Source organism: Orcinus orca, chromosome 8 (genome assembly GCF_937001465.1).
Source record: "Orcinus orca chromosome 8, mOrcOrc1.1, whole genome shotgun sequence".
Taxonomy (NCBI): Eukaryota; Metazoa; Chordata; class Mammalia; order Artiodactyla; family Delphinidae; genus Orcinus; species Orcinus orca.
Genome location: NC_064566.1, coordinates 65984154 through 66056242, shown reverse-complemented (window position 1 = coordinate 66056242; position 72089 = coordinate 65984154). Strand labels below are relative to the sequence as shown.

Genomic DNA, 72089 nt, shown 5'->3' with positions numbered 1-72089 from the left:
CAAGTCCTTCAAAATGTGTTCTTCAAGATTAATTGGAATATTTTTTATAATTTTAATTTCACAGGAAAAAAAACCTGCTTGGTTTGTAGTTTTAATTTTAATCAGTATTATTATTATCTGACACGTTATTTAACAAATTAAATATCTATTAAAATATATTATCATAAATGAAATTTCTTGAGGCAAATATCTACAAGTGTTTTTAAGAAAGGGAAAAAGGCCAGAAGTTGCATCATATTTAAGAAATTGGGAAAGCGGAAAATGGCTCTTGCAAGGATCACACACCCTCATTGCTTTTTATGATAGACTGTAAAGGGAGAACACTTCCACAAGGTGGCAGTAATGCATCCATTTCAGCCTCTGAACTAAGGTTTTACTGATTCAAGGATATAATGGGCCTTTTAAAACTCATTCTAATGTATAGAAAAAAAGCAATTTCACGCAGTAAGTTTTTATTATAGTCTTGGCTGATCATTTTAATATTTTAAAGGAAGTAGTACTATGCACATTGACCCATTTGACCTGGGAAGGTGTTTTATTCTGCTTTCAGAAGTATGCCTTCTACAAAATATTAAACTTTGATAACTGATGAATATTAAGTTTTTATTTTATTAAAAGCAGTAGCCCCATGCAAACATACCCAGTTGATTTTTTAAAAGGGTGCATAAGCAATTCAAAGGGGGAATTGTTTTTTCAATAAATGGTGCAGGAGCTATTGGATATCCATAGGCACAAAAATGAACCTTGACTTAAATTCACAGCTTTTGCAAAAATTATCTCAAGTGGATCACAGACTTAAATGTAAAATGTAAAACTATAAAACTTTTAGAAAAAAGAAAAGGAAAAAAATATTCTTGGGGCCTGGTGCTAGGCAAAAATTTTTTGGCTTGACAACAAAATCACAATTCACAAAAAGAAAAACATTTATAAAATTGAACTTCATCAAAATTAAAAACTTTACCCTGGAAAAGAACCTGTAGAAAATGAAAAGACAAATTATAGACCAGGATAAATCATTTATATACCACATATTTGACAAAGGACTTGAGTCTGGAATATATAAAGAATTCTGAAAACTCAACAGTAAGAAAAACCAGCTATTCAATTAGAAAATAAGTGAAAGACATGAATGGACTTTTTACTGAAAATGATACAGATGGTAAATAGCACAGGGAAATATATTCAAAATCGTTAGCCATTACGGAAATGCATATTGAATCCACAATGCTATGTCACAGCACACCTTTCAGGATGGCTAAAATAAAAAATAGTGACAACATCAAATGCAGGCAAGGATGTGAAGGAAGTAGATCATTCACATTCTGTGGTGGGAATATAAAATGGTATAATATATCTAGAAAAGAATATGGCAGTTTCCCACAAAACTAAATATGTGCTAACCCTATGACCCATCTTTGGAACTCTTGGACATTTATCCTAGAGATATGAAATAGGTTTATGTTTGCACAAAAACATATATATATATATATCTGTTTATATCCCTGGCTTGCAGGGATCTTAGTTCCCTGACCAGGAATTGAACCTGGGCCACCATGGTAAAAGCGCTGAGTCCTAACTACTGACAGCCAGGGAATTCCCCAGTAATCAATTACTTTAAAAGAGCTTTATATCACAAGAAAAAGTCTTATATATTTACCCATGCAGTTATAATTTCTGGTATTCTTCATTTTTTTGTGTTTATATTCATTGTAATGTGGGTATACATCTACGAGACATGAATTATTTCGGTTTTTGTCTCATGCAGGAAGGTGAAGCCAGTGTCTATTACTCCATCTTAAGAAGTCTCCCTGTGTCTATCTTTTCTAAGTAGTATTGAAAGTTTTTTCTTTTTAATGAAAAGAAAACGGATTTTAAACTAATTTTATTATTTGTGCTTGTGTTTTGGCATTTAAAAAATTCCCTATTTGTTTCTGGATGGCTGGAGATTGCTTATTTGGAGTACACATTCTTAAGGAAATATTACATTAAAATGCACCTGTGGTGGACTGGAGAATATTATGGTTAACGATGACTTATATCTGGGTGATATTTTTTCAGACAAATGTACATATGTATTTTTCAAAACATGTGGAAAAACAAGTTGATTTTTTTTTTTTATTGACCGTACACTATCCCATTGTCTTTTTAAGGAAGTTATTGTCTTAAATGTGGCCAGAATTTTGAGGCCATTGATACACTTTATTTCTTAAGGCTGCTTTGTTTTTTATTTTTAAATAGATGTTATATTTTAGAGCAGTGTAAGTTCACCGCAAAATTGAGTGGAGCAAGGGGATCCCCATATACGCCCTGCGCTCCCACATATGCACAGCCTCCCTCACAAGCAATGTTTGTTACCGTCGATGAAACTACATTGCATGTCATCACCAAAGTCCATAGTGTAAAATTAGCGTTTACTGGTTGCTGTATATTCTATTTGAATAGAATAAATGTATACTGACTTATTCTGTAAGTTTGAATAAGTGTATACAGAATGTTTATCATAATGTTTTTTTTTTCCACTGCCCTAAAAATCCTTTGTGCTCCACCCTCCCTCCTCCCACCCCTTGGCAACCATTGATCTTTTTACTATCTCCATAGTTTTGCCATTTCCAGAATGTCATATAGTGGGAATGATATATAGTATACAGCCTTTTCAGATTGGCTTCTTTCACTTAGTAGTATACAATTAGGGTTGCTTCATGTCTTTTTGTGGTTGATAGCTCCTTTCTTTTTAGTACTGAATAATATTCCATTGTCTGGAAGTACCACAGTTTATTTATCCCTTCACCTAGTGAAGGAAGACTTGGTTGCTTCCGTGTTTTAACAATTATGAATAAAGCTGTTGCAAACATCCTTGAACAGGTGTTTGATACATGTTTTCTACTCCTTCGTGCAAATAACAGAGAGAGATTGCTGGACATAAGCATGTTTAGTTTTGTAAGAACTGCCAAAATTTCTTGCACAGTGGCTGTACCACTTAGCATTCCCACCAGCAATGAATGAGAGTTTCTGTCACTCCACATCCTTGCCAGCAATTTGGTGCTATCTCACTTCTTCATATTTTATATGGCAGTCAGAACTTAACACTTTTTTTTTTTTTTTTTTTAGATGTTGGGGGTAGGAGTTTACTAATTCATTTATTTATTTTTGCTGTGTTGGGTCTTCGTTTCTGTGCGAGGGCTTTCTCTAGTTGTGGCAAGCCGGGGCCACTCTTGATCGCGGTGCGCGGGTCTGTCACTATCGCGGCCTCTCGTTGCGGAGCACAGGCTCCAGACGCGCAGGCTCAGCAGTTGTGGCTCACGGGCATAGTTGCTCCGCGGCGTGTGGCATCTTCCCAGACCAGGGCTCGAACCCGTGTCCCCTGCATTAGCAGGCAGACTCTCAACCACTGCGCCACCAGGGAAGCCCCCTTAACACATTTTTATTAAGAGAAATGAATTAAGTTATTATAATATTGAGTTTAAAAAAAAAAATCAGGAAATCCCAGCTGTATTTACCCTAGAGGAACACCAGCGCTGGGAGCACCTTATTGCCTCTTGCCTGCCCCCTGTCGGCTGCACCTGGCCTGGGATGTCTGGGCAGCTCCCAGGCTTCCCTGAGCGGTCCCTGGTCCCTACAGGACCCTCTGAGTAAAGAAGCCCCCCTGGGGCCTCGCCCAGGAAGAAGGCTTAGGTCCGGCAGAGCTAGGTAAGAGAGCCCGAGATGAGATCGCAGCACAAAGGTACCGCGAATCCCCGCTGGCTTAACGGCCCGCGCCCTTGTTTTCAGCACTGAATCTCACCAAGACCCGCGCACAACGCCCGCAGATCAGACTTCTGTTCTAACACTCGAACCACCTCCATCACGCGACAGTATTCTAAGGGATAATCCAAATGGGGTTCATTTCCTCACTACCTGTCAATGTCATACAAGGGTTTGACAATCAACAGAGAGGAGTGACAAAGAAGTAGCTTCAGGGAGCTAGAAATTTAATCATTATTCTAGTTTACAAGCCACAGTTTCAACATATCTCATCGTTAAGTATGATTTTACACCATTGCTACTGCCTTTCCAGAGCTACTTCTCCCAAGATTAGCTTCAGCGACCCTTCTTTGCCCTCACAGCACATAGCTCTCTTAAAGAGCACTTCTCACACTGTATCGAAACTTCTTGTCTGTCTGTCTGTCTTCCCTACCTACTTCAAGTTCTGTGGTACAAAGTTCTGTATCTGTCTTGCCCTGGGCTAGAGGTGACACAGCATGAAGTCTATGTTACAGAACTCACTGGTGGCGTGAAAGTTCCCCAGCGTTGCCCTTCCCTGCCTAAGGCAGAGCATCAGTTAAATTCTGCTTTCTCTTCTGGTTACCCATGGAGCCCTGCGAGGTGCTGGCATGAGAGCAGGGACCAATTCTAACCTCGTTCCTCCCTGAATACTCGGCATCTAGCCAGTGCTCATGGTAGATGTTTTAAAAACATTCTGAAAATGGATGAATGAACTAGAGCCATGAGACTCCAAATGAAATTTCATGGAAGGGTTTTTCTCCCTTTCTTTTATTCATTTATTTACTCACTGTATTGAAGACTTACTGTATAACAGACACTATGTATATGTCTGAGGGGGAAGGCAGCAATTAGATACAGGGGAAATGCTGGGATTAACAGGCACAATCAGCGAATTCCCTGGTGGTCCACAGATTAGAACTCCGTGCTTCCACTGTAGGGGCCTGGGTTCGATCCCTGGTCAGGGAACTAAGGTCCCACAAGCTGCAAAAAAAAAAAAAAAAAGGCACAATCAGAAAGGGCCCTTAACATCATGTAGGGCAGGAGGAGGGCAAGGGGTGCCTGAGGACATGCTTGTTAGGAAGATGGATGGCTTGAGGACCTAATGTTTAGCTGGATTGTGTTTTTAAAAAAAGGTAAATGAAAGAGTTGAAGGGATGGGAACACAAGCTGAGAATTCCAGGCCAAGGGAAGTATTTTATGATGCAAAGTCTCAGCGACAAGAGAGAGCACTGTCTCTGGTAGAAACTGCAAGAAGTTGAATAGTACTGCTCAGAGCAAAGACGGCCAGGTGGCACAGGCCAGAGGTGAGGCCCAAGAGGAAAGGATCAGATCTCAGTGGTTTGGGGGTCAGGTAGGGAGCAGGGTTTCATCCTAAGGCAAATGGAGAGCGATTGATGGGCTGTAAGAGTAGAATGATGTCATCAGATTTATTTTAGGAAGTCACTCCAGCTGCAGAATGGATTGGCGGGGATGAAGGGATTCAAAACTGGGTATGAGAGATGAGGTGGTGAGGACTGAAGGGCTGCAGAAGGGTCTAGCTTGACTCATGTCTTCAAACAGCTTGGAAGAGAATCAACAAAACCACTGAAATCCAAGTAGAATGTCATTTTATTCCACATCAGCCATTATTCTTCCCCTTCAGGTCTTTGCTGACAGCTATTGACACATGTTGGATTGGCATGGGTGTGAGTGCAGAGGCCTAAGAGGATCTGGTTTGAAACCTCGTCCGCAGGAGAAGAGAGTCAGTGGCAAAGAAAAGGGACCAGAGGTGATCAAATGGAGACAGCCAATTATTGCTAAGAAAGATGCTGGGAAAGACAGGCTTCCCCTAGAATGAGCTGTCAGTAAAAACTTTAATTAGATCAAGGTACTCCCATGACGTACTGTGTTCTAGAATCTTGGGGTGAGGACATTTGTAATTTGCAATAGTAAACTCAATATCATCATATAACTTCTCTTTGGAAAGCAGGCAAACAAAAAGAAGCTATCTTGTTTGTACTATAAAGTAAAAGGAACTAAAGTAGACAAAATCAGCCTGGCTGTGGGATGTGCAAATGTTCTGTGTTGTGTGCGTGTTGGTCACTGACAGGGGTCTGGGGAAAAACTAGAATTTCCCGAAGTGGGTGGGGGAGTAGTGGCAGAGATAATTATGCTTATCAAAGAGGGGGGGCAGGGATCAAGAAAGTTTGAAAAACAGTGAATTAAAATCATATAAATGCTTTAGTCATAAAAACTGAGAACTTATTTATATATTCTGCATTTTTTCAAACACAATTATCAAATTTGACATCTATCACTCCAGACTCTGTGGTAGCCAATGGGACCCAGAGACTAAGAAGGGACCACCCTGTCCCCCAAAGTACATGATCTAGTAGAGAAGACAGAGGAACGATTAATACCCTTACATGACAAGTAGCATAATAGAGCATGTATAAAAAACATGAGAAAGAGAGGGATTGATTTCTAGTTGTTTGTCTTTAGAGTTGACAACATGAATCGACTTTGGGGAACATGTATAATCCTAGATAGTAATATAAATATTAAACAATCCCATGAAAACCCTAATCCTCACAGCCTCGCATGGAGGACATGGCAGAGGCGTACAAGGGTAAGGATGACCTGGCTGAGGGACAAGTACCACGTGACCAGGGTCATCAACTCCAGATCAAAGGGGACTCCAAGTCAGGTTGTTACTGTGACATCACACTGTATGTGCCTTTTTTTGTTTTTTTAATTAAGAAATAAATATAGGTTTCATTTCAGAGGCCAAACATAGGCAACCTTTTCAGGTATTGAAGCCTCCAAGGAATTGGTTCTGAAGCTCCAAAATGTGCTCTCCTGACAATTCCTCTCCTATTTTATAGGCTCACCTCATGGATTTGCTGTGACTTAGAGGAAAGGCCAGGCTTAGGAAGCAGACGGACCTGGCTCAAATCTGGCTCAGGACTCACTGATTATGCCATCTCGGACAAGCATCTGAACGCTCTGGTCCAGTTCCCCACGTGGCACACTGAGGAAATAAGATTAAATAATAAGATGTGAGTGAAGGCACCCTAGTAGGCACTCTGCTTGTGTCTCTACCACCACCGCAGTAAAGCTACCATCTCTCATCTGGATCTTTATCAATGTATGTCTTCATTTATTCTGGGCCACTCCAGTCTGTCCATTTCTGCACAGAAAACAAATGTGATTGTGTCTCCGACATTGAAAGATCAAAAGCCTCAACATGATTTATATAATATTTCTTTCCAAACTGCAGGACATGAGCCATTAGTGGGTCATAGAAACAACTTTGTGGGTTACCAGCAGCATACTTTTTAAAGGGGAACATACTTTTTAAAGGGGAACAAAATAGAATACAAAATAGAGCAGAAATACTAGATTGCAATGTCAATTTTAAGCATAAGGATTGTTACATGAAGCTTGTTTTCTCAATATGGGTCCGGGTTTTAGTATTTTCTGAGAGAAGAAATAAGTGCACCTGTGAAATAAAAATAGGACAATGGTGGGGAGCAGGTAAGGAAGCTATATACACTTGAAAAAGCTAAGGGGACAGAAATGAGCTGTTAAATTTTAAAGTTTGATAGGAGAAATGAAAAAGACAATAGAAGTAGGTTTACAAGATAAGGATGAGAGAAAATTTCAGAAGATAAAGCATAGTGATAAGGAGATAGAAGATTAGAAGAAGAAAAGACGCAAGAATTGGAGGTCCAGTCCATGAGGTCTGATATCCAAATACAGGAGAAAATGTACACAGAGAAAAACTAGAGGAAGTTGTCAAATAAGGAACTAAAAAGTTTTCATAAAACTAAAGAACAAGAATTTTGAGATGGAAGAAATTTAAGAGCACTGAGACAAAGAAAAGCTCCTATAAACTAATAGAGAGGAACACAACACACTAGGACTAGGAATCACACTTACATCTCCCTTATTCCTCATACTATACTCGCAAAACAATAAAAAAGTTAATAAAACCACCCAAAAACCCCAGTTAGAATTAAAGGTATAACTGAAGTCCAAATTAAAAGTACAATTAACATGGAAAGAGGAACAACCCCATAAGATAATATTTATCTGTCTCTGGATGGGCAAATAACTTTCTAACTATCTAAACATAAAGGCCATGAAAGGCATTGGCAAAGGAAAAGACCCACTCAACATTTTAATATACTAAACTGAAACATATGCCAAAACCATTTAAAATTAAAATTAAATATAAATTGAAGAAATGGCAAACTGGGAAAAAACTATGAACACATTAAACAAAGGGTTTAACATGTAAAGTATTCACATGAGCAATTTGTAAAATGTTCATATACTGTGTAAAAATTATGCGAAATAGTCACATAATATATAAAATGTTCATGTAAGTAGATGAGAAAAAACACTAGAACCATATTAGAGAAAAATGGGCAAAGGATATGAACCAATACAAATGGCTAGATTCACTGAAGACGAAAAAGTCAATCTTAGTTGTAATTTAAGAAGTATAAATTAACACTTGAGCTACAGTTTTTCACCAAAATTTTTCACAATAATTTTCTTAACAAATTATTAAAGATTGTTTTTCAGAGTAAAGTTAATGGTTGAGGATGTAAAGTGATATGTTTCCGGAAAGGTTTGGCGATACATTATAAGTATTTTTAATGTTTAAATCTTGCAATGCAGTAATTCCATTTCTAGATATCTAATCCAAGGCATTTCATTATTTAATGTACTGATCTAGGTACTGAAGTATAGGATATTTATAGGGGATTAGTAATACTTGTGGAAAAGTAAAAAACAAAATAACTGTCCAATAATAGGGGGAATGTTGAGTCACTTATCTCCATCAAATAGAATTTATTTAGCCATCAAATATTATGGTTATAATTATTTTCAATAAGTATTAAGTAGACTTTCTAACTTGAGAGGAAATTTATTAAACACAGCATTTAGATATTGGCTGTCAGCAGAAACAATGGCTAAGGTCTGAGGCATTCTGTCAACAATCCTCATTTGAAATAATAGCTTTGAAATATGCACGGAACATAAAAGACAAGAAGGCTTTCCTGCTGTCTTGAAATTGTTGAGCAATCTGTACAATAAGCAAACTGGACAGTGGCCACAGTGAGAGGATTTATTAAACTGACTTCACTTCTTACCTTCCCCAGTTTAACACACACACACACACACACACACACACACACACACCAGGAAAGCTTGGAGGAATTATTTTTGAAAGACTCCAAATTTCCAGAAGTCCATCAAGTCTAATCATTGTGCTAAAAATACTTTTCTTCAATTGTCAGAATTGTCAGGTTTCCTTAGATGAAGAATTTCTGTGTTACTGGGGTTACCATGAATAAGGGTAAAATGGAAGAGTAACTGAAACGAAAGGGTACTTATCCTCAACTAGTACCTGTGGCTCCAATTGAAAGAAGCATGGAGGCGGTTTCACAGTAAAAGCAACCATCTGAGACCCATAGAGAAGACATTTGTCTGGAGCACTGAAGGATCACCGGAATTGTAATCGGCAAATTCTGAGAAGTTTTGATTTGCACACAGAGTTACACTTAACAAAATCAGAGTGTTTCCTTTTGATGCTCAATATCTGAAGACTGATGTGTATCTAGATTATTTATTTTATATACATGGTAGCCCAGCATCATTCCTCCTAGGATCCTTAGAAATGTAAAAAGGAAATAATTTAATTTATAAAACAAATACAGGGAACTTCCCTGGCAGTCCAGTGGTTAGTACTCTGTGCTTCCACTGCAGTGGGACGAGTTTGATCCCTGGTCAGGGAAATAAGATCCAACATGTCACGTGCAAAGCCAAAAAGAAACAAAAACAAAAACTCAACTCAAGGCTTGTTTTCGTTGTCTATTAATAATTCAATAAGAAATGAGGACCTGTGTGATATTCATAATCAGCATTTTATTGTTTATTAGAGGAAAGACCCTTAGCATCGTATTTAAATTTTTGACATAACTTTCCTTCTGAATTGTTTCACTCTTCTCTTTTCACTTCTTTAGAGGAAGTTTTCATATAGAATGAAAAATTTGGTTACATTTTTATATAGTTTTAAATAAAACCATTGTAGAAGAATTGTTAAGATTATAAATTAGGGTGAGATGGGGAGATTATCACATGATACAAATGAGCAGTACTTGTAGATCCTCAGGGTCTAGCTTGAGTGGTGACAGCTATAAGTAGGAGAGGAAGGCAAGCCGGATCCTTGGCTCCTTATATAAGGAAGGAGAGCACAGGAAGCCTCCCTGGGGTATACAGATGTCCCTGGGGCCTCACAGTAGACTGTCATGGGATCTCCTGACATCAGCGGCTCTATGTCTATGGAGAGGGAGATGTAATAGCCAATGGACACTAGGATACTGTATTACCCTCCTTAGAAAAGAAGATTTCTAAAGGAAGAAGTTAATTTCAGGATAAAGATGATCATTTTGTACTAAACAAGTTGATTTTCAGGGACTCAGTGGCCAGTCAAGAAGGAAAAGCAAATCAGAAGCGCAGGAGAAAGTCAGTGCTATTCGAGAAAGCTATGGCACTAAATAATATCTTTAAAGAGAGAGAGAGTGTGATACTAAAGAAAGCCGTGAACATAAAATGGAAATTTAAAGGGAGAAATAAAAATAGTTAATAGAGATATGAGAATTCAGCTTTGAAATAAGACTGCATTTGTATAGTAGAAAAAGAAGTGGAACCAAGGAGAAAGAGAAGAACCAGAGAAGACTATCAGTGCCCTGGAGGTCAGAGACATTTTAGGAGGAAGGAGGTGTGCCATGAATCAGTGATGTAGAGAGAGAAAGTGTAACCCATGGAGCAGCACTTGGGAGTTGATGTGATGATTTACAGTGATGAATTTCAGTGGAGAAGTGGGGTCAGAATCAGAAGCCTAGAGAGATGAGAAAATGCTTTTGTAAACGTAGATTATTTTTGTTTATGTTTTGACATGTTGGGTATTGAAATGAAGGTAAGAGAATGGATGCAGCTTAAATCAGCAGACTGAGGACTGATGATTTAACTCTTTACAGAGGTGATAGTGATCATTTAATTGACCATAGTTTTGGAAAGCATGGGAGGTGTCAATTTAAGGAGTTTAAATGGCAAGATTAGCTCTGGAGAGGGGGAGTATCTTGTTTTACCCTGAGACTGGAGAGTAGGAAGAAAGATGGGGTGTAACCAAGAGGAGAGAGATTGCAGTGGGCACCAAATGATTTTAGTTACTTATTTTTTTAATAAACATTTTTGGAGTGTGCACTATATGAAGTACCAAGATCCCTTGGAAAATATGATGATGAAAAAGGCCTAGAAAATGCTGCAAAGTAGTTTTAAATGGAAGATAAGTCAAGTACAAAAATAACTCCAGGGATTGAGAACACAAGCTATTAGCTTAAATATAAATTTTTCTACACCTCAGTTTCTTCCTCCATAAATGGAAATAAAGATAGTACCACCTATGTTTCAAGCATCCCATTCTCTTTCTAGCTTACATTTCCTAGTGTTCTAATAGAAGTATCTGACCTAATGGAGACATTCAGCCCATGAATCAAACACTGTTTCATTCTCCATCATTGCCCTCATGTTCTCATTTCCTTTTTTACCCAGGATAAATTTACTGGCCCATCATTTTAATCACTCTCTTATCCCTCCATCCAATCCGTCAAGACACTTGTTCCTCTCTCCTTGAGATACACATGGCTGGAAAACCCTAACCCTGATGAAACCTTACTATTTGCTTTCTTCCCATCTTTTGAGTCCCCTTCTGCATGGAGGAAAATTCCACAAAGTCATACAATATGAGTTCAGGAAACACATCAAGACCAAGGCTCTCATAGGCTCTGCATTTCTTCAGCATCTACATGGAGGGGCATCCCATGTGGAGGAGGGTTTTGTTCTAGTGGAGGCCCCTTCCCCATTGCTCTTCCTTTATATAGGGCTTTGATGACAGCCACTTTATTAGGAAAGGGACCTTCAGACTGCTTGGGGAATTAAGCTGCCTAGATATTATGCCAGCCATTTACAGGAGCTGTCTGGGAAAGCCAGCAGCCCTGTACGTTAGGAGGCACCTGGGGACCTTGGGCCCTTTTGGATGCTATAGCCGTCCAGTCATGGAAGGAGTCTAGGCTAGCCTACTGTTCAGGCATCTTAGGATGAAAATATAGGGTCCTTTTTGAACAATGCTTCTCCTTCATAACAATCTATCCCCAAGACCCTTGAGTGCTCCTCAGGTGTTTCTGGAATAGGAAGAGAGATATTATTTGACTTCCACCCAATCTTTAGAGGCTAAGTTAACTGCATTGGTCACACTCCCTCAGGGATGTGCTAGATTGTCAACCACTTCCCCTCCCCACCATTTATTACCAATACATTCTGTAGAGACCTCGAGATTGTTTCTTCTATCGTTGACATTAAAGTTAGAAAAGGAGAAAAGCAAATTCTTTTGATCCTCCATTACCTACCTTCTGCATATTCCACGGTGCATGAGGCTCCAGGGCAGAGGTATAAAGAGCTACTACTGCTCACTCAAAGGGCCCCTGCCATCAGTATTCTGCTCTGCAGGAAACATTCGTTTTATGCACTCTTTTTTTTTTAACATCTTTATTGGAGTATAATTGCTTTACAATGGTGTGCTAGTTTCTGCTTTATAACAAAGTGAATCAGTTATACATATCCATATGTTCCCATATCTCTCTTCCATCTTGCATTTGATGCACTCTTACAAAAGCTACCAGCAGGGGTCACAGAGAGCAAGCCCTTCCTTGGCTATTATTTTGTCCCTGATCCCAGACCCAAAGGATAAAGGTGTTATGTTTAAGCCAAATAGTGGCTTTGGGGAGTCTCTTTGGGGAGAGAGGTGGTAGAGGATTGGGCCCCAGCCCCAGCTTCCTCTTGTCTTGAATGGACCCCAGATAACATATAGGGACCTCTGGCACCTCTTGCAGACCATAGGAGATGTAGGGAGTTTCTATTACTTGGAACAATGGCAGGCCAGCTGATCTTAGTCTTATTGGGGAGACTACAGGGTGAGGAAGGTTCAATGCCTCTGTTCTCTAAAGGCAGTTGAGCTCTTCCTCACCGATTTCTTTAACGTGGTTTTCTTCTCCTCTCCCTGGTTCTTGTGCTGACCAGATACTAGTGGTGTTTAATGCCCTGACCACTGTGCCAGCTCTGCCCATTCTGGCAGCTTTCCCAGGGAAATCCCTCTGTACCTAAAAGGACCCTGACATTTGTATAACCTTTAGATCCCATATATTTTCTTGTAAGAAATCTTAAAGGAAAAATTTCAGGCAAAATACCTGTGTTTTGTGGGCTGATAACTTTAAAAATGAAGCCTTTTAGTAGACAGTTGGAAGAGCTGATGCCATTCAATTGTGATGGCTTCAGGAATGATGCAGTTAGGGTGGGGCTGAGTTGAGTAGAATCTGGGAGAGATACATGGGTACTGACCATCAGTTCAAGTTTCACTTGAAACTGTTCTCTTGAGAGAGTACCTGTTTTTGTGGAAGGAAAATTGTCTCTACTTTTATCCAAAGCAAGAGGATCAGAGGAGACTTCACTGAAAAGGTGATGTTTGGGCTGAGGCTTGAGAGTTGCCATGGTGCTAAGACCATCAGACAAGAGTATACCGGCCTTTTTTGAGACACAGCCAGGAATGTGTTTGGAAGGAGAGAGCAAGGAGCAGGGTAGAAAGGGGTGAGGTCAAGAGGTGTTGGTGGGCCAGATCACTTAGGGACTTTTAGGACATTCGAAGGATTCTAAGTGGGGTGGAATAGGTGTGCCTGATGTTTGAGGACAGGGAAAAGTGAAGGACAATATTTGAATGGTGGAAATTAAGGGAGCTTAAAAGGATTAGGAAACAGTATTAAGGGAGCCCTTGAAATTGGGTTAATGAGATAGTTTGCTTTGTTTTTTTTTCTGTATTGGTGCACATGTATTTTCTGTCCTAAAATTATAACTATTACATATGCTCCATAGAGTTCAAGTTGAACATGGAGTATACATGGTGAAATTTATTTTTGACATTGTTTTCTATATGTTTTTTTCACACACACACACTGTATTTTAGTTTTACAAGAGAGAAATAAACTGACACAAAGCATTGTAAATGGATGACCACAAGAAAATCAACAATGATTGCAATTACCAAACACGAAACACACTCATACTATGTCATAATAGTGACATTCAGTCCAGTAATCTTCCACTGTAACAGCTCCTTTACTTTGCAGTGAAAATTGACTTGTATATTTTTTGCCTCTGAGTTCTTGTGGGATTTTTTTTTTTATTCAAACAGAAAGTCACAAAAATTATAATCATCCTCATCAGTTCACTCATTCCCAGGTAACTAATTTTTTATTCTTCTTGATGTTTTGTAAGGCACTTTTATGAATTCATCAGTTTGCCATTAGAGTTCTGAAAATGCTTCTTCGTTCAGTTACACAGTATAGTCAGTTACCAAAAACCTGTACTTGTCAGAGTGTTTTCCATGAATTCCTTGAAGATGAAACCCTTTCATAGGAATATTTTTGCAAAAGCATCAGAGTACCGCAGTACTCTCTGTATATGACAAAAGACAAAAATGACCACGGTTGAAGGTTTGTTGAAAGTTCATAATAATGCAATCAACAAGTAAATTTAGTTATTTCTGAGATATACATTTTAAAGTAACAACTAGTATTATGACTTATAATATTATACCAGAACATATAAGATATTTAGAAGTTTCGTGTAATGTCTGAAACATTTATTTTAACGTATTTCCATACAAATAACCTAAAGAAAGTTCAGTATTAGCTGTTTTTTTTTATATATACTGCAGGTTATTAGTCATCAATTTTATACACATCAGTGTATACATGGCAATCCCAATCGCCCAATTCAGCACACCACCATCCCCACCCCACCGCAGTTTTCCCCACTTGGTGTCCATACATTTGTTCTCTACATCTGTGTCTGAACTTCTGCCCTGCAAAGCGTTTCATCTGCACCATTTTTCTAGGTTCCTCATACATGTGTTAATATACGATATTTGTTTTTCTCTTTCAAATAACTTCACTCTGTATGACAGTCTCTAGATCCACCCACGTCTCAACAAATGATGCAATTTCATTCTTTTTTATGGCTTACTAATATTCCATTGTTTATATGTACCACGATTTCTTTATCCATTCATCTGTCAATGGCATGTAGGTTGCTTCCATGACCTGGCTATTGTAAATAGTGTTGCAATGAACATTGGGGTGCATGGGTCTTTTAGAATTATGGTTTTCTCTGGGTATATGCTCAGTCGTGGGATTGCTGGATCATATAGTAATTCTATTTTTAGTTTTTAAGGAACCTCCATACTGTACTCCATAGTGGCTCTATCAACTTACATTCCCACCAACAGCGCAAAAGGGTTCCATTTTTCTAATAATTAGTGGTGTTGAGAAGCTTTTCATGTTGATGCATCTCTTTTTCCTAACTTTAATGAGAATGTTACATTTGTTTCACTGTTAAGAATGATCCTTGCTATTTTTTACCTTGAAATTCTTTATCTTACAAAACAAGTTTCTCTTGATGCTTTGCAAGTAAGAATGTAAAATCGTGAATGGATTTGGCATTTCATCAAATGCTTTTTTGGTACCTAAAAGATGATGGTATTTTTCATTTACTTTGTTAATATTCTGAATTATATCATTAAATTTTCCAGTGTTGAATCATCCTTCCTTTCTATTTGGTCATGATGTATTATTCTTTTATTATATTGCTGTATTTCATTGGATGACATTCCAGTTTATGTTCTCATCTATGCTTATAAACAATGATGGCCTGTAGCTTTATTTTTTTATTGTCCTTTTTTCGTTTTGCTATCAGAGATAAGAATAGCCTCATCTGAGTAGCTTTCCAACTTTTTCTGTACTCTGAGACAATTTGCACAGTAAGAGTTAACTGTTTCTTGCAACTTTTCTAGATTCACATATAAAATGATGTGTCCCCTGGACTTTCAGGTGTTGTACTTTGAACCAGCTTCTTATACTGGGGTATTATTCAAGCTTTTTGGTGTTTCTTGGATCCATTTTGGATATGTTTCCTCTCCAGAAAATTATTCTGTTCTCTTATCTTTTGAAAATCTTGCTGTCACGTTTCTCCTAAGATTCTCTTTTGAGATTTTAAAAGTTCTTTTACACTATTTCATTCCTAGTGGTTTATTTTCCCCTTCTTTCTTAGGCGCAGTTATGCCCATGTTTTATTGCTATGCTTAATTTCTTCCAAGAATAACTTTGGTCATCAGTATTTGGTGTTGTATGTGTTTTCTTTCATTAACTTTTCTTTATTCTTTGTTATTTTTTACTCCTACCCCTTCTTTCTCTTCTTCTATTTTGTAGCTTCTTCAATTGAATGTTTAGTTCATATATTTTCAATCACCCTTCCTTTTCCTTTTGGTACAATGAAAGATATCTGTCTCCTTTAATGCTTTTCACCCTAAACTATATTTTAAAATTTATTTAAATAATTTAAATAAATTAAAAAAAATTATTTCACAGAAATTTGTAAAAATCATCATAACTTGATGATTTATGACAGTGAGCCATTCTGATGGCTATGTAACCAGCACCTGGCTTCAGGATAGAGACTTCCTCACACCCCCACTCACAACCTCTCTCCCTCACAAAGGTAACCACTACTCTGACTTCTAACATAGATTTCGTTGCCTCCTTTTTCTCTTTATATAAATGGAAGCAATGAATAGGTATTCTTTTGGGTCTGGATAATTTTGCTCAGTATTCTGTTTATAAAATTATTCTTATATTTTCATGTAGTTCTTGTTTATCTTCATTGCTGTATTGTATTCCATTGTATGAATACACTACAATGTACTTAACCATTCTAATGTTGACTGGCATTTGAGTTGTTTCCAGTGTTTGGCTACTGAAATAATGTTGTTCTGAACATTCTTGGACTTGACTTTCATTGCACAGATATACACATATCCTAGGCATGAATCATAGCACATGGGTAAGTTCAGTTTTAGTGGATACTGTCCAAATAGTTTTTCAAAGTGAATGTAATGATTTCCATTCTCCTTACTAGAGTACAGAATTTCCACTGTTCACAACACCATTTCTTGTACTGTCAATCTTATGAAATTTTAGCCTTTCTTTGAATATGCAATTATATTCCATGGTGGTGTGTTATTTGTAGTTCCCTAGTAACTATCTCCAAACATTTGTTTGCAACCTGTCTGTATTGTATTTTTTCTTAGGTTTTGTTTCCAATACTGCCCTGAAGACACGACATTTGGGATACCCACCCAGGGCTGGGTGGTGATTCACTAGAGCTCAAGAGATCAGAGCCAAGTGTCAACCAAGGACATCACAGACTTGCAGGCTCAGCCAGCATCAGTCCTGAGCAAGGTTTCTGCCCAGCGTGGAGTCCCCTGTAGAATCAGCAAGCCTAAGAAATATTATCAACTCATTGCACTAAAGTCTACTGGGGGTTCCTGCTGATATACTCCAACCCATTTTTGAAAAAGTAGTGTTTACCAGCATTCTCACCTGTCCAGAACATAAGTAAAAACTTGGGAGTTTCTTGCTTATTAATGAAAGCTATGAAGTCTAAGTCCAACTGGGCCCAGAACCCAAGTTGTAGCATAATGGTATTTCGTCCAACCAAAGAAGAGTTTAATGATTTCAATAAATACATTGCTTATATGGAATCCCAAGGTGCACACCGAGCAGGCCTGGCCAAGGTAATTCCACCCAAGGACTGGAAAGCCAGAGAGACCTATGATGACATCGATGACATCTTAATAACCGCTCCCCTCCAGCAGCTGATTTCTGGGCAGGCAGGTGTGTTTACTCAGCACCACAAAAAGAAGAAAGCCATGACTGTGAGCGAGTATCGCTGCTTAACAAACAGTGAAAAACACCAGACTCCATTCTACTCTGATTTTGAGGATCTGGAGCGAAAATATTGGAAAACACGCCCCTATGGTTCACCAGTATATGGTGCGGACGTCAGTGGCTCCTTATTCGATGAAAACACGAAGCAGTGGAACCTTGGACATCTGGGAACCATTCAGGACCTGCTGGAACAGGAGTGCGGAGTGGTCATCGAGGGCGTCAACACCCCCTACCTTTACTTTGGCATGTGGAAGACCGCCTTCGCCTGGCACACGGAGGACATGGACCTTTACAGCATCAACTACCTGCACTTCGGGGAGCCCAAGACTTGGTACGCGGTGCCCCCGGAGCACGGCCGGCGCCTGGAACTTCTGGCCAGGGAGCTTTTCCCGGGCAGCTCGCGGGGCTGTGAGGCCTTCCTGCGGCACAAGGTGGCTCTCATCTCGCCCACGGTCCTCAAGGACAACGGCATCCCCTTCGGTCGGGTCACTCAGGAGGCTGGAGAGTTCATAGTGACGTTTCCCTATGGCTACCACTCCGGCTTCAACCATGGTTTCAACTGCGCGGAAGCCATCAATTTCGCCTCGCCACGCTGGATCGATTATGGCAAAGTGGCATCGCAGTGCAGCTGCGGGGAGGCGCAGGTCACCTTCTCCATGGATGCCTTCGTGCGCATCCTGCAAGCGGAGCGCTACGAGCTGTGGAAACGCGGGCAGGACCGGACCGTGGTGGACCACACGCAGCCCACGGAGCCCAGCAGCCAGTTCCTGAACGCCTGGAGGGAGGTCCGCACGCCTGGGGGACCCGCGCTCCGCCGGAGGCACTGTCCGTCCCGCAGCGGCTCGCACCGCCGTCCGCCCGTGGCCACCTGCCATGGGACCCGCTGTCGAGCCCCTGTGGATCCTGCGTCCCCGCCCCCCTCGCCGGCCCGGGGTTCTTGCTCTGCTGCCCAGTTCGGGGCTGCGGCTGCCTACAGCTCCGCGGAACCCGGCCTGACTCCGCCGCTGACCGCAGGTCCATCTGCTGCGGATCTCCACCTACCTGGACGATACGGTCCTCGTCGTCGTCCTCGGGAAGAGGGGACTCAGGATCCGACTGTCCGGGCCCGGACTAAGAGGCGCTTGTCCTTAGACACAACGCACCCATCTCTGGACGTCGAAGCTCAGCTCCCGTTTGCTGGCGATCCCTTGATGGACAACCCTGCATTGCTGAGCCCATGGCTGCAGCATCCTTCTAAGCCTTCCGGGTGCTGTTGCGCCCCTGATCTTCAACCCTTGGGTCCTCCATTGGATCCCGAAAATCCGATGCACCCTGGCCCATGCCTGCCATCTCTGGAGGGTATTACATCCAGTGTCCTTGACAGCCTCCCTTTGATTCCTCCCTACGTCCCTGGGACTGTGAGAGTGTTTCCCAGGGACGATGCTGGGAACTGCAGGGCCCCCGTGAACTTCTGTGAGGATTTAAGTTTGGACCAATCATATTCCTCTGAGAGTCTTGTCCCAGCTGCAGAGACCAGTCTCCCGCACACCCTTGACTGTGATCCCCTGGGGCTAAAGCTAGAGGCACCTGCATCTCTTGAGTCCTGCGAGGAATTCCTCACCAATGCATGGTATTCAGTCTGTGAGCCCATGACGACTGAAGACTTTGCTAAATGTGACTTTATCTGACCCTCCACCCCAGAAACCACAGAAGCTCTTTTTTTAAAAAAATAAATGTATTAATTTTTGGTTGCATTGGGTCTTTGTTGCTGCGTGTGGGCATTCTACAGTTGTAGCGAGCAGGGGGCTACTCTTCATTGTGGTGCGTGGGCTTATTGCAGTGGCTTCTCTTGTTGCAGAGCATGAGCTCTAGGCACACAGGCTTCGGTAGTTGTGGCACGTGGGCTTAGTAGTTGTGGTTCGTGGGCTAGAGCACAGGTTCAGTAGGTGTGGTGCATGGGCTTAGTTGCTCCGCGGCACGTGGGATCTTCCCGGGCCAGGGCTCGAACCCGTGTCCCCTGCATTGGCAGGTGGATTCTTAACCACTGCACCACCAGGGAAGTCTCTAAAAGAATCATCTTTAATGGATATGGGCTCAGTCAGAGATTCTAAAACTATGGTCCAGCACCAACAGCAGCATCTCATAATTTGTTAGATGTGCAAACTCTGTGGCTCCACCTCAGATCTACTGAATCAAGAGTCTTTGTGGTTGGGCTTCCCTGGTGGCACAGTGGTTGGGAGTCCGCCTGCCGATGCAGGGGACACGGGTTCGTGCCCCGGTCCGGGAAGATCCCACATGCCGCGAAGCAGCTGGGCCCGTGAGCCATGGCCGCTGAGCCTGCGCGTCCGGAGCCTGTGCTCCGCAACCGGAGAGGCCACAACAGTGAGAGGCCCGCGTACCACAAAAAAAAAAAAGAATCTTTGTGGTTGAAGCCTAGCAAGCTGTGGTTTGACAAGCCCTGCAGGTGATTCTGATGCACCTACTAGGCTAAGTCAGTCTTGATAATTAACATCAAATCTGACTAGGATCCCTTCTTATAAAGGAAACAAAGCACAGCTGGGAAGGGCAGCTTCTTTTGCCCTCTCTCATCTCCTCCCCTTCCTGAATGTGGACAGTGGGCAGGGATACAGAGAATCAGTTCCTGGTGTTGGGGACAGACAAAATCAGACAACAGGGGTTCCTTGAGACGAAGCATCAACTAGAAGGTGAGAAAAGTGAGTTGTATAAAACAAAATTACCTTGCTTTTGGTTACTGTTAGTTTGTCTTTCCCTGTAGTTTGAATTAAGCCTTTAATCAAAGTTCCAACCTCATCTCTGCCCCTTGCTTGAATAAAAATTAGACCAGGACCATATTATATGGAAAAAACCCACCTGTGGTCACCTTGATGGTAATGGGGGTTATCCAGAAAACCTTCAAAGAAGTGGAATTGGAGTGAGAACTGGCCTCTGCACCTGGAGACTCCCCTCCCCTCTTTGGCAGGTTCTGAGTTTGCTCCTATTAATGAAAGAGGCTTCATTATAGTTCCTACAAATGTCTGTGGGTACCATAGGGATAACCAACTACATCTCCTCTTCTAATACAATCTTGCACTCATATTTTTGCTACTTGCAAAAAATTTGTAAAGTACAAAATAACAAAAATAAACTATTTTAACCCAGAACACATAAGTAGCCTTTATTAATGATTTTGTTAATATTTTTGTATACTTTTTTTAAATTTTGTGTTCCATTGGAGAAAATTTTATTAAGAAAATTAGCCAACAAAATTTACTGGGATTGACTGGTAAGATTGCTTTTATCTATATTGAAAGAAGGATTGAGGGGAAGAGAAAGAAAATATCCACATGGTGTGATATCAGTTGCAGTGTTGATACCCTTCTCGGGAAAAATTCAGAAGCAAATCTTCTAGGGATTAGATGATGTTTTCAAATGTATTTCACATATCACAGCAATTTCTGTATATTTTTGAAAACCTCTGAGTGTGTGTGAGCTTACAGGCACACATGCAAATGAGAAGGGGAGAGAAGAAAGTCAGATATTCCCACCCTTCTGAAAGACTTTTTAATCTTTGAGGGGATCTTGTCTCTGGAGAAAAATAGCAAGAAAAAGAGGCCATGTTTTTCAAGGATAAATGAAATTGGGAAATATTTTTTCTCTTTTATCTGCTTTTTCTTTTTCTTTTTTAATTGTGAGAAGCTGGTTTCAGGTAAGTGATAGGCTAAGCAGGGGTGATTATTGATGAAAGATTTCATATAATGGCTTTGAAAGGAATAGTACAGATTTTTTTTTTACTGTTATCGTTCACTGAATTGGTTTGTATAAAGGAGGAAATTCATCCAATTTGTTCTTGTGGTTATTCCTTCCCTGTTTCTGTGAGTTTATTACTTATTTCAAGGAACAGAGGGGAGAAGAGCCCCACTTAGAACCTTTGACACCAGGAGGCTTCTTAAATGTCTATTTTCTTGTAAACCCAGGATGGGGCTTGTGGGCATTCCCACCTAGGAATATTGTACTCATGCTGCAGTGGCCAAATCTCCAAAAGAATGAGGAATGGGGAGAAGCTATGAGAAGCTCTGCTCTGTGTAATAGTAGGGTGCTTGTTCTCAGTGCTAGAACGGGGGCTGTGATGCAGAACTCTCTAATCTAAGGGAGCTGTATTCAGAGACAATTGGCAGGCTATGGCATGATCAAGCAAAAGGAAAGTTGAGTCCTGGTTGTGGGCTGAGTTGGGTCTCTGGGGGAAAAGAGGATCCCAGGACTCATGAACTCACTTCTTCATGCTTTACTATGCCTAGAGTCCTCACACAGCTTCAGTATGTCTCCCATCTCTTTGTGGCTCCACTAGGAGCCTAAAGGGATCCTGATGTCATCTACCTCTAAGGGCAGCTGAGACCCTCTGGCTCTGAGAAACTCTTATTAAAAGCCACACCAAGGTTCAAGAGCGTGGTGGAGCCATCTAGGGATTCATTTTAGGAGGTGTGGGAGCATGAAAAAGCGTTTTACTGCTACCCTACAAATTGAGAACTAAATGAAAGAAGGTCCAACTAACTAAAGCCTGCCTCCTTGATTGTGAGTTCCTTAGCTGAGACCTTTGGTCATTTCCTACTGTGTCTTTTAATCCAGGTTGAAGAGCTCCAAGTAGAGATACTTGAGATCTGTTACTATCGTGGGTCATGATATGGAGAGTGGGGGTGGGACTTAGAATGCTGAGTGTGAAAAACAGATGAAATCTCCACTCTGGGTTATATACAGATATGTCTGTTTTCCTACATCATTCTTCTACAACAAATTTTAAAGTTTTGAAAATCTTTTAAATGCTTTCCCTATTTCATCAACTACTGTCTCACATTTGGGTTTTCTCTCTCTCTCTCGCTCGATTTTTATTACCTTTGCTTCAATTCCTGTATTTTTGCTTTTCTCGTGAGTGAGCTCCCTCTCTCTTTTGTTGTCATTTTGTTCATGTACTCAATAATAGTAGTAATTAAAACTTCTGCAAGGCACTGATCCAATTATCCCCCTTTGAGATAGGTACCTAGTTTGTTTTGCAAATGGGAACATGGCCGCATGTCATCTCAAGTTGACCAGGGCTAGTGAACAATGGGTATGAGAATCAAACTCAGCAGTTTAGCTTCAGGGCCTGTGCTCTTAACCACAGGCCACAGTGCTCTCCACTGTCTTTTTCACTTTGGGTGTTAAGAAACGGCAGAAGCTTCATGCCAACTCCTTGAAATGGGATTTTCTACCACCGAGAATAATTTTGAAATGTGCAGGAAGCTTTGCCTGTTGTCTCCCATATCCGTATCTCATATTGTCTACAACCCTGCTGAAATTCCCCAAGGATTATCTTTCTTTTGGATTTGTTGGCACATCAAATAAAGTAAGGACAGTTTACTTTGGTCCAGGCACTGTTTGAACCTCTTTTTCTCTATATCTGCCCGCAGGGTCACAGTAACCCTTTTATGCTAATTTCTCTACAAATGCATCTCTTTTGCACTGCTTTCTCTAAGTTCCTCTCTACTCCTCATGTCTCTATTGTTCTAGTCTCATCTCTGATCCTTTACCTGGACTTTACTTTCCTCTTCCTTTCTTCCTATTACATAATCCCAAATACCCCTTGTCCTGTTAGGCATGACCTCCTCACATGTTTGTGGAATCAGTCAGGACAGGAGAACCTTCACTCCAGCTTCTGGAAATGAGGCCACATCACAGGAACCTGACTGAACATTCTGGAAAACTTCTTTTGCCACTTCCTCCCTTTGATCCTACATCTTTATTGCTGGGTCTCAGGTAAGAACAAGCAGCAGCCATTTCTCACTCTGGGATATTTAGATGATCAACACATCTTTCGTTATGAAAGTGAAGAGCCAGGGCAGAGCCCTGGAATGTAGGTAGAGACATTCCAGATTTTTGTACTGAGATCCGGGCCAGACAGAGGACTGAAGGAGAAGGAGAAAGATGTCAGAGTGATTTTGTCAGACATCATGGTTCAGTAGGGCCAGAGGAGAGGTGCATATAAGAAGACAGTCAAAAGCCTGTGGCAAGGACAGGGCCTGTTCCTTCACAGCAGAATGGTAATATAGACACTAGATTTTTGCAAAGAGATGCCATGTCTCAGAGCCAGCATCAGAAACTTCCACAATCCAGAAGAGTGGGAGGCCACAAGAACTAGGCTGACTGTCCCTTCAGAGTATGGGAGGCATGGGGACTGTGAGAATAGAGCAATTTCTGTCTGAGAGTGGGGGCAAGTTTCAGTCTCTTCGGGCCACACTTACTGGTAAAGTCCAGTGGATGACTCAGCTATGGGTTTTTAACATCTGTCTATTAAAGGCAGGATATGCCACCCTCTACTCAGAAATACTCCCATGGACAGAAGTCCACAAGGCCCATATTAATAAGACTTTCAGTGAAATATGGAGACATCAGAAGGGGTTTCCTGCAGAGGAGAGGTACTGACCTTCTTCACCACTCAGTCCTAGAATCACCAAGTCTTTTCCTGGTGCTGTATGAGGAGATGAACATCTCTCCCACTCAGTATTGTGCATATCTGTGTCAACACTCTTTTACTATGTTGTATTCAGAGTAATTGTCCAGTTGTCCTCGAAGGACCCCACAACAGAAGAAATATTTACTGTGCCAATTTTCCAGAGAACTAGAGATGCATTTAATAGAAATCTGGAGCTTGAAGTGTGGAGCTATCTCATTGAATCCACTATATCCAGGGCCCTCACTCTCTGGATGCAGATCCCTGAGATCAGCTTCTTAGGAAGAGCAGATATAGCGGGTTTTATTCCTCCCCTCCTTACCCCCAAATAGACTCAACAATATATCCCATCCCTCATTCTCTTCCTACAACGTAACTTCAATACTGCTCCCTGTTGAAAGTGTTCCGTCCCTTTGAACATGGGTAGGGTTGTGGCAATAACAGATAAGACACTCTGTGTTGCACAAAAGGTAGAATAACTTCCATCTGACAGTAATGGGATCCTCGCTCTAGGAAGTAAACTACTATGCTGTGAGGAAGCCCCCAAGCAACTACATGAAGAGGTTATATGAAGATATTCTGGGCAACAGCCCCAGCTGAGGTAACTCAGAGAGCGTCAACTGCCAGACTTGTGAGTGAGGTCTTCTGTGTTTCCAGTGCATGTTCAGTTACCAAGAGAATGACCACTAGGTGGGTCTACAGACCCAACAGACTCACTATGCTCTGGGATTTTCCAGAGCTGCATTTCTTACCTGATTCTCATTAGTTCCCAGTCTAACATGAGGTGAGGGTTACGCTTCAGGTCTCCAGGTATCAATTAAATCTCATACCCTGTGTGAAATCTAAATGTATGCATCTTCCCATTTTCCTAATGAACAGTCACTTGAGTTATTAGCCATAGGTCCCCTTGGATTAGGACTGGGTAATCATTACAGTATATAATACTGTGTCACGGTGTCACAGGGAACTTACGCCTAGGGATGTGGTCACCTCATCAATCAAGGAGTTCGAAGTCTGAAAATTGTCTCAGTCCTGGGAACTGGAAAAAAGGATCATTACATTAATTGGAGAAAACAACCCTCTGCCTCCTGATCACACTTTCTTGATTTCTTTTGATTATATCTTAAAGCAGTATTCTTGGCTTCTCTTGTATCTGTTCTGCCCCCGGGGATCCTATTCATTTTATTAACCATCTCTGCAATTCCATGTGGGCCAAGCCATCTTGGTTCCTGCTCAATCCTTGCTGGCCATTACAAAAATGCAGTCTGCTGGCATCTGGCAGTTAAATGCCCTATCATCTGAGTGATATCAGTAGCCAAGCTCTGTAAGCACTTTTATCATCATCCCAATCCTGGAGAGGATAGCTACCACTGAACTTCTTTCTGATGCTAGATCCCTCTCACCAGCACATTTGTGATAACCTTAGTGAATAGCGCATTCTCTTTATTGACAAACACAATGCTATGGTTGACCTTCTGACCTCATAATATATCCACTCCAAGATACAAATGCCCTTTTGCCTTTTTTTTTTGCTGTACGCGGGCCTCTCACTGTTGTGGCCTCTCCCGTTGCGCAGCACAGGCTCCGGACGCGCAGGCTCAGCGGCCATGGCTCACGGGCCCAGCCGCTTCGCGGCACGTGGGATCTTCCCGGACCGGGGCACGAACCCGTATCCCCTGCATCGGCAGGCGGACTCCCAACCACTGCGCCACCAGGGAAGCCTCTTTTGCCTTTTAATCCCGTCCTGTCCCATCTTACAGAGCAATTCATGCATTTCATTGTTACTAAGCATGGGCCATTGCTTTTTCCAGGCTTGTAGGAGCCTGCAAGCCACAAATGTTCTAATCTTCTAATATCCTTCCAGAGTGTTATATCCTATATCCTGAGAAGGTGCTCCCAGACCAATAAACTCTCTCTTATCCTGTTTTATGTTCTAGCCCCCTTGATCAGGCATGCTCAAAATCCAGTCCTAAGGGGACTCTCACAATTTCTTCAAGTACATGCTGGATAATTCTCCCAGCTTCTTTAGGATATAGTATCTTAATTCTCAGGCTAAATGTCTTCACGGTTAGGCTTTGCTGAGACTTAAGGAAGCCAGGAGAGGAGGTGGGGCAAATTTTGAGGGGGTTCCCTATTGACTCATAGGGGAGAAACCTCTGCAGTGTCTCCCTTCATAGTAGTTCCAGGTTTAATAGGAAGAGTGAGACATTTCTGTGATCTTTGTGGATCCAGAGAAGTTTTGTCTTCTGTCTTGTCAGGCTTTTCAGTTCATTTGGATAAATATCTCGGAGTGAAATTGCTGAGCTGTGTGATGATTCTTCGTTTAGTTTTATAAAAACAAAACAAACAAACAAAAATCAACTGCCAAATTGTCTCCCAGAGTGACTGTACCATTGTTCACTCCCACCAGCAGTAAAGGAGAGTTCTTGTTGCTCTGCATCCTTACCAGCATTTGATGTTGTCAGTTTTTAAAAATTTTATTTTAGCCGTTCTAACAGACATATAGCAATATGTCATTGTGGTTTTAATTCCAATGCCTCTAATGACTAATGCTTGAGCACATTTTCATATGCTCATTTGCCATCTAAATATGTTCTTTAGTGAAGTTTATATCTCTTGCCCATGTAAAAAATTGGGTTGTTTGCTTTCTAATTTTTGAGTTTTAAGTGTTCATTTTATATTCTGAATATGAGTTCCTTATCAGTTGTTTGACTGCAAATATATTCTCAGAGTGTGGATTGGTTTACATTCTTATAATTATATCTTTCAGAGAGTGAAAGTTTTAAATTTTGATAAAGTCAAATTTATCTATATTTCTTTCATGGGTTGTACTTTTGGTGTTTTATCTAAGGCTGTTCTTTCTCCATTAAAGTGCCATTACACTTGTAAAAAATCAGCTGACTGTATTTCTGCAGGTCTCCTCTTCACTTTCTGTTTAGTTCTAATGATCAGTATGTCTATCCTTTTCTCAATACTGTGTTGTTGTAATACTGTGGAATTCCACTAAGTTTTAAAATCAAGTAACGTGAGTATTCTGATTTTATTTTTTAGGATTGTTTTGGCTATTCTATTTGTTTGGTATACCATAACAAATTTTAAAAACATCTTGTGGGTACCTACAAAATTTTTCTAGAGTTTTGTTAGAGATTACACTGAATTGATAGATCATATTTAGGAAGATTACCACCTTATCAGTATTAAATTGTTCAGTGTATGAACATGATATGTTTCTCCGTTTATCTAGATCTTTCTTTTCTTTCATCAATGTTCTGTAGCTGTTGCCATGCTGATCCTGCACATATTTTGTTAAAAATGATAACTAGTTAATTCACTTTCTTAAAACTTAAAATTATGTGTTCAGACATAATTGACAAAGAATAAACTCCACATACTTAAAATGTACAATTTGACAAACTTTTGATATATGTAAACACTTACAAAGCCGCCATCACAGTCAAGACAATGAACATATCAATACATTACCTGCAAAAGTTTCCTTTGCCTCTTTAATTTATCTTCTTTTTGTAGTATAAAAACACTTAACATGAGATCTACCCATTTAACACATTTTTAATTATATAATACATTATTGTTAAGTATAGCTATAATGTTGTATATCAGACCTCTAGAACTTATTGCATTTTGTTAATTCACTTTTTCAAGTTATTATAAATATGAGGTTCAAAAAAATTAAAATACAAGTTTTTCATTACTTGTATATGGGAATGAAATCAACTTTTATATATTGACCTTTTATTCTCTGACCTTGTTAAACTTACTTATTACTTCCAGGATTTTTTTAGTAGATACTTTGGAATTTTCTACACTCACAGTCATGTCATCTATGAATACATATAGTTAAAAATATACCTCTTTAAATAAACTTCATCCACCTTCAGTAATACTATATTACTTTTCATGTAATGTAAAATCCTTATAGTATTTCCAATTCCTCTTTTCCATTTCTTGTGTCATCGTTGTCATAAGTTTCATAAACACATACATTGTTAAACTATTGCTTTAAACAGTAAGTTATCTTTAAAAAATTAAAATATAAGAGCATATGTTTTGTCTTTATTGAATTTCCAGTGTTCTTCATTTTGTAGATCAGTTTTCTTCCCAGCATCATATGCTTTTGTCTGAAGAACTTCGCTGTGTATTTCTTACAGATTAGGCCTGACGGCACTGAAATCTCTCGTTGTCTTTTTTTGGAAAATTCTAATATTTATTTTACTGTTGAAGTATATTTTCACTGGATATAGAATTGTGGGTTGACAGTTGTTTTCTTTCAGCAATCTAAAGATGTCACTTACCTGTCTTCTTGCTTGCATGGTTTCTGATAAGGTTTCTGCCATAATTTTTGTCTTTATTCTTCTGTATATAATCTTCATTTCTCTTTTTTCTATTTCGGTGGCTCCCTTCAAGAATTTCTCTTTGTTATTGGTTTTTATTCAGTTTGAATATGACTTGCCTGAGTGTGTTTTGTTTTTTTTTTTTTCCGAGTGTGTTTTTTGTTTGCTTATTCATTTTGTATTTTTCTGTTTCATATTCTCTGAAAATCGTGGATCTTTTTTTTTTAATTTATCTTATTTTATTTATTTTTTTCACTCCTTACTTATGTTTTTTTTTTTTTAACATCTTTATTGGGGTATCATTGCTTTACAATGGTGTGTTAGTTTCTGCTTTATAACAAAGTGAATCAGTTTTATACATATACATATGTTCCCATATCTCTTCCCTCTTGCATCTCCCTCCCTTCCACCCTCATTATCCCACCCCTCTAGATGGTCACAAACAACCGAGCTGATCTCCTTGTGCTATGTGGCTGCTTCCCACTAGCTATCTATTTTATGTTTGGTACTGTATATATGTCCATGCAACTCTCTCACTTTGTCACAGCTTACCCTTCCCCCTCCCCATATCCTCAAGTCCATTCTCTAGTAGGTCTGTGTCTTTATTCCCATCTTACCCCTGGGTTCTTCATGACCTTTTTTTTCCCCCCTTAGATTCCATATACATGTGTTAGCATATGGTATTTGATCTTCTCTTTCTGATTAACTTCACTCTGTATGACAGACTCTAGGTCTATCCACCTCACTACAAATATCTCAATTTCCTTTCTTTTTATGGCTGAGTAATATTCCATTGTATATATATGCCACATCTTCTTTATCCATTCGTCCGATGATGGACACTTAGGTTGCTTCCACGTCCTGGCTATTGTAAATAGAACTGCAATGAATATTTTGGTACATGACGCTTTTTGAATTATGGTTTTCTCAGGGTATATGCCCAGTAGTGGGATTGCTGGGTCATATGGTAGTTCTATTTGTAGTTTTTTAAGGAACCTCCATACTGTTCTCCATAGTGGCTCTATCAATTTACATTCCCACCAACAGTGCAAGAATGTTCCCTTTTCTCCACACCCTCTCCAGCGTTTATTGTTTGTAGATATTTTGATGATGGCCATTGTGACCCGTGTGAGATGATTCTCATTGTAGTTTTGATTTGTATTTCTCTAATGATTAATGATGTTGAACATTCTTTCATGTGTTCGTTGGCAATTTGTATATCTTCTTTGGAGAAATGTCTATTTAGGTCTTCTGCCCATTTTTGGATTGGGTTCTTTGGTATTTTTTTGTTATTGAGCTGCATGAGCTGCTTGTAAATCTTGGAGATTAATCCTTTATCAGTTTTTCATTTGCAAATATTTTCTCCCATTCTGAGGGTTGTCTTTTTATCTTGTTTTTGGTTTCCTTTGCTGTGCAAAAGCTTTTAAGTTTCATTAGGTCCCACTGGTTTATTTTTGTTTTTATTTCCATTTCTCTAGGAGGTGGGTCAAAAAGGATCTTGCTGTGATTTATGTCATAGTGTGTTCTGCCTATGTTTTCCTCTAAGAGTTTAATAGTGTCTGACCTTACATTTAGGTCTTTAATACATTTTGAGTTTATTTTTGTGTATGGTGTTAGGGAGTGTTCTAATTTCATTCTTTTACCTGTAGCTGTCCAGTTTTCCCAGAACCACTTATTGAAGAGGCTGTCTTTTCTCCACTGTATATTCTTGCCTCCTTTATCAAAGATAAGGTGACCATATGTGCGTGGCTTTATCTCTGGGCTTTCTATCCTGTTCCATTGATCTATGTTTCTGTTTTTGTGCCAGTACCATACTGTATTGATTACTGTAGCTTTGTAGTATAGTCCGAAGTCAGGGAGCCTGATTCCTCCAGCTCCATTTTTTGTTCTCAAGATTGCTTTGGCTATTCGGGGTCTTTTGTGTTTCCATACAAATTGTGAATTTTTTTTTTCTATTTCTGTGAAAAATGCCAGTGGTAGTTTGATCAGGATTGCATTGAATCTGTAGATTGCTTTGGGTTGTAGAGTCATTTTTATAATGCTGATTCTTCCAATCCAAGAACATGGTATATCTCTCCATCTATTTGTATCATCTTTAATTTGTTTTATCAGAGTCTTATAATTTTCTGCATACAAGTCTTTTGTCTCCTTAGGTAGGTTTATTCCTAGATATTTTATTCTTTTTGTTGCAATGGTAAATGGGATTGTTTTCTTAATTTCACTTTCAGATTTTTCATCATTAATGTATAGGAATGCAAGAGATTTCTGTGCATAAATTTTGTATCCTACTACTTTACCAAATTCATTGATTAGCTCTAGTAGTTTTCTGGTAGCATCCTTAGGATTCTCTATGTAGAGTATCATGTCATCTGAAAACAGTGACAGTTTCACTTCTTCTTTTCCAATTTGGATTCCTTTTATTTCTTTTTCTTCTTTGATTGCTGTGGCTCAAACTTCCAAAACTACGTTGAATAATAGTGGTGAGAGTGGGCAACCTTGTCTTGTTCCTGATCTTAGTGGAAATGGTTTCAGTTTTTCACCATTGAGGATGATGTTGGCTGTAGGTTTGTCATATATGGCCTTTATTATGTTGAGGAAAGTTCCCTCTATGCCTGCTTTCTGCAGGGTTTTTATTATAAATGGGTGTTGAATTTTGTCAAAAGCTTTCTCTGCATCTATTGAGATAATCATGTGGTTTCTCTCCTTCAATTTGTTAATATGGTGTATCACATTGATTGATTTGTGTATATTGAAGAATCCTTGCATTCCTGGGTTAAACCCCACTTGACCATGGTGTATGATCCTTTTAATGTGCTGTTGGATTCTGTTTGCTAGTATATTGTTGAGGATTTTTGCATCTATGTTCATCAGTGATATTGGCCTATAGTTTTCTTTCTTTGTGACATCTCTGGTTTTGGTATCAGGGTGATGGTGGCCTCGTAGAATGAGTTTGTGAGTTTTCCTTCCTCTGCTATATTTTGGAAGAGTCTGAGAAGGATAGGTGTTAACTCTTCTCTAAATGTTTGATAGAATTTGCCTGTGAAGCCATCTGGTCCTGGGCTTTTGTTTGTTGTAAGATTTTTAATCACAGTTTCAATTTCAGTGCTTGTGATTGGTCTGTTCATATTTTCTATTTCTTTCTGGTTCAGTCTCAGCATGTTGTGCATTTCTAAGAATTTGTCCATTTCTTCCAGGTTGTTCATTTTATTGGCATAGAGTTGCTTGTAGTAATCTCTCATGATCCTTTGTTTTTCTGCAGTGTCAGTTGTTACTTCTCCTTTTTCATTTCTAATTTTATTGATTTGAGTCTTCTCCCTTTTTTTCTTGATGAGTCTGGCTAATTGTTTATCAATTTTGTTTATTTTCTCAAAGAACCAGCTTTTAGTTTTATTTATCTTTGCTATCGTTTCCTTCATTTCTTTTTCATTTATTTCTGATCTGATCTTTATGATTTCTTTCCTTCTGCTAACTTTGGGTTTTTTTTGTTCTTCTTTCTCTAATTGCTTTAGGTGCAAGGTTAGGTTGTTTATTCGAGATGTTTCCTGTTTCTTAAGGTAGGATTGTATTGCTATAAACTTCCCTCTTAGACCTGCTTTTGCTGCATCCCATAGGTTTTGGGTCATCGTGTCTCCATTGTCATTTGTTTCTAGGTATTTTTTGATTCCCTCTTTGATTTCTTCAGTGATCACTTGGTTATTAAATAGTGCATTGTTTAACCTCCATGTGTTTGTACTTTTTACAGATCTTTTCCTGTAATTGATATCTAGTCTCATAGTGATGTGGTCAGAAAAGATACTTGATATGATTTCAATTTTCTTAAATTTACCAACGCTTGATTTGTGACCCAAGATATAATCTATCCTGGAGAATGTTCCATGAGCACTTGAGAAAAATGTATATTCTGTTGTTTTGGATGGCATGTCCTATAAATATCAATTAAGTCCATCTTGTTTAATGTATCATTTAAAGCTTGTGTGTCCTTATTTATTTTCATTTTGGATGCTCTGTCCATTGGTGAGAGTTGGGTGGTAAAGTCCCCTACTATGATTGTGTTACTGTCGATTTCCCATTTTATGGCTGTTAGTATTTGCCTTATGTATTGTGGTGCTCCTATATTGGCTGCATAAATATTTACAATTGTTATGTCTCCTTCTAGGACAGATCCCTTGATCATTATGTAGTGTCCTTCTTTGTCTCCTGTAATAGTCTTTATTTTAAAGTCAATTTTGTCTGATATGAGAATTGCTACTCTAGCTTTCTTTTGATTTCCCTTTGTATGTAATATCTTTTTCCATCCCCTCAGTTTCAGTCTGTATGTGTCCCTAGGTCTGAAGTGGGTCTCTTTTAGACAGCATATTTATGGGTCTTGTTTTTATATCCGTTCAGCCAGTCTGTGTCTTTTGGTGGGAGCATTTAATCCCTTTACATTTAAGGTAATTATTGATATGTATGTTCCTATTCCCATTTTCTTAATTGTTTTGTGTTTGTTATTGTAGGTCTTTTCCTTTTCTTATGTTTCTTGCCTAGAGAAGTTCCTTTAGCATTTGTTGTAAAGCTGGTTTGGTGGTGCTGAACTCTCTCAGCTTTTGCTTGTCTGTAAAGCTTTTAATTTCTCCATCAAATCTGAATGAGATCCTTGCTGGGTAGAGTAATCTTTGGTGTAGGTTTTTCTCCTTCATCACTTTAAATATATCCTGCCAGTCCCTTCTGGCTTGCAGAGTTTCTGCTGAAAGATCAGCTGTTAGCCTTATGGGGATTCCTTTGTGTGTTATTTGTTGTTTTCCCCTTGCTGCTTTTAATATGTTTTCTTTGTATGTAATTTTTGATAGTTTGATTAATATGAGTCTTGTCATGTTTCTCCTTGGATTTATCCTGTATGGGACTCTCTGTGCTTCCTGGACTTGATTAACTATTTCCTTTCCCATATTAGGGAAGTTTTTAACTATAATCTCTTCAAATATTTTCTCAGTAACTTTCTTTTTCCCTTCTTCTCCTGGGACCCCTATAATTCGAATGTTGGTGTGTTTAATGTTGTCCCAAGGTCTCTGAGACTGTCCTCAGTTCTTTTCATTATATTTTTTTTTTTTTTTTTTTTTTGTGGCACGCGGGCCCCTCACTGCCATGGCCTCTCCCGCCGCGGAGCACAGGCTCTGGACATGCAGGTCCAGCGACCCAGCCACTCCGCGGCACGTGGGATCCTCCCAGACTGGGGCACGAACCTGCACCCCCTGCATCGGCAGGCAGACTCCCAACCACCATGCCACCAGGGAAGCCCCTCTTTTTTCTTTATTGTGCTCTGCAGTAGTTATTTCCACTATTTTATCTTCCAGGTCACTTATCCTTTCTTCTGCCTCAGTTATTCTGCTATTAATCCCTCCTAGAGTATTTTTAAATTCATTTATTGTGTTGGTCATCGTTGCTTGTTTCCTCTTTAGTTCTTCTAGGTCCTTGTTAAATGTTTCTTGCATTTTGTCTATTCTATTTCCAAGATTTTGGATCATCTTTACTATCATTATTCTGAATTCTTTTTCAGGTAGACTGCCTATTTCCTCTTCATTTGTTAGTTCTGGTTGGTTTTTACCTTGCTCCTTCATCTGCTGTGTGTTTTTCTGTCTTCTCATTTTGCTTATCTTACTGTGTTTGAGGTCTCCTTTTTGCAGGCTGCAGATTCATAGTTCCTGTTGTTTTTGGTGTCTGTCCCCTGTGGCTAAGGTTGGTTCAGTGGGTTGTGTAGGCTTCCTGGTGGAGGGGACTAGTGCCTGTGTTCTGGTGGATGAGGCTGGATCTTGTCTTTCTAGTGGGTAGGTCCACGTCTGGTGGTGTGTTTTGGGGTGTCTGTGGCCTTATTATGATTTTAGGCAGCCTTTCTGATAATGGGTGGCGTTGTGTTCCTGTCTTGCTAGTTGTTTGGCATAGGGTGTTCAGCACTGTAGCTTGCTGGTCGTTGAGTGAAGCTGGGTGCTGGCGTTGAGATGGAGATCTCTGGGAGATTTTCGCCGTTTGATATTATGTGCAGCTGGGAGGCCTCTTGTGGACCAGTGTCCTGAAGTTGGCTCTCCCACCTCAGAGGCACAGCACTGACTCCTGGCTGGAGCACCAAGAGCCTTTCATACACATGGCTCAGAGTAAAAGGGAGAAAAAATAGAAAGAAAGGAAGAAAGGAAGGAAGGAAGAAAGAAGGAAAGAAAAAAGGAAAGAAAGAAAGAAAGAAAGAGGATAAAATAAAGTAAGATAAAATAAAATAACGTTATTAAAATAACAGATACTTATTAAGAAAAAAAATTTTTTTGAAGTAAAAAATACGGACGTACAGAACCCTAGGACAAATGGTGAAAGCAAAGCTATACAGACAAAATCTCACACAGAAGCATACACATACACACTCACAAAAAGAGGAAACGGGGAAAAAATAATCTACCTTACTTCCAAAGTCCACCTCCTCAATTTGGGATGATTCGTTGTCTATTCATGTATTCCACAGATGCAGGGTACATCAAGTTGATTGTGGAGCTTTAATCCGCTGCTCCTGAGGCTGCTGGGAGACATCTCCCTTTCTCTTCTTTGTTCTAACAGCTCCTGGGGCTCAGCTTTGGAATTGGCCCCGCCTCTGCGTGTAGGTCGCCTGAGGGCGTCTGTTCTTCGCTCAGACAGGACGGGGTTAAAGGAGCCGCTGATTGGGGGCTCTGGCTCACTCAGGCCAGGGGGAGGGAGGGGCAGGGAGTGCGGGGCGGGCCTGCGGCGGCAAAGGCCGGCGTGACGTTGCACCAGCCTAAGGCGCGCCGTGCGTTCTCCCGCGGAAGTTGTCCCTGGATCACGGGACCCTGGCAGTGGCGGGCTGCACAGGCTCACGCGAGGGGAGGTGTGGAGAGTGACCTGTGCTCGCACGCAGGCTTCTTGGTGGCGGCAGCAGCAGCTTTAGTGCCTCATGCCTTGCTCTGTGGTCCGCGCTGTTAGCCGCGGCTCTCGCCCGTCTCTGGAGCTCCTTTAAGCAGCGTTCTTTATCCCCTATCCTCGTGCACCAGGAAACAAAGAGGGAAGAAGTCTCTTTCCTCTTCGGCAGCTCCAGACGTTTTCCCGGACTCCCTCCCGGCCAGCTGTGGCGCACTAACTCCGTGAGGCTGTTTTCACGCCGCTAACCCCAGTTCTCTCCCTGTGCTCCAACCGAAGCCGGAACCTCAGCTCCCATCCCCGCCCGTCCCCGCGTGTGAGCAGACAAGCCTCTCGGGCTGGTGAGTGCCAGTCGGCCCTGATCCTCTGTGCGGGAATCTCTCTGCTTTGCCCTCCACAGCCGTGTTGCTGAGCTCTCCTCCGAGACTCCGAAGCTTCCCCCCTCCGTCACCCGCAGTCTCCGCCCACGCAGGGGCTTCTAGTGTGTGGAAACCTTTCCTCCTTCTCGGCTCCCTCCCACTGGTGCAGGTCTTGTCCCTATCCTTTTGTCTCTGTTTTTTTTTTTTTTTTTCTTTTGCCCTATGCAGGTACGTGGGGAGTTTCTTGCCTTTTGGCAGGTCTGAGGTCTTCTGCCAGAGATCAGTGGGTGTTCTATAGGAGCGGTTCCGTGTGTAGCTGTATTTCTGATGTATCTGTGGGGAGGCAGGTGATCTCCACGTCTTACTCTTCCGCCATCTTCCCTCGTAGATCTTTTTTTTAGTGTCCGTCACTAATTTTGGAAGAGTCTCTCAAATTATTTCTTTAAATGTTTCTTTTGCTCTGTTATATCTTTATTTTCCTTCTGGAAATCTAATTACACAGATGCTAAACAATGTTAAACAGCATTTAATGTTGTCCTTCTGCTCTTTGATGCTCTGTTCTGTTTTAATTTTTTACTCTTCATTTTTCTTCTTTGTGTTTAGTTTTGATATTTTATATTGACCTACCATTATGGTCACTGATACTTTTCTTTCTTGTATTGCAACTACTCCTGAACGCAAACACAAAATTCTCTGCATATATTATATCTAGCCTATCTGATTGTCTTATAGTTTTCATCCCTCTCCTGAAATTACCTATCTTGCACGTTGTCTACATTTTTTATAAAAGCCTTTAACATACTAATCACAGTTATTTTAAATTCTTTGTCTGATGGTTCTAACAACTGTGTTGTATCTAAGTCTGGTTCTGATGCCTGCTTTGCCTGTTCAGACTACATTTTTCTTGCCTTATGATATGCCTCATAATTTTTGTTGAACCCCTGACGTACCACATATGACAGTAGATACTGTACTAAGTTCTTTTTTTATGCAGTAGTGAGCACAAACTTTCTTCTGTTACGCCTTTAGTATAGGGATTTGTGTTAATTTAGTCAGAAATTGGCGTCTCCAGAATTAGGTAACTATTGTTCAATGTCATTATTAAGAACCCAGTTTCTTTCCATCTTTTTTGTTATCCTTAGACTATTGTCTTTTCTCCTTAGGCTAGTTCACGTTGTGACCACAAGATGGCTATGCAAATGGGTATTGTATCCAAAAAATGTCCAGAAACAGAAAAAGCAGTTTTTTTTTTAAATTCCACGCATCTCTTCTGAAGCAAGAAAATCTTTTCTGGAATTGTCCTAGGAGTCTTAGTTTCGTATTTCATTGGCCAGAATTGGAACAAATACCCTGTGCTAACCAATCAGAGAGAGGAAAAAAGGGGAAAATTGTGATAGTTTTGGACACAATATGACCCACTGCCTATGAATGAGCCCAGAACCTCTGATTTCTTTGTCTTTGAAAGAGAGATAATATATGTGAAAAATCCTGGATTTCTAATAGGGAAATGAGAAGTAGTGCTGGAGGCCAATGTAAGAAAATAATAATGCATTTTACCAGTCTTTAGACTCTCTTTGTGTCTCGCCATCCTATTCAAAACATGGCCTGTCCTCCTACAGTACATATGTGTATTAGTGAGAGAAGGCTCAAAGCTCAACTCACATGCCAAGGGTAAAGAATGTCCTTTCCTTTTATTTTCTCAGAAACATGGAATCTGCTTTCATGCAGTGTTTCCCCAGTGAGTTCATCTGCTCCATCTGCAAGGACAATTTCACAGACCCTGTCACCATTAGCTGTGGGCACAGATTTTGTACTCCTTGCCTCTGTCTCTTGTGGGAAGATGTCCAAACAGCTCCTTGCTGTCCTGTGTGCAAGGCAGTATCTCCGAAAATGGACTTCAAAAGCACTATTTTTGCTAAGGAACATGTTCTTCCTACCAGAGGATCAGTTGTCTGCCAGTTACCTAGCTCTGCCAAGCAGATGTGTAGGATACACCAAGTGATAAAGCTCTACTTCTGTCAAACTGACAAGAGCCTGCTGTGTTTGTTCTGCTCTCATTCCCCAGAGCATGCCACGCATGAACACTATCCAGTAAAGCAGGTTGCAGAGCACTACAGGGTAAGTGATATCTCTGAATGCACTTTGAAATGTGGACGACCCTGTATCTGATAGGCAATGAGGCAAATACATTGATTGTTATTATTATTTTATGTAGGAAACAAATCGAATTTCTGAACACCACGTGCCAGGCACTATTCTGAAATCTAGGGATAAAGCGGTGAAGAAACTAGACAACATTCTTGTTCTTCTGAAGTTTAAATTCTGTTGGGCTGAAAGACAGGAATGCTGATGAAATTGATGAGAATTAGGGTGCTGGTATTTCAGTGTAAGTAACGTGCTGGATAAATCTCTAGTTTCAGTAACAGTCATTGGCTCCTACAACTATGATTACAATGATCCTGTTCTAATTATAGCAGATTTAGAAACACTGGCCAATATTTTCTTATAGTGCCATAGGAAAACTGAGTGCTAATATTTCACAATTAAATATAAAGCAAGATTCACTTCTGAAAATTGACCAGGTTACTACAATATCAGTGTTAGATTCCTCAGATAATAGATTACATTTTCTAAATTTAGGCATTCTATTTTTGGTTGATCTCTGATTTATCAGTTAGTTTCCCAAGGAAAATCACTGACATCTCTGCTCTCTTTACTGTTTGTCCCATGTTCATACACTTCTATCTTGCTTTAAGTATCTGAAATGTACTACCTTTGCTTTTCTAGTACTCCAATTTATAGTTATTTTGCAGGAGAACCTTCTGATGCAAATGAAATCTATTTGGAAAAAGAAAAAAGAAAATCAGAGAAATATAAAAAAAGTGACCAACATATTCAGAGTATGGGAGGTAAGCAGTAGACCCTGTATCCACTGGAACCAGCTCGGGACAAATATCCTCATAACTTACAGTGGAAGAACTTGAATTAAATCATAATGTCCCCTGAGTGAGTGATCAGAGAGAGCTACATACATGACCTTCAATATAGGATTTCATGTTGAATGAACCCAATATGTAACTAAAAGGTTTTTCCTGATTTTCTTGATAAAGCAATGTCTACCACTAATATTGTACTGTAGCAGGGACAAGAAAATGCAGTATCACAAAACAAAATGCAATGGTCACTGGGATGGAGGTAAAAATAGAGTTCTGTAGGAGATTAATAAACTTTGAATGTTAAGAAAATCTTCTCAAACAAGTAAAAATCATCCCAATGCTAATGTGTTAGTAGAATCTGTAAATTCATGGGTATTTATGACACAGACACCTAAGGGACAAGAAAGCTAAAAATGAGACAAATCATGGAATTATCTGGGACCTGCAAGTAGCTCCTATTAATTAGTACATAGGGTATGAAGCAGGCAGTGAGAGTTATGGCTAGAAATGTAATTATAACCATGGCAAGATTGTGAATGTCTACCTAAGGATTTTGGGTTGTATCATTCATTGATTCACATATATGAACTGGGAACCTGAAACTGAAGGTTTAATAAAAATAAACTACATTTTTATTTTCAAAGAACTCAATCACTTCTAAAGAAGACATATCAACAGGCTATGGTATAGAATATATCATTAAACAGAAATCTGTATACAGTGCTGTGAAAATACCAAAGGCAATAATAAAATTTTCTTGATCATTTAGGATGGATTTCCTAATAAACCACTCATTCATAGGAGGGCATATGATGCATTGCTCACTGTTCTAGGCCCACAAAGAGATACAGAAATGGACAAAAGGAAGAAAATCACTGATCTCAGTTGGTTATAATCTAGTAAGAGAAGTCATGTGACAAATAAAAAAGAGTAACATTTATAATACCTCACATTTGTAAAGTTCTTGGGAGAAAATTAAAGCAGGGATGTGTATAAATAGTACAGGCTTGGGGAGAAAGTATGCTGGTCAGGGAAGACTCATTATGAACGTTACATCAGGGTAGAGATCTAAAGAAGCGAAGGGAGTGAACCAGCAGTTCTCTGACAACCCATCCTTCTGGAGCAGAGAAAACAGAAGGTATGGTCCAAAAGTTTGGGTCTCTCCCCACCCCAAGTTCAAATGTTGAAATTCTAACCCCCAAAGTGATGGTGTTAGGAGGTCGTGCCTTTGGGAGGTGATTAGGTCATGAAGGCAGAGTCCTTATGAGTGGGATTCTTATAAAAGAAGCCCTGTGGAGGCTTGGCCCTCCTGCCATGTGAGGACACAACCAAAAGATGACTATCTAGTCAAGACATGGAAGCAACCTAAATGTCCATCAACAGATGAATGGATAAAGAAGACATAGTATACTTATACAGTGGAATACTACTCAGCCACGAAAAAGGATGAAATAATGCCATTTGCAACAACATGGATGGACCTAGAGATTACCATATTGTGGGAATTAAGTCAGAGAAAGACAAATATCATATGATATCACTTATATGTGGAATCTAAAAATAAAAATGATACAAATGAACTTATTTACACACCAGAAATCGACCGACAGGCATAGAAAAAAACTTATGGTTACCAAAGGGGAAAGTGGGGGGAAGGATAAATTAGGAGTTTGGGATTAACATATACACACTACTATATATAAAATAGATAAACAACAAGGACCTACTTTATAGCACAGGGAACTATATTCAATATCTTGTAATAACCTATAATGGAAAAGAATTGGGAAAAAACAGAATATAGATATATGCATATATATATATATGTATGTATAACCAAATCACTTTGCTGTATACCTGAAATTAATACAATATTGTAAATCAATTACACTTCAATAAAAAAGATACATGCATATGGTAAAAAAAAATGAAAACCAAGTATGTGAATGTGCTTTGTAAAGTAGAATATATTTTAATCATTATTAAGCAAAAAAAAAAAAAAAAAGATAGCTATCTAGGCAGTGGCTCTCACCATACACCAAATCTGCTGGCACTGATCTTGGATTTCCCACCTTACTGAACAGTGTGAAGTAAATTCTGTTATTTATAAGTTATGCAGTCTATTGTGCTTTTGTTATAGTAGCCCAAACAAACTAAGACAAGTATTCTATACATAACTCGTAGACAATAGATGATAGAAGAATAAAACCATCCAGATACATGATCTAATTAATCCAATGTCACTGCAGGGTTTTGTGAATCTACGGATGGTGATGATAGGAGCTGAATACCCTAAGGTATATCAATATCTCCAGGAAGAAAAGCAAAAACATTTAGAGATGTTGGCAATTGAAGGCAAGATTGTTTTTCAGCGACTCAGGAGAAATGTAGCCAGAATGGTTCATATGGGGAAACTCCTGAGAAGAATATATGAGGAGCTGAAGGAACTGTGCCTTAAAGCAGACGTGGACATGCTCCAGGTAAGGACTAAGGAAGGACGTTAGGGTGCTGAACACCAGCCTGCTTGGAAAGCATTTATATCCACTGGAGTTATATCCTTTTTGGCCTCCATTATTTTTCTGGTTCCAAAGTCCAGATTCTTCTTCTGCCTCTATGATGGCGGGTTTTGCTCCTCCAGTATAATCTGGAGACGAAACATCACTTTTGCCTTATATGGAAGAAGGATAACTGTGTGGAAAGGTTCAAGTAACAGATCCAGAAGAAAATCTCCCAAACCTTCTTGTTCTATTCCTCTACTATACAGTTAGCCTTCCATATCCCTATAGGTTTTACATCCGGGGATTCAACCAACTGCCGATGGAAAATATATATTTTTAAAAAACCAAAAAAAAAATAAATAAATAAAACCCAGAAATTTCCAAAAAGCAAAACTTTAATTTGTCAATGCTGACAACTATTTACACAGCATTTACATTATATTAGGTATTATAAGTAATCTAGAGGTGAATAAATTATACAGGAAATTGTGCATACATTATATGGAAATACTGTGCCATTTTATATAAGAGATTTGCGCATCCATGGATTTTGGTATACAAGGGGTCCTGGAATGAATTCCCCTCATATACTCAGGGACGACTATATTTACAGTTTCTGACCAGCTGCAAGAGAGCAGCTTGTGAGCAGATAATTTAACTTTGTATGTGTACTTGGTAATATGTGTGAATATGGGATGTATGCCTTCTTTCTGTTGTGAGGTTCTAGCTTTCACACCCTTATAAGAACTTTGGGGAACGCTGTGAATCCTGCTGTAGATTACAACAAAGCACAGCCATTCGTGCACCCTAAGAACATCTTCTGACTTTCAATTTTATCAAGAGTATGATTTTATCAACTGTATGTAAATGTGAGACTGGGTTTCATCTTTTTAAGGATAAGGGAAATGGCAAATGATTTTCCCCAAGGAAGAAAACTGGAGATAGTGAATTTCCCAGTATAATCTCATATCCTCAAACTAGACTAAACAGGAGAGCTTTTGCTGAAAGCTAAGCCTTCCTTTCTTTCTCTTTACAGGATGTGGGAGACACAATGAAAAGGTAAGTTTGCCCCCTATTCAAATCATGGTAATTGTGATAGTGATCAGGCTATTTCTGTTGAGATGGACCCTCCCTTTTTAATGAGAAGCTTCTTTCTGTCTGCGTTTATTCCTTCCTTCTCTAAAAGTCTGACAGGTTTTATATAGTCTACCCTTAGGTGAAAGTAGGGTTGAGGGGAGTGTAGTTTCAGTTGCAAGACTTACTGTAGAAGTTGCAAAGAGACAACTATTTTTCCTGCCCCCCTAATTTCCAAATTCTAATTATTGATATTTGAGGATTATTCCTGGTCATCTATGGGAGAGGCAGCAGGTAGACGGATGCTGAGACGAGGAGGGAGGTAGAATCATCAAGAAAGAACATACGATAGTGCTGAGGATCCATATGTATCAGATGGCAAATTCTAACTATTTGCCACCTATTAGATTTCAGGAATTAAATGAGAATTGCTGTGTGGATCCCCTAGGGAAGCTACAAGAGAGGAAACAGACACAATTATGATTGAGGTGACATATTCTACTAAGATTGATATGCTAAGAGCAGGGAAACAGATTGTAAAATATAATAGCAACTGTAGTGTTCCTCCATCTGAGGAGTTAGATTCACACCCTTCACACCTAATTATGAGGATTCTGATGCAGCACCATCAGTGGACTGCTAATGGTACCTTTCGGCCTGTTAGTAAGTGGGTCTTTTTTTTTACAGGAGTCAGTTAATGCAGCTGTACATTCCTCAGCCTATGGACCCACAGCTCAGTACATGGGCCATCACTGGGATGTTGGAAAGGCTTAACAGCTTCCGAGGTAAGAGGCAGCTCTCTGGGTGAAGGCAGTAATATTTCCTTCACGACTAGATACATGCTGGTGATCTCTCTTCATTGCTCTGTCTGTTCTTTGTAGAGAACAGGGAAGCAGGCACTGCTTTATAACTAACTTTATAGTTTATTGTTAATTATCAGTCAGAGAAAGCTAACTGAAGCCTGTCAAAAACAATCAATCGAATATGACAGTTTCTTATATAGTTACTTGTGGTGAGTTAAAATTTTAAAAAAAGAACACTCTGCCTTATAAAACTGCATATCCATTCAGTGTATTTCATCTTGTAGTTAACTGTAATTATATGCAGATATTCAGATTCTTAGAATCACCTTAATGTTGTTATTTAAATGTTTATCTGAATATTGAATGTAATAATTACATTTGAAAAATCACAAGACTTTTAAAAAGCTTAAAAGTATTTTTATATACAACAAGTACAACCACAAAACAAATTGAACCCATGATTTGTTGCATAGAGGGCCCCTTAAGACAAATGCAACTGAAGGGTGAGCCTGGCAGACAAAGGAGAAGCAGGCCTGAGATGGGATGAGTTGGATTCTGATTCAGTGGTGGCTCCATTAGAAATCCTAAGAGAGAAATCACTTCTAAAAAAAGGCACAGATGGGTTTTTGGTTTATTTTATTTTTGCTTGCTTAAATGTTAAGCAATGTGATCACTATTTAGGACTAAAAATAAAAACAATATCATATTTAAAGTATAATGTATAATATATTTATTACTATTTTATTTTGTGAGACTGGATTAATGAGAGGACTTAAGTGAATTAAGGGCCATTTTGCTATTTTCTTTTTTTGTTTTTTTTCTTTGTTTTTTTGCTATTTTCTTGACATCTATGAATGAACTCCCCAGTTTTTGAGGAGTTAGTTAGTAAAAATAAGCCAGAGCCTGATATCCCACATCTTTATGTATTCTCAAAATTTTTCTTCATCTAGTTGTACGATTAGAGATTTTCTGGCTCTTTAGATAGACAAGAAGCCCTTCCTGTTCTTTCTCTGGATTTCCAGTGACACACTCTGTCTAGTCACCTTTGGTAAAGGGGTGTTCTGGAGCTAGCTCGTACTGACACACTCATGGGAGCGAATTGTAACAAGTTCCAGAATTTTAGGAGCAATTACTGAATGGCTGGCACCTTGAAAATGGTCACGGTGGGCTGGAATATTCCCAGCAAATAAGGCAAACCAGCTTTGCTTTGTTCCAGAGATTTGGTTGCTAAACCTCTGCCACAATACCGCCACACTTGTCCGTCCCTCAGAACTTTAAAACTCTGTTCTTTGACTTTGCTGTTTTCTTTTTACTGAAGTGTATGTTACGTTGGATCATAAAATAAGAAATTGTCATGTGGCTCTGACTGAAGACCTGAGACGTTTGCAGTGCAGTCCTGACCATCAAGACGTGCCCCGTAATCCAGCAAGTTCAGAGAATACTCCTTCATGGGGTGCTCAGACCTTCACCACTGGCAAACATTACTGGGAGGTGAATGTGGGAAACTCTCGCACCTGGATTATAGGACTTTGCAATGAATCCTGGACAATTAGGAATGATATGCTACTTAACTCTGAGGATATTTTTCTACTTCTGTGTGTCAGCGTGGAGGACCATTTCAGTCTCTTTTCAACATGCCCACTCTTACCCCACTATATCCAAAGACCCCAGGGCTGGATAGGGGTGTTTCTAGATTATGAATGTGGTATAATAAGCTTTATTAATGTTGCCAGAAGTTCCCTCATTTGTAATTTCCTCTCACGCTCTTTCTCTTTCCCTCTCAGACCTTTCATTTGGTGTGGACCCAAATGATCAGGAACAGCTCCCAAACCTGACCAAGGTCTCAGCAATTCTAATTGCTGAGGGGCTTCTATCCTGGTGACTTCTAGAATGGGGGAAAATCAATTATACTTCACTGTGTTTAACTTCATTTTACCTTCAGGAGATATCATGGCTGCGTTATTTTTTAAAGTGGTAATAATGTTAACGATGTACATTTGTCTTTTCTGTTTTATTTAAATAAAAGTAATCTCTTTTATTTTATTGGGTAGGATACATGTACTTTTCATTTGCCATCTGAAGTTGCTAGAGATTAAAGAATACATGGGTGTGGAAACTTAGCCAAATGCATGAACAAAAAGCACAGAGGCTTCTCCTTCCAGAGAGTCCTTGTCAAAACTCAAGGGCAGCGTAGAATTCTCTTCTCCCTGCACTCATCTGGCTAAATCCTATTCCTCTTTTAATCCTCAGTTTACCAAACTCGATTAGGTCAATTATAATATGACCTCAAGAACAGCTTATTCTTTCTCTTTGTAAAACTCACAATAGATTTTGGGTCTTCTTTTCTAGTTTGCAGACTGCAAGAAGCGAAGGCCAACGTTAGTCCTCTTCCCAGCCACATTCCAGGGATGAAACACCTGGTTAAGGATATGAGAGACATCAAAAATATATTGGAACAAATGAATGAATGTGTAGGAAAATTATTAAAAGCAAAGGCTATATAACCAAAAAAAGTTACTATAATGTAGACACAATTAGCAGCTCAAGAAGCGATGAGAAATATTAAATAAAGATGTGAATTAAGTTATTGTTCAGGTACATGGCTCAGAAATTCATTTTAACTGGCAAAATATAGACTGTGTATGATCTGATTCCTCAATGTTTCTATTAGTAGCTCTCAATGACGAACAGAGATTTTTAGGAACATACACATATTTTCTCAGAGTGGTAGTAGTATAGATAATAAGACCTAGATGCTTGGATACTGCAGTACTTTTAAGGAAGATATGTAGAGTGAAAATACCTTGAATATACATTTTCAAGGATGGACAGTAAACTTTATTTCTTACATGCACAAAACATCCAAGCTGTTAACAGTCAAATTTCATTTCAAAGAGTGTCACTGACTTAGATCTTACAACTTTGTAAAGTGATCAGACACTGAAATCAATCTCTTTGGGGATGTGTTTTCCACCATAATGACTCTAGTTAACACTGATGTATGATAGATAGGAAAGCTGTTAAAAGAGTAGATTCTAGGAGAGCTTATCAAAAGGAAAAACAATTTTTTCTTTTTCTTCTATTTTAGAAGAATCAATCTTTCCCCACTCCCCTTTCTCCTTCCCTCTCTCCATCTTTTTTTTTTTTTTCACATCTTTATTGGAGTATACCTCTCCAACTTTTGCTCTCTCTCTTTAAAGAGAAGTTGCTTAGGGAATAATTTGGGGATTATATGTATTTCTCTGAAGTTGTGGTGGAAAAGAAATGATAACTAGATTTCCAGATATTTGCTTAGGGATTTAAAGCAATCTAATAATGCCCTCATCTTTGGAAGGGGTCCAAGAATTGTTGCATACTGAAAAGTTTTGTATTGACTCTGGCACTGGCCAAAATGGAAGAAATTCTCCATAGTCAGTCTCACCTACAGATTACAACTGAAAGCTCTGAACTGACCATAAAACGTAACCATGTGAGGAATGTGAAAAATTAAAACTAGAAAGTGAAATGAGGAGAGAAGTTAAGACTTGAATAATTACCCACAGTAGAGGTGAGTTGGTGGAATTATTTTTCCTCTTCTCCTTCCTGGCATTGACTGAACTGAAGGAAGACTCAGTTCTCTGATCTGCACAGCATGCGCATGCAGCAAAAGCTCAAACATAAACACCTGGTTTCTAGTCAGAGGACCAGGAAAAGAGGGTCCTGCAAACAGGAAAGTGTGAGAGGAGATCACTTTTTTTCTTTTCATCTTCTCTTTTTCTCTTCCAGTGCTGCCCCAAGATCAGCCACTGTCAAAAAGGTACAGTGAGTGGCAACAGTAAAATGGCAGATGAGGACGCTTTGTCCCAAGAGAGAGCCCTTTTTTCCTTTTTCCAGAGGAACTGCAGAAAGAGGCCCCTATTGTCCAAAGTGGGGTGTGTGCGTGAAATCTTCTTAAGTGTTTTCTATTGTTGCTTTGACTTGAGGACCACCACAGTCCTATAGGGGCCAGAAGGTGGTGTTAACTCTGGAAGAATCTCCGGTTTTCAAGGCTTGCTTATAAACGGTGTAAGGAGAAAGCAGAGAAGTCTTTAATCTGGGCTGGATTTTCCCCACCACTGGGACAATACCAACCCCCCTGCTCCCTGAGTGTTCTAAAAGATATGCCCTGTACCGTGAGGATTTTTCACTCTGGATAGTGGGAACTATTCCCAGCCCTGTGTGACCTGAGGTATTGCTCCATCTACCCCTTTGGGGGGGTTCTTTCCTTGATCTTGGATACTTTCCTCACAAGCATTCACTGATCTGTACTCAGATGTAGGCTCCTGCTGTGGGAGCTCTCTGGAGCTCTCTCTGTGCAACTCTACCCTCAACTAGTACTCAATCCTGGGAACTCCAGCCACCTTGGTTTTACTGAACTTCCAACCCTGTCTCTTCAACTCGGGGAGACCACTGGGCTCTGTCTGGGTTCCCCCTCCCTGTGACAAGTCTAGAAATCTCCAGGCAGTAAAATGGGACTGTCACAAGGCTCCCTTCCTTTGGTCCCTCTCTCTAAGTTTACTCTCCTGTGATGCTTATTGTCAAATGTCTGAAAACTGTTGCCTTTATATGTCACATTTCTGGGTTGTCCTTGTTTAAGATAGAAGAGCAAATCCCATCCCTGTTACTTCATTTTTGCTCAAAAGAGAAGTCTGAGAGTAATTTATTAAATTACAGATTCAATTCTGTTAATGGATATCCAGCTATTCATTTTACTTACTTTTATCTTCAGTGGGCTTTAGTAGTGTGTACCTTCCAATGAATTTACCCATTTCATCTAGACTGTCAAGTTTATCAACATTGGCCTTTGCTAGATATTTGTTTTGCTGAATAAATGACGTATGCCAGGTTTTGATGATGTTGCGGTGGGGCCTTCCATTTGAGTTTCTGGAAACTAGATTCTAAGCCCTGGTTTCACTGTAAGCTGTGGGTCCCAGCAAAGGGTGACGTGGGATGAGTGTTCCTCCTCTATTCCACCCCCATGGCAGGAATTACCCACTGGAAAGAGAAGCTCTTCTGGGTGGTTACTAAGCACTGATCTGACTTAGAAGAGGAGGAATCCCATGACCTTTGAGGCAAATATGTCAGTGCTGGGTCAAGAAGGAAGAGGGGTGAGAATTCCAGGATCATGGTCACTACGGTTCATCAGGACCCTGCCTTGCTAGGTGACTCCCAGGTTTAGATGTTCCCATTCAGGGGCTAAGGACCCCTGGCACTGGATCACCCAACCCTCGTGGGTCCAGTGTTTTAGAAGCCTGGAGTCAGGATTGCTTCAGTACTGCTAAGCACCACCCAGTGCTTTGGATAAGAGCTTTCCTTTGTTTTTGTTTTTTTGGGGGGCAGGGCTGCTAGGCATGTGGGATCGTAGTTCCCTGACCAGGGATTGAAGCCACAGCCCCTACGGTGGAAGCCTGGATTCTTAACCACTGGACCATTGGGAATGTCCAAGAGCTTTCCTAATTCCTTTGAGCACTTCTTAACCCTGGTAACACCTAAGCACTGCCCTATGCAGGAAGGAACTTAAAAGTCTCCCAACATCATGTATTGAACAACCTATCGTTTCCTCACTGTGTGTTCTTGGTCTTGTCAAAGATTAGTTGACTGTATGTGCACAGGTTAATTTCCTGGCTCTCAATCCTGTTCTATTGGTCTATGTATTTTTTTATGCCAGGACCATATCACTTTGATTACTGTAGCTTCGGAATATAGTTTGAAATCAGGACATATGACGCTCTTTAATGAGACTATACTTAGATTTACTTAGCCATTTCACCAGTAATGGAGTTGAGATTGGCCAGAGTTTCTTTTTTATTATTATTTTGGTGATTGTATATTATGTTGTTATGACCAATTTGTACCTGCCACATATAGCACTTGTTCTTGTCTAGATTATTCAATCAGGATTCTAAATATTTTCAACTTGAATTTCACTAGAGATTGATTTCCAAGAGAATTGTACCAATTTTTACTCCCATAACATATTTTGGGTTCCTCTTGTCATCACCAGAGCTTAATATTTTAAAAAAATATTAATGTTATTAAAATAAAATATTAATAATATTATAAATGTTATTTTTAAAAATATCTGAAGGTAGTGATTGTGATTTTAATTTTTATTTCTCTGATTTCCTATGAGTTTGAGCATCTTTTTATGTATATCTGCCTTTCTTTCCTGTGAACTTATTCTTTGTCCTTCTGTGCTTGGGGTAGTGGGCTTATATTGGTCTTACAGATTTTCAGTTCTCTTGGTATATTCTGGTCACTTATCCTTTGCTAGTTTTATGGATTACAGTGTTTTTTCCCAGCATTTCTCTTCCATTAAGATGACTTTTGATAAGAGAAATGCTTAATGTTTGTAGTTAATTGATCATTTTTCTTATTCAATTTGTGTTTTTTTTGTTTCTTTATTAGGAAATCACTGTGTGAAAAAGGGTCAAAAAGATTTTCTTTTAATATTCACTCCTTTTAAAATGATGAATTTGTCTTTCCCATTGAACTCAATCCACATGAAATTGATTTTCGTGGATGGCATTAGGTAAATACTACAGCAGATTTATTGAGAAGTCTATTTTACACCCGCATGCAATGCGTACCTGTTCAGGCATAAATCAGACATTCATACATCAGGTGAGTTTGAGGCTTTCTCTTTGGTTCCTGTGGTCATTTTCTCCATCTTTGTGCCAATGGGCCATGGCTTAATTGTTACAGCGTCCTGAGATCATAACATCTGCTACTGACATCTCAGAATATGTACTTGATATTTTGACCCAGGAAAGGACACTGCTTTCATATTGCTGATATCCATGTCTAGTGTAAAATTGCTGATATCCATGTCTAGTGTAAAATTTATATGTATACAGTAATCACTTAGAATCCTCTCATTTTAGGACTGTATTCCCAGAAATTTAAATAATCCAATAATGCATATATGATTACAAAGTCGTTTCTGACTAATCTTCTAGAAAGTAAATTGAACTCACTAATGTTTTACCTACTTGCATCTAGAGTATTTTTTGGCTATTGTTCGTTTCCTGTATTTTCTAAACTAAAGAAAGGAAGTTTTCTTCTTTTTATAGTAAGCAGATGACTCAAAAAATATAACTGTGTATATCTTCCATGAACATAATCTATTTTCCAAAATGTTTCAATAATTTTCTGAATCCCCAACATTCTCTTTAAAATCTTAAGCTCTCTCATTAAACTTCTTTCATTAAGAAGTACATAAACAACCCTCTTGGACATTTAGTGTATAATATTGTGTAGGGAAGACTAGCTCCTTTGGCTGATTGGAGTTGCTCTGGGACTAGCAGCAGGGATGTGGGAGGCCTGGGCTCTGCTTGTGAGGAGTATGTGTGTGCCTGCTGGCTCCCTTGGCAGGGCAGAAATGGCAGATTGAAAACTGCCCCAGCATGTGCCCAGCCTGAGCCTAGCGAACACTCCAGCCCCATGAAGCATACTTCACATCGCAGCTCTGCACTGGACCAAGGACTGCCAGGGCCCGGGGAAGAGCTGGCTGTAGAATGCAGAGGCTTCTTGGACTGGGGAGGCATCTGAGCCGGGTGGGAGAGGCATTGCTGTAGTTTACCCAGCAGCACATCAGGAGAAGTCCTGATCTCTGACAGAGGCCAGACTGCCATAGCCCACTGCTCCGATACCTGCGGAAAGCTCACGTGAGCCCGACGGCTCCACAGCAGGGCAGGGGGTGGCAGAGGCTGGGGAGAGTGATCGACTGTCAGGGACAAGAAGACTCAGACCAGAGGGTGTCTCTGAGCAGAGCCAGGTCAGCCTGGTGCTTGCACAGGTGGCGCATCAGTCTAATGAATTAGAATCTCAAAGAACTGAGTGACAAAAATTTGGTTTTCCTACGGCTCTTTTCTTTCCTGGCTTTACTCCGGGACCAAAGAAAGTCCCCAGTCTCTGAACTGCACAGCAGGAGCTCACAGAAAAACTCCAAGAGACCCTCTCTTTCCCGTCAGAGGATCAGCAAAGAGGTCCCTGAAAACAGAAAGTGTGGAGGTGGGAAGTCTCATTTTTTCTTGTTTTCTCTCCCACCCCTGACCCAAGACCAGGCTCAGTCATGAAGCTGCGCTGTGTAGCAACAGCAAAATGGCAGAGTGGTGCCAGTGGCATGGGCACCAGTGGCCCTGGGAGAGCCCTTCCTTCAGGCCAGAGTAATTGGGAGAAGGGGTGTCTGTTACTTGAAGAGTGTGGGTGGAACCGCCTTTAATTTCTCTGTTGTCTTTGCCTCTTTGTGCCAGAGACGTCATGGCTGCACAGGAGTGTAGAAGTGGGGTTAACTCTGGAACAAATCTTGACTTTCAAAGCGTGCTTTTAAACTCTGTTAGTGGGGACAGAGAAGTCTTTAATCTGGGCTTGATTTCCCCACCAGAGGCGCAATCCCCTTCCGCGCCCTCTCCCCTATATCCCATGTAGTTCAAGGATTTCCCATTGTGAATGAGGAAACAACAACTATTCCCAGCCCTGTGTGAGATGCAGGATTGTTCTACTGGTTCTCTTTGGGGTCCTCTTTTCTTGACCTGGAATCTTTCCTCACAAACATGAATTGACCGGCATTCAGCTGCAGACTCCACCTTTGGGGCCCTCTAGAGATGTCTGTCTCTGTCTGTCTCTGTCTCTCTGTGCAGCTTTACCCTCAAGCAGGCTTCAGTCCTGGGAACTCCAACCACCTTGACCTCCCTGAACTCACATCTACACTCAGGGTCCCCCCACCCTGTGTTGTGACCTAGAAATCTTCAGGCAGTAAGGTGGGTCTATCACTGGGTTTCCCTCATTTGTTTCCTCTTTCTCAGGGTTCCTTGTCCTGTGCTGCCTATGTAACATGTTGAAATCACCTCATCATACCACATATATTCAGAATTTTAAGTACAAAATAACATTCCTCCAAATTATTCCAATAAAATGTTTTCCAAAAATAACATTCCTACAAATCTGATTGTATGTCTTTTCTGAATAATTTTCAAGAAAGTAAATTAAATTCATTAGTTTTATACCTAACTACATATGGGATTTTTTTAATATTGTCTGCTTCCTGTATTTCCCCAGACCAAAAAAAAAAAAGTGTAGTTTAAGTAGTTAGCAATTCAAGAAATATTGAATATGTGTGTTGTCCACGAAAATAATCCGTTATTCAAATTTATTTTTGGAATCCTCAACGTTCTCTTTAAGAACTTAATCTTTGGGCTTCCCTGGTGGCACAGTGGTTGGGAATCTGCCTGCCAATGCAGGGGACACGGGTTTGAGCCCTGGTCTGGGAGGATCCCACATGCCCCGGAGCAACTAAGCCCGTGCGCTACAACTACTGAGCCTGCGCTCTAGAGCCCATGAGCCACATTTACTGAGCCCGTGTGCCACAACTACTGAAGCCCGTGCGCCTAGAGCCCGTGCTCCGCAACGAGAAGCCACCGCAATGAGAAGCCTGTGTACCACAAGGAGGAGTAGCCTCCGCTCGTTGCAACTAGAGAAAGCCCCCCGCCCAGCAATGAAGACCCAACGCAGCCAAAAATAAATAAAATAAATTTTAAAAAAACTTAATCTTCACCTTTATGCTTTTTTCATTAACGTATAGTTAATCAATGGTAATGAATCAATTTGTGTCTAGTGATACTTCAGTTCTGAGAAGTAAGAAATTTCCGAAGTCTTTGTTTCTTTGTAAATCAGCCTAATTCAGTGTTTCTCAAACGTTAGAAGTCATCAGAATTACCTGGAATGACTGATAAACTACAGATTTCAGGTCCCACTCACATGACTTTTGATTCAGGAGGTCTTGGGTGTAAGCCAAGAATTTGAATTTCTACCAAGGTTCAGGTGATGATGATACTGTTTGAATTGGAACCAAACTCTGAGAACCACTGGCCGAAGTAAGTTTTTTATTCCATACTCTCTTGAACATTTCCTATTCTTCTGATTCATTTTATGTCTTTTTCAGTGGCTTATAACATTCTTTTAATGACTATTCTCACTTATGAATCAGAAATATTTGGTATCATAAGTGTTTCAAAACTACGTTCCTTTCAGAAATGTAATTTGGAAGGAAACTGTATATTATGTAAACTGTAAGAAAGATTATTGAGTAGCACACCGTAATCAAAACCCTACTGCCAATAAGACAATCATCTCATCTCATTTATTAATTTATTCACTCATCAAATATTTTAGTGCCCAGACACTGGGCATTATCTGTCTTTATCTGCAGATAAAGACATTATCTGCTGGGAATATGGCACTGAACACTTCCTTTATCTCTTGCAATTTAAACTATTATGTAAGAAAAGACCAGCGTTTATATAAAGAAAGACCTATTCTGGTCCTGAGGGTCAGTGCAGATTTGCCTGTAAAATAGATTTTTTTTCTCTCTGAGGGTGAATTAGTGAGTAGGCTATACTAGAACAAGAGTAGGGAGAAAGTTTCCAACTGATACGGGGATTGTATGTAACCAAGTCTGTCCACGATGTGCAACCCTGTGTTTCTTGCCAGACTGCCATCCAGCCCTGCTCATCAGTTAAACGCCACCTCCGTCCCTCCCATGCTTACCTTGAACATGCTCATTCACTGTGTAAAGCCCCATCCCGTTACAGGCAGGACATTCAAGTTGTAAAACCAACGAAGAGAGTCCTGCAAGTGAGGTGCTCAGAATCTGGAGAAGGAAGCAGACAGCAGCAGTGGTGACAAAGCACTTCAGACTGCAGGAACGCCTGGGCTGGGGTGGGGCAGGAAGGCCTCATAAGAAAGGTGAGGCTTGAGCCTGGGTGAAGAAGGGTCACTTCACTGACAGCAGGAAGGAAATGTGAGACAAAACTCAGCCTGGTCCCCAAGGCATGAACTGTATGAAGCAGGACCTTTAATTGCTCTTCAATCAATCAGTCAATCAATCGTGGCTTCAAAAATATGTATAGGTAAAATCTCTGAAGAATTGAGGACTGGGGCTTCCCTGGTGGTACAGTGGTTGAGAATCCTCCTGCCAATGCAAGGGGACACGGGTTTGAGCCCTGGTCCGGGAAGATCCCACATGCTGCGGAGCAACTAAGCCCGTGCGCCACAACGACTAAGCCTGCATTCTAGAGCCCCTGAGCCACAACTGCTGAGCCTGAGTGCCACAACTACTGAAGCCGGCGCGCCTAGAGCCCGTGTTCCGCAACAAGAGAAGCCACCGCAATGAGAAGCCCGCGCACCACAATGAAGAGTAGCCCCCGCTCCCTGCAACTAGAGAAAGCCCGCGCTCAGCAACGAAGACCCAACACAGCCATAAATAAATAAATAAATAAATTTATATATAAAATAAAAAGAATTGAGGACTGAATGAAGTGTCTGAGAGCGTGTCTTTGGTAATAAAGCTGAGAGTTAAAAAAAAAAAGACCATTAAGTTGGAATCATACACACCACACATATATTTTTGTAACTACATCCAGCTCACAAAACAGGTGAGCAACCACAGCATATATTCTAGATAATCGGCCATGAGAGATGACTTTACTTTTAAAAAGATGGAACCAACAAAATTTATCTCATGGTATCTTCATATTAAATAGCAATAAAAGGAGGTTAAAGTAGAAAAAGCTTAAATGACAATAAAGTATTATTGATTTACTTCGACTGGGAAGGTCTTCTCAGATAGGCAGTTGCTGGGTATAGTCGGGTTCCTGATTTATCCCTCATTATATGTGGCCAGTGTTTAACAAAGGGCTGACAGGAAAACTGAAGGATCAAGCTGGGCACCTCCATATGAAGGAAATTTTAACAGTATTAAAACACCTCACCTTTCCACTGTGATTATCAAGGAACACACAAACCCAACCCAGTATATAGGTTTCTCTATATACTGCCAACACTGGGGAAGTGGTCAAGAGACAGTCATGATTATCTTCCCACTCACATAAAAGAAATATGTCCTCAGATTCAGTGTACCATTCTTTCTTACCTAGGAACCCTTACAGCAGCCTAGAGTCCCAAGAGTCACCCACATCCGGCTCCCAGTAATGGTTGCCAGAGGTCAAGTAATCCCCACTACATCAGTGATGCTTTTTTTTTTTTTACTTTTGAGTAAATTTCAAACTTTTAGAAGATTATTTTTGAAAAGCCAGGTAAAGATGGAACACATTCACATTTCCAACTACTTTCTCTTTAAAACAATAATAAATAGACATGAGTTTACATTAGTAATAACCAAATAAGCATCAAAGTTAGTAGGGTAGACACTTACCAACGTTCAAAATGTTTGGTAGGTTTCTCTAAGGTGACGATCTATGAAGGTGTGGTGGGAGGAAATGTGCTGCTTTCAGACCCTCAGCGAAGCTTTCACGTTGCCGTTCAGTAGTAACTGGCCCACTTTTGACTCAGGCCAAGTTCTGTGCTGGTCGGTTTTCACTCTGTTCTCCACAACCGGCACGGAAACAGGAAAGTTTAACAGTTCATTTCTTTGGCACAATCCACACCCTGTCACAGTGGAGGTTTTGTCTCTTCAAGTCTTGTTTGGTGACCCCCCTACACACACATTCCAGTCATTACTATTCTAATCAACCAACCAAAGACACCACTTCCCCGCTCTCTAATTTCCACTAAAGACCTTTTACATAATTTCTGACCCACCTTGCTAGGTTCTAACATTCTCAGCATGTGTGATTTCACTAGGAACTTCAAACACTGAAAGGCATTGAAACATTTCACTGAAATTTGCTTTTCCATCACACTGTGACTGGGAACGTGAATTTTCTTTTATTTATTTATTTATTTAATTTATTATTTAGTTTTGGCTGCGTTGGGTCTTCGTTGCTGGGCGTGGGCTTTCTCTAGTTGCGGCGAGCGGGGTCTACTCTTTGTTGTGGTGCACGGGCTTCTCACTGTGGTGGCTTCTTGTTGCGGAGCACAGGCTCTAGGTGCGCGGGCTTCAGTAGTTGTGGCTCGCAGGCTCTAGAGCGCAGGCTCAGTAGTTGTGGTGCACGGGCTTAGTTGCTCCGTGGCATGTGGAATCTTCCCGTACCAGGGATCGAACCCGTGTCCCTTTCACTGTCAGGCGGATTCCCAACCACTGCACCACCAGAGAAGCCCTGGAACGTGCATTTTCAGACGCAGAAGACTGACTGATTGACAACTGTAAAACAAACAGACGCAGAAGGCACATGAGAGGCAGTGCAACACAACCAAAGCAGGATATTCCTTGTTTTTGATAAATCAACCCTTTAGAATAGGAACTTTCTGGAGACACTGTGAAATAAATTTTCCTTGTAAAATTATCATCCATCTTCCACACGTTTGATGAATATGTGCAATCTATCTACGATCCCCATATGTGACGGCTGCATCAGAAAAAATAATAATAAATAACGGTACCAGGTACCGTTCCTGGGCCTTGTCCAAAGGCAGCCAGTGGAAGAGTCTATCTTATTCTCTTCTCCCCTCATTAAACAATAACAGCGGCAGAGGAGAGCATTTGGATTTGAACAAATGGCATCCAATACCAAACAAGCGAAGCAACTCTTTCAAGCGTTAGATCCTAACTGTCTGATGGTCCCAAGGATCAGGATGGCTTATTTTTCTTAAGAAGGTTGGCAGCAGGATCCCCTGTAGTCATCATCGCAACCCTTACGAGAATGCGTCATTATCCAGTCAGTAACTGGGGTGGGGGTGGGGGTGTCCTCTCAGCTGGGTTCTTCCTCACCGCCTGGCGGAAGCTGTTATCCACATAGGACACCATCTGCCTCCGCGGCCCAGGCCAGGGTGTCTGTGCGTCCTCGGCCGCTGCCTCCGCCCTGCGCGCTCCGCCCGCCCGCCTCGGCCCAATCAGCCAAACCTCGGCGGCAGCGGGTCGGCGGGGCGAGGGTCGCGCGGCGCCCGGCGGCCGGGAACTCCTGCTTCCTCCGCCAACTTCGCTCCGCGCGGCCGGGAAGGCTGCCTCCGCACGCTGGCTCTACACGCCTCCCCGGCTGCTCTCGGGGACTGAGGCTGCTGCTACTCCCGGCCCCAGCGGGCCGGAGTTATTTTTAGAGAGTTCGGTGAGAAGGTAGGCTGGGGGGCGGGGGCACCAGCCTCCCGCTCCTCTGCGCGCAGGACCGCCCCCTCCTCTCCGGGACATTCGCCGCCGCCCGGGGCCCCCGGGAAGCACTCGAGCACCGCAGCTGCCGTCTGAGGACCGGCTCAGGTCCGGGCGCCGCGAAGTCGTGTCGCCTCGGCCGCCGTTCCCGCCGCGCCGAGGCTACATCTACTGTGTTCGGCCAAGCGCTCCAGCTGCTGCTGCCTCCCCTCGGTCCGCGCCGCCGCCTCCCCCAAGCGGCGCGCGTAGAGAGGCCAGAGCGCCGCCCCGCTGCGCCCTCGGCCCGCTGTTTCTCGGCAACTTTGTTCCCGGGCTGCAGGCGCGGGAGGGAAGGGGCCGCGGGCAGCCGGGTCGGGACTCCCGGCGGCGGGCGTCGCGCACAGACCCCCGGAGAGTGTTTGGGAAGCGGCGACTCCCCTCCTCTTCCCCGCCTCTTTCTCCTCCTGTGCATCCTCCTCTCTGTGCATCCCCGCCGCTCCTCGGGGCGCACATCAGTGATGTTTTATGATGTTTCACATACATTAAAATATTTAGGTCCTTATAGCACGCGGAACCATACCGAATATTTTGTGATAACCTATAAGGGAAAAGAATATGAAAAATTATATATATATATATATGGCTGAATCACTTTGCTGTACACCTGAAACTAACACTGACATTGTAAATCACCTATACTTCAAGTAAAAAAAAAAAAAAATTCTTTCACAATACAGTGGACCATACCAAAAAAACATTTAGATCCTTCAGAATTCAAAGATACATCTTGATGGTCATGTCTACACGTCAAACTTCTCACATTGTCAAACAGCTAGATATTGTGATTGCTTATTTCTTTACTGAAGGAAATCATCTCTGTGGGAGAAAAGAATATTCCAGTCAAAATCAGTTTTTAAATTCCTATAAAGTTTTCCTAACCAAGAGTCATCCACCTCTCCAACAGTTTTCCTTCTGTATATAAGAAAATCAGTTTTGTTGTGATGTTATTTTCTTCCAAATAGCTTGGACATCTGGAGTTTCATTCAGTTTATAGCTCCAGGCGGTGTGTCCTAATTGGTCTGAAAAATCAATCAGTAATAGTACCAGCCAGTGATTGACTTAACAAAGAGTAGTTAATTAAGCTTTTCTACTTCCATTATTTCATTTAAGTGTTACAACCATTCTATCAGGATTTCTTGTTCAAAATTACCCTGCTGGTAAATGTGGGAGCCAGAAATCACACTTTTGACCAAATTAAAATCCACAAGTCATAAGTTTCCAAGATGGGACAAAATGCAAGCAACATGTTCTCTAAGTAACTATGTTAATTGAGTCAACAAGCATTTTCTGGTAAATTTACAGTTCAAGGAACAATCTATCAGCTTGGGGATGTAATGGCTAATAAAACAACATCCTTATAAGAGATAATAAAAAATTTAAAAAAAAACATGGTTGTAAAAATGAAGAAATGTACACAATGCCACTTTGTCTGTCCCTCACCCATGATCTAGAAAATGCCTTTATTGCAACTCACTGATTAAAATGCATGAAAATGTGCATATACAAGACACAGTCACAAACTAAATATTCTCCTTTGATATCCTTTATCTCAACCAGAAATCACCATTAAAAATCAATTTCTGAATATATGAGTTAATAGGATTAATCTTTGTAAAAGTGGGTCGGATTTCAGTCTTCTTATGTGAGTATAGTAAGTTTTAAAATTTGCCCTCCTACCTTTATTATTGACATCCTTGTATTTAAAAACAAAAAGTTAAGGAGAAGGGATTATTCTAAGTTCTTTGGAACTATTATCAAGAACTCCTTCCCATTGTGAAATGATGTAACTCGCATGTAATGACAATCAACACCAGAAAAAAAATAATGCTTTTAAACTATTATTTTGTAAAAAATATTTATTTGATCTGAATTTCTGTACCACATGAATGGTCACTCTAATTTCTGATACTTATGCACAGTTACAAATGTCACTTTTCTGTAGACACATTCATTATTGCTTGCTCTAAGTCAGAGGTTTCTGAAGAGTCATTTACCAACACTCAAAAACAATTTTTTTCTCAGATAATTTACTGCACTATCTACTTATCTTTTGCCAAATATTCTCTAACATACACACATATTACCACTTGTAATACATTTATATGAGTAGAACAAGATGCTCCTAACCCATTCGTAGGATCTACACTAAGTAAAAAATTACCCGATCCCTGGAAACTACTTTCTGAGTCCTTATAATCTATATAAACAACCAAGGAATTCATAGATAATAGACCTAAAATTAATCATCAAATTATTCCAAAAATATATAGCAAGACAAGATGGCAAAATAATTCATAAAAATGGTTGAAAGAATGCAGTAATTTTTAAAATTTGACAAGTGAGAGCATTACATAGAAACTACCTCAGTTTGCTGATAAATTAAGATTATTATATTATTGTTTGGGGAAAGTAGCATGGACTCCTCTTATGTAAACTGTGTATTTACCTAAGGAATATATATATGTAGTCTTATCAATGCCTGCTGGGGAAGTAATAATGTGAAGTCAGCTCAAGATCAAGGCTTCCAAGTTTGGTAATGGAAGCTTTCAGAAGTCACTGTAGTCGGTGAGCTCCAAACACCATCACTCTGTTCTGAAGAAGAATGAATTTGGCTCCTTGAATCTCCTTATTTTGAGTTCTTGAAGACCACACCCTTTTGAGTCCTTGAAGACCACACCCACTTCTTTCAAGTGAGTGCATTTCAGAGGTCTTTCCATGGGTGTTAATATGGGTAATTAGATCTCTTAAAATCAGAGGGAAAGATCTATTTAACACTCTGGCTAATCTTCATAAACACATCTCCACAAACATCATCTCATCAAGAGACACAGATTTTACAACAAACCCACCCATGAATGCCACCTGTATATCTAAATTTCTGGACATCAAGTACTTTTACAACTTACAAAAAAGCCAGAACACATTATTGCATCAGTTAGTGACCTTAGAAAACCTGTTGGAAAACTCGGAAATATTTTACCTGAGGTTTGTTTATATTCTGTGTTGGAGGATGCGCTTAATTGATTGATTTAGTTTTGTATTTCAGTGTAAGACTTTAACGTAACAGCATTTTTGGCCACAAGAATGGAGATTTCTCCTGTCCCTCACACTCCATATCAAGCCCCCCAAGGCCTCCCAGCAAGAGCAGAACAGGAGATTCTCTGCCTGGCGCTCCTTATGCCAGCTAAGGGGGAACAGTAGAGAAAGGATGAGATGCCCCAGTTCAGCGACCCTCTGGGCCAAGGGAAGGGACGAGGAGTTGTACTCATGTATGGAGTTTATATCGACTTATGTCTCAGTCCATTTAGTTCTCTGTTTATGCGGGGAGTTATTTGCCACCTTGAGCAAACCTCCATCCTATTTACCACTGGTTCCAAATATTCTTCATTCAGTCACAGAAAACCAAACTGTGGATTCTGAAGAATCAGCTCAGAGCTTGGCACAGCGTTCTTAGAGCACTGCCTTGGCTATGCAGAAACCCTTGGGTCCCGCAACAGTCTGAGCTGGATGAGAGATGGAGGGAGGGAGCCCCATTTTCCAGGATGTCCCACTTTGTGCATATGCATGATTCCCCTATGAGGTCACCATTCCTCTGCTTCCTTTGAGGTCTGGGAGTTTCCCTGGGTTTAGCTATTAAAGGGATAGGGCAGGAGGTGCCTTTTGGTTCTGGGGCCATAGGACAGGGTCTCAGCAGGAGGAGACCCAGCTGAGCAGGTAACTATTCATGGGGCAGAGTGTGGGCAAAATGGATTGTTACCTTTTGGAAGCAGCAAGTCCCCCAGTTCTCCTGACCCTCCAACATCACTGCATGGAGTCAGTAAAATGGGGAAGGTGTGGGCTATGGGAATACAGAAGGAAGGGAAGTGAGAGCCTAGTAGTTGTGGGGATGGGGGCAGAGCACTTTTTCTGTCAAGGTCGCTGAACAGAACATTCTCCCCTCTTTTCTTTTTTTAATACGTTTATTTATTTATTTATTTGGCTGAGCCGGGTCTTAGTTGCAGCATGTGAGATCTAGTTCCCTGACCAGGGATCGAACCTGAGGCCCCTGCATTGGGAGCGTGGAGTCTTGGCCACTGGACCACCAAGGAAGTCCTCCCTTCTTAAATTCAGAGAAAAAAAGCAGTGATGGGTGGAAGAGTTGCCTGTGTCCTGGGCAGTAGAGCATTTCTCTGGTCTTCTCCAGATATACCCAATCCAATCCTACAGGTAGAGGAGTCTGCACATTTTTTTACCTCCTAGAATTTCTCCTATCAGGAACTCCCAAATTCCCACCTGAACCGGGGGCTGCTGAGCTTTTTCTCCCTGGATTGCTTTTCCCCAGGTGAACCATGTCAGCACCATGACAAGGCCCAACAACTATAAATATCAACCAGCCTTCCATGTCTCTATGAACTTAAATGTTTGCCAAAGTGTGATGATAAGAATATTTATTAGCAGTTTGCTAGCCGTAGTTAGACATTTTAAATATTTGACATGTGGTATGTGGACCTCAATTTGTACTCTTGCTCTGACCTCATAAATATTTTTATTTTTTAAAATATTTTGTATTTTAAAAAATCTTGGTAAAATACGACAGTCAGAGGAACCAGCTGGGGGCGCCCTGTACAAGTCATCAAGTGAAGCTTTCCTTTGACACCCACCTCTTCCCATTCTAGTGCCTGCTCCCCGTCCAGCTTCTTTGAAAATTGCTTTTGTCCTCTGTAACTACTGATGAAATAAAATTTATATTTTAAGGCAGGACAAGAGAAATTAAACATAAATTTCCCTTTCGGTGTCTGTTTAGGCCTCCTCTCTCCACAATGTGCGGTGTGCATCTGCATTACACATTAACCAGAGCTTCTGATGCTTCTTACTCATCTCTTCATAATTTTAAGTGTGATCATTTAAGATTAGAGTGTAGTGAATTCATAATTTTCAGGAAGTGAAGATCTAAAATTTTGCATATGGTGGTAATAGGATGTGTTCCTAGTACATCTGAACTTATCACTTGATATGGTTCAGTGCAGGCCACCCCAAAATGTGCCACTTTGACATATTGGTTATACTTAAGAGACAACCAAGGAGGACACTCTGAACCTTCATTGTCCCCCTGAAAGCAGGAAATAAATCTCCCATACAAAAGGTATCCTCCTGTTAACAGAATGTAGAGAGATATTCTAACCACCAAAGATAGGAAACTGAAAGCTAAGAAGGCTGCATAAACAAACTTTGTTATTTTACTAATTTAATACCCTAAGACAAAACTTTGTTTTGTCAATTTTTCACAAATGTATTGTTTCTTTGTCTGAAAGGTATAAAAGCTGCCTACTTGGATCACTTCTCTGAGTCTCATTTTTCTATGAGCTCCCATACATACGAATTAAATTTGTTTTTCTCCAGTTGATCTGCCATATGTCAATTTAATTATTAGAGCAGCCAAAGAACCTAGAAGAGAAGAAAGAAAAATTTTTCCTCTCCACACCCATTAACAAGATACATGATGAATTAACTATGACTTGAGTCTGCTATGCTATGAAGTAATTCCCGGGGCACATAAAGCCTGATCATCACTGAGGAAGAGCAAAGGGAAGAAAAAAACAAATGGTAAGTGCTGATGCCTGATCATTCAAATCTTCCACCTTGAGGTGAGTAGGGGATGTGTGAAGAATTTTAATCCACTGATTCTCAAACTTGCCGGAGCATTGGAATCATCTGAGGAGTTTTGGAAAACGGCGATGCCTGTGTCCCATCAGAGAAGTTCTGATGTAATGTTCCGGGGCATAGCCTAAAATTGGGGAGTTTTAGAAACTCCCTAGGTGATTCTAACGTGCAGTCAATTTTGAGAACCATTGTCCGGATTTAAACCTAAAATGTTCCTCCGTTTCTATATGTACATTCACCATTCCACAGTTTTTGAAATTAGATTACTCAGAACTTGATATATTGATAGATAATATGTTATTGATTAAACAGAGTTCCATGTATACCTATATATGGCATGGTCTGGCACAATATTTCTTTGATTATACATGTAATTTCACCTGGCACACATATGCATTATTCATTTTGAGTTGAAAATGTGGCCCCGTCCTGCCTGTGTTGCCAGATTGGCATTGACAGTAACGCGTCTATTAAAGCTGTCTAACTTTCATGTACTGGGATCCTGACTCATTAAAATCAATAATTTTCATGACTCTCAGATAGAGGTCTAGGTAGCATTGGTGCTTAAATCTTTGTCCTACCACCTGAGAAGCAGATTTTGCTGTCTGAGAGTAGGATACTGGTCACTGTAAACTTTGCTAAATATCCAATTTAACCTTAATTTTTAAAGTGTACTTATGTTGAAATGTGCTGAATAAGAATGAGAATTCTATCAGAATATAAGGCCACTGCTTCTAGGTTTCATCCCATTCCTGCTATGTCCCCTTACTGAATTAAGTAATTTAGTTGACTTCCTTTGTCTATTGAAGGCCAAGTATGTGCCCAGGATACCATATGTTTCTCTCCATTTCTCTCATCAAATTGGTGGATGCTAAGATGCTTGGATACTACTAGACTGAAAATACTAAGAAAGTAAGGACAGTATTTTTTTAATTACTATATTCCCACTATCTTACACATGCTTAAAACGTAGAATACTATAAAAATGTGGGGAATAAATGGATAAATAAATGAAAGAGCGAATATAAACAATATTTTTCTGGCATTAACAAAATTTTCCAAAATACAGGTAACATAATAGGACTGAAAATAATAAATCATAGTGTCAACAAAATGTAAGAAATAAACTGATTTCCAGATTCATAGGCCGAGGAAATTCTATTATTTTGAGATTTGAAATGACTATACTGTAATTTTATTCTATAGGTTGGATTTTGAGATTTCCTCAGGATGGCAAATATATATTAGTGGAAGATAAATATTCCTAGTGATGGGAAATAGAAAACAAGACTTAGAATGAGACAGTCAGGATTTATTTTTATTTAGTTATGTTTATTTTTAAAATTTTTATAGGAGTATAGTTGATTTACAACGTTGTGTTCATTTCAGGTGTACAGCAAAGTGAATCAGTTATGCATATACATATATCCACTCTTTTTTAGATTCTTTTCCCATATAGGCCATTACAGAGTATTGAGTAGAGTTCCCCGTGCTGCACAGTAGACCCTTATTAGTTATCTATGTTATATATAGTAGTGTGTATATGTCAATCCCAATCTCCCAATTTATCCCTCCCCCACACTTACCCCCTGGTAACTATAAGTTTGTTTTCTACATCTGTAACACTATTTCTGTTTTGTAGATAAGTTCATTTGTACCCTTTTTTAGATTCCACATATAAGCGGTATCACATGATATTTGTCTTTCATGAGACAGGATTTAAATAGGCATATATATAAAATCACTTAGCATTAGGTGATATAAACATCATGCACTGACAAAAAGAAAACAGATTTGCATTTGAAAGAGTAACACACATGATTGAGAATTCACATTTCTAGAAATAGAATGATACATATACCCTGTAAGAAAGAAGAAAAAGAAACTGAATAAAAAAGGAAACAAAGAAAAGAAAGAAACCAAGAAAGAAAAACAAAGAAAATACCTTGCTGTATGGTCATGGGATAAATGATGACTGAAATGTGAAAAAATTGCATAAACTGTAATGTGCTAAATTCCATGAAACTGGGAGTTCACTTCTTTCAGATACTCAGGGCAAGTGAAAATCTCTCAAATGAGTTAGGGGGACAGGCTGATTTGCTCTAACAAAGACTGTGACTCAGAGGCTGTTTTTCTTTTTTCTTTCTTTTTTTTGGGGGGGGGGGCTGCCCTGAGTGGCACGCGGGATCTTAGTACCCTGACTAAGGATGGAACACTGAAGTGGAAGAGGACCGCCAGGGAAGTCCCCAGAGGCTGTTTTTCTTTCACGTGTCCGTTCATATATAACAGGTAATCAAGAGGAAGATTGATATCTTCAATAACTGGCTTCTTTCTAAGTGCACAAAAAGAGCTTATTGATGCCATCCTGAGAAAATATCTTGAGCCGGGGGATCTAAGTGTAAGAAAATAATGTACTGTGTTCCAAAGCAGTTGTGTTTCCACCCTGTTGGGTCAAGATTAGGCACATGACACACCAAGCTTCAAAACTTATCTGAAGTGCTGGATGCACATTAAAAGCTTTTCTTTGTTTTGTTTTGGTTTGGTTTAGAAGAAAACAATTCAATGACAGGAACAGCAGAAGAAATATACATGAGGTTATGTTCCATGAAAATAAACTGATCTTCAACAAGAACGATGTCATAGTGTCTGGGTTAGAACCAGGAATGGGTTCTCCAGAAGAGTAAACTCTGCTTTTCACCATCGTCAAGATGTCGAGTGTTTACCTTTTCAGCATGTGGCTCCTAAGGGTCATGGACAAGGAATATCTACTTATCTTTGAATCTCTGAAATAGAAGACTAAGTCAGAATGGATTCTCCAAATTTGGAAATACTTATCAGAAATGTGCCCTTATTCTGTCCATCTATATTACCTAGCTTTCATAGAACACGTTCTCTCTACTCTTCTCCCCTGTTTCATGTAGCCCTTCATTAACTAACAAATTTCTTTATCAGCTTCTTTTGACAAACTGCATCTCTCCAGGTGACCTCAGATTGTATAATTTTACTTTATTTGCCTTCAACTCATCACTTCTTTCCATTTCCACCTAAAATTCCTGAGTGCTTTCTGTTGACACTAAAATTTCAGGGAGCAACAGTCATTACACCTTGAATTTCATAAGCTTAATTTTGCCCCTTTTCAAAGAAAGTTTTATAGTTAATATTCTTCTTATTTAGTTTGCATTTAGTTGTACAGACTGGCGGAATTAGCTACTTTGGGCCTTTGGACTTGTCTTTGATTGGAAGGTGAGGAAAATGTGTACTGGATACATTTTCTTAGCTATAATATCAAGAATTTCTTATTCTAAAGACGTTTCTACATCTTTCAGTTTTGATGACCTTTATTAGAATTAATGTCATCTGGATCATATTTGCAATTGAGTAATGAAATCAAGGTGAGACCACTGGGAACATTGCCAGTTAAACCCATCATGTAAGTCTTCTCATCCCCAGAAGAGGTTATTTATTTATTTAGCTGGTCACTTTTTTTTTCTTTTTTTGTGTCAGATTTTTCAAAAGAAGATTCTTAAAAAAAAAAAAAACTCTTCAGAGAAGATTATCGATGGAAATAAAAAAACTGATACAGAAAATTCAGTATATGTGTAGTTTAAAAAGGGAGATAAACATGTAAAACAGAGAATGTATAAAGTGAGAAGAGAACATGGCCCACGATAAATTCCTGGGAAAGCTATAATTTTAAAGAAACATTAAGGAAAATGAGAGGAATAATGGCAAAATAAAGGAAATAAATGGTACTTTGAAAGCATAGACTGAGTGCTTACCATGTGAGCTCGATTTTTAACAGCACCATATAGTTGACCTTTATCACTGCAGCTAAAGATACTAAGAATTAGCGGAGATGACTGCCCAGGTTCTCCTCCTGTCGGCTTTCCTTTGACTCCTTGCTAGTGACTAAGGATTCAAGATTATGTTAAATATAGTTCCTGTTAGTAGATAATGAAAAATGAAGAAAATATGATTTTCGTCCCCAGCTCAACTCCTGATGTGTGATTTTGGTCAAATTTCCTCATATCTCTTTGATATTTTATTACATTTTTAATAGAATATTTTAAAAACATTTTATCTCTTAATTTTCTATATTTTTATAGGATTTAATTTCTGTTCACCTAAAACATTTGTCTTTTAGACCATGAAAACTTTCAAACTTTGGGGGACTCTGAATTGTACAAGCATGCCACTGTTTTAAAGGGACGGGCTTAAGTTTATTGTTTTCTTACTAGAGAAAATCATTAGGAAATACCTTTTTTTGAAAAGATAGGAAGAAAATCTACAGAAAACTGGAAGAAGACAGACTTGTTGCTATGTGGAAAGGAGATTAGTAGCAATTGTTTCCTTCGATCCCATTTTAGGAAAAGCATCATTCACTCTGTGTTACTTTATCTCCAGCCACGAGGAATTCTTCCTATGTGAGTTTCTCCCCTCACCGATGGTTCATTTCCAAGATACCTGGGAAACATGCACAACTAACCTGCATTAACATAATCCTTTTAAGTAGAAAAATCACATTTACTGAAAGGAAGCAGGCTGTAAAAATCAAAAAAGGATGATGAAGAAAAATTTGTCTGATTTGTAGAGCCTTGTGCTTGGAAGATCAGCACAGTTTCTAGAGAGTTAGAGTCCAGGGAAGCTTCTCATATGGAGTGAAGGAACCATTGCCTCAGTAAATGTTCAGACTAATCTGACATCATTTCTCAACAATTCTGTAGTAACATTGTTCTTCATCAACCAGGTAAAAACATACCATAGAGTCTATTATTCCCCTTAACATCCTATCCTTGAACACAAATCTGTAATTCTGTATATATCAAAAAGTGTGTCTTTTTTTAGGAAATGTGTGGCTGGACTGTATAACTATTTTTTTTTTTTTTGTATTTCTCTTCCATATTATTATTTATTTATATTCTTATAAGCAAGTTTTCCACTATCTTCTGTGTTACTGCCTTACATGCTCTAGATTTTATATACAACTTTAGGAATCAGTTAGCATATCTATATAAACTATTTTATGGATCTTATTGTCAATGAAAATTCAATTAACAGTCAAGGTAAGGGAAAAAAAGAGCATTTTACTCAAGCCAAACTGAGGAGTATAACCCAGGAGACAGACCCTCAGAAGCTCTGAGAAATTCCACCTGTTAGAAATGGAAGGAATAGTCACATAAATTTTCAGGACAAAGGGATCATACATCAAAATGACATATTGATATTTTATATAAAGTTCACCAAAGATATACAGTCCAGGTAACACATACAAAGTTAGCAGCAAGTCGTTATGATCCCTTACAGAGTTGAGAAAGAATGCTGTTCTTCAAGAAGTTACATTGCCAACATTAGAAGAAAGGGAAGAAAAGGATCTTTATGCTCGAGTGGGCACCCCCATGTTTGAGGAGGTCTAGTTAGCGTGGAATGCAGATGCACACTGCACATGAGGGAGGGAGAGAGGAGGCCCAGACAAACACAGGAAGGGAATTTTATGTTTAAATTTTCTTGTCATACCTAAAAATACAAATGTTATTTCATCATTATCAATGTCTCATCTACTTTTTTCCATCAACTAGTGCAGTGGTTTCAAATGGGGGTGATTTTTTCTTCCAGAGGGCAATTGTTGATATGTGGAAAAATTTTTGGTTGTCACAATTGGAAGTTGCCATTGATATTTCATGGGTAGAGACCAAGGATTCTGCTAAACATCCTACAAGGCAGACCTACAAGAAAGAAAAAAGCAGTCCCAACTGTCAATTGTTCTGATGTTGAAGAAGCCCTGAACTAGAAAATCTTAATATAGATGAATAGTAAGAGTTTTAATTAGCCAGTAAGAGGAGAGAACAGGCAGGAATAAATGGAAAGCTAAGAATGAAAATAAAATGTTGTCGGTCTAAGATTTATATGGGATTCCCTGCAATCACTCTAGATGATTAAACTCATATCTACTAGCAAACAATATTTTGACTTGGAATTTTGTCACTGTGATTTGAGACTTTCTGCCTTTCAATCTGTAAACATATTTTCAATACTGTGAATAGTACATCTGAATACATTCCTTGATTATATTGTTGCTTATTTATTAACACTTGTTTTAGGTACTGAGGAGTAGCCATGAACAGGACAGACATCATTCCTACGCTTATGAAGGCTATAGTCAGGGAGCAAGGAACTGAATAAATGCTACAGGAATTGTAGTTAAAATTTGGGTCAGTGTATGAAAGGGGAAAAAAGGGAGTATATTAAAGGAATATAAAATGAAGTATAAACTTAGGCTAGTGTAAGGGAGTGGCATTTGAAGACAGACTTGAAGGGTAAATAGGGTGGGGTGGGTGGAGATCCTGAGGTGGAAACGGAGGTCAGGTACAGGACCTAGAGGAAGACTGGAAGGACCGGAACAGATCACCACATTCCTATTCTTCCTCACTATGGATCAGTTTTAGAAGATTCCACACTACAGAACCACACACCATCAGGGAATCATATATCTAGGGAAAGGAACAGGGTTTTATTGAGCATGGCTAATTTTCAGGTAGTTTGGCATCTTGCAGCAGAATTTGGATGTAGTGATGCTCGCTGCCTGCTGATTCCAATGTACTGTACCTTCCTTCTTTGTCCAGAGTCAGGAAACCTGTATCCAATGGAAAAGACTTTTTGCACTTGTAGATTTTAGAGACAAAGACTCTTTCTCAAAATGAAGGCTTCATAGAGCCTTGAGCATAATAATGTATCACCCAAATAATTTCAATTAACTTTATCACCCAGCCATTGGATACAAGTTCCATAAAGGCAGGTATGCTGCAGGATTTTCTTCATAGCTTTGTCATTGCTAACTAGGTCTGTACCTGGCACTCAGTAAAGAGAGGGTTTAATCATCATTATGATCATAATATCCTTTTTAAAAAAATATTTAATTTACTTATTTCGTTGTGACAGGTCTTAGTTGTGGCTCGCTGGCTCCTTAGTTGTGGCATGCGCACTCTTATTTGGGGCGTGCATGTGGGATCTAGTTCCCTGACCAGGGATCAAACCTGGGTCCCCTTCATTGGGAGCATGGAGTCTTAACCACTGTGCCACCAAGGAAGTCCTGATTGTACTATCCTTTTAATCTCTTAGCTGTACCATCCTCCAGCTCTCTAAGTGCTTGCACAGACATCACTCACCCAGTATTCCTCAGCAGCCTCTTCAGTGGAACGGTGCCTGTGAGCCCTGTGCTCCTGACTTTGAGAGCAGACCAAACAGAGCAAGCTCTTGTTGGCTTCACAGAAGATCTTCTTTGTCTCCTTATGGGTCCCACACATATGTCCCTCAGAGTTCAGGAATTGCCCAAGATTTGCTTTTCTGGCAATGGACACCAGATTCTTCAGAAGAAAATTGGTTTTGAGGTTTGTCTGCTCTGATCGTTGCCTGCACACTGGGCAACTGGCAGGATCTTTGGCTTGCTCCCAGAAAAGACAGAGACAGGACCTACAGAAGCTGTGTCCACAGCCTGTGGTGACAGGGTCTAGAAGGTAATTCAGGCACACGAGGCAGGTGAACTCTTTCTGGAAGGCTTCTGGGATGTCTGAGTCCATTTTTCTGAGGGAAGGAAATCAGGAGTTTATTCCTCTATCCCAAAGACAAAAAAGGCCCAAGGAATATCAGACACAGATTGTCACTGAATAATACACTGCTTTAGGAAGGATTTTTCATTTGACAGAAATGGAAAACTGAGACACAAAGAGAACTCTCAAGAGCTGCAGAAAATTTTCTCAGCTGCCAAACCAACACAACTTCTTGCCCTCTTTCCCTACCTAAAGGAGAACCTCAGGTTTGTTGAGATCTTATTTTCCTCTAGATAACATGAGCCGAGAAGTTTGATCTAATTTATAGCTCTGTGTGGTGGGACCTGATTGCCCTAAACAATCAATCATGATGCTCAATGCCAGTCGTTGATTTAGCGCCGCATACTTGACTAACCTTGTGTTTTTATTATTTCGTATACTTGTCAGGCAGTTTTCTTTGGATGTCCTTTTTTATCTCATTCTGATTCTAGATCCACAAACACTGTTTTTCTTTGCAAAACACTTTCTGAGTAATTCAGAGATAATGAAGAGGACCCTAAACATTGTCAGATCGGATCCTATTCTAACCAGAAGCAACTTACATGGATATAGTAATCGGTTGAGTTTGCCTTCCTGTCTTACCTGTACCACACTCATCAATCAAACCAAAAATGAAAGAGAATGGTTATATCTTCTGAGTCTTTAAAACTGTTATCAAGGGGCTTCCCTGGTGGCGCAGTGGTTGAGAGTCCGCCTGCCGATGCAGGGGACGCGGGTTTGTGCCCAGGTCCGGGAAGATCCCACATGCCGCGGAGCAGCTGGGCCCGTGAGCCACGGCTGCGGAGCCTGCGCGTCCGGAGCCTGTGCTCCGCAACGGGAGAGGCCACAACAGTGAGAGGCCCGTGTACCGCAAAAAAACAAACAAAAACAAAACAAAACATAAAAAAACCTTACATGGGATTTCTAATATGTATTTACAAAATAAAGTAATGAAAAGAACACAATTTTAAGAGCCAGCTGAGGAGTCTATATATTCCTTCATCAATGGATACCTGCAAAGAAAACAGAAAATAGCCAACAAGTTGCTATTTTCTTCCATATTACACAAATCCAAACTGTAACAGAACTAGATGCAGATTATGCATATTTCCTGAAGTCACAGCTAGAACTCTATTCTTACATGAGAGAAGAATTGTTATGGGAGTCTTGAACCTGCTCACACACACACAGAGGAGATCATTATTAGACTTTATGATTGAAACTGAGTCCCCCTAAAACGAGCTCCCCTGCCAAGTTTATGATTAACCTCTCTAGCCAAAGCTTTATTCTCTTTCTCATTCTGCCCCTGGTCCTCTCAGGATTAAGAAGTATCAGAGAAAAGGGGGGACTGAAACCAAGCAGTACCCTGCAGGCCCCTCCCAGGTACAAGAGCCCCTCAGTGTCCCCCGTTTCTTTTTTGTAGTAAAAGGCTTTACTCTTCTAGGCCTTCCATGGGTTCCAAAGAGCAGACTCAAGCAGTTACTAATTAGGGAAGTGAGGGAATAGAGAAACAAAGGAAAAGCGGTCAAGCAAGAAACTAATGATAGCTTAAACAGTATAACAACCTGATGCACATCTTTGGGCTGTTCTGCAGAAACTAAGAACCCCACCCAGGTGGAGGATGCTGACTACATGCTGACCACAATCACACAGACCCTAGACTAGTTGGAACCAGAAGGCTGATGATTCAGATTTCCAAAACATCACCCTGTTACCTCACCACCAACCAATCAGAAGAAAGTCCATG

General features: G+C 40.1%; 2 protein-coding genes across 2 annotated transcripts; both read left to right on the top strand.

Moving 5' to 3' along the window:
- Positions 1 to 17297: 17297 nt before the first annotated feature.
- Positions 17298 to 19418, top strand: LOC101287314 (lysine-specific demethylase 4D-like). The gene has a single exon (XM_004271896.3). The coding sequence runs from the start codon at positions 17348 to 17350 to the stop codon at positions 19316 to 19318; it is 1971 nt and encodes a 656-aa protein (XP_004271944.1). The 5' UTR covers positions 17298 to 17347; the 3' UTR covers positions 19319 to 19418.
- A 17999-nt stretch (positions 19419 to 37417) lies between these two features.
- Positions 37418 to 44833, top strand: LOC101281829 (tripartite motif-containing protein 77-like). Its single transcript, XM_049713470.1, has 6 exons — positions 37418 to 37828; positions 38524 to 38619; positions 40896 to 41126; positions 42181 to 42203; positions 42906 to 43003; positions 44340 to 44833. Exons 1-6 carry the CDS (start codon positions 37418 to 37420, stop codon positions 44831 to 44833), a joined length of 1353 nt encoding a protein of 450 aa, XP_049569427.1.
- The last annotated feature ends 27256 nt before the right edge of the window (positions 44834 to 72089 follow it).

Coding starts and splice junctions, on each gene's coding strand:
- LOC101287314 (XM_004271896.3), top strand. CDS start 17,348: ATGAAAGCTATGAAGTCTAAGTCCAACTGGGCCCAGAACCCAAGTTGT.
- LOC101281829 (XM_049713470.1), top strand. CDS start 37,418: ATGGAATCTGCTTTCATGCAGTGTTTCCCCAGTGAGTTCATCTGCTCC. Junction 38,620..40,895: donor ACATATTCAGAGTATGGGAG/GTAAGCAGTAGA, acceptor ATGTCACTGCAG/GGTTTTGTGAATCTACGGAT. Junction 41,127..42,180: donor CAGACGTGGACATGCTCCAG/GTAAGGACTAAG, acceptor TTCTCTTTACAG/GATGTGGGAGACACAATGAA.